Source organism: Salvelinus alpinus, chromosome 37 (genome assembly GCF_045679555.1).
Source record: "Salvelinus alpinus chromosome 37, SLU_Salpinus.1, whole genome shotgun sequence".
Taxonomy (NCBI): Eukaryota; Metazoa; Chordata; class Actinopteri; order Salmoniformes; family Salmonidae; genus Salvelinus; species Salvelinus alpinus.
In genome coordinates, this window is record NC_092122.1 from 18,367,175 (window position 1) to 18,438,211 (window position 71,037).

The 71,037-nt window shown below is 44.8% G+C and overlaps 3 protein-coding genes and 1 long non-coding RNA gene across 5 annotated transcripts; all 4 read left to right on the forward strand.

Annotated features, from left to right (window-relative positions):
- Positions 1-6,600: 6,600 nt before the first annotated feature.
- Positions 6,601-19,552, forward strand: LOC139566039 (uncharacterized). The gene is made up of 2 exons (XR_011673038.1): positions 6,601-6,810; positions 19,275-19,552. It is a non-coding gene; the product is annotated as an uncharacterized lncRNA (long non-coding RNA).
- A 2,701-nt stretch (positions 19,553-22,253) lies between these two features.
- LOC139565726 (uncharacterized protein YhgE-like) lies at positions 22,254-23,672 on the forward strand. The gene is made up of 2 exons (XM_071386223.1): positions 22,254-22,912; positions 23,409-23,672. Exon 1 carries the CDS (start codon positions 22,254-22,256, stop codon positions 22,818-22,820), a length of 567 nt encoding a protein of 188 aa, XP_071242324.1. The 3' UTR covers positions 22,821-22,912; positions 23,409-23,672.
- An 11,165-nt stretch (positions 23,673-34,837) lies between these two features.
- On the forward strand, positions 34,838-38,128 carry LOC139565901 (myb/SANT-like DNA-binding domain-containing protein 4). 2 transcript variants are annotated; one of them, XM_071386547.1, is made up of 9 exons: positions 34,838-36,351; positions 36,639-36,709; positions 36,797-36,973; positions 37,064-37,125; positions 37,208-37,294; positions 37,382-37,423; positions 37,492-37,665; positions 37,745-37,780; positions 37,879-38,128. In XM_071386547.1, exons 1-8 carry the CDS (start codon positions 36,194-36,196, stop codon positions 37,778-37,780), a joined length of 807 nt encoding a protein of 268 aa, XP_071242648.1. In that variant the 5' UTR covers positions 34,838-36,193; the 3' UTR covers positions 37,879-38,128. The 2 variants fall into 2 exon arrangements, with proteins under 2 accessions (XP_071242648.1, XP_071242647.1); XM_071386546.1 differs by having other exon boundaries at positions 37,492-38,128.
- A 167-nt stretch (positions 38,129-38,295) lies between these two features.
- LOC139565902 (putative nuclease HARBI1) lies at positions 38,296-40,114 on the forward strand. Its single transcript, XM_071386548.1, has 3 exons — positions 38,296-38,433; positions 38,715-38,826; positions 38,921-40,114. Exons 1-3 carry the CDS (start codon positions 38,365-38,367, stop codon positions 39,289-39,291), a joined length of 552 nt encoding a protein of 183 aa, XP_071242649.1. The 5' UTR covers positions 38,296-38,364; the 3' UTR covers positions 39,292-40,114.
- Positions 40,115-71,037: the final 30,923 nt, after the last annotated feature.

The following is a 71,037-nucleotide window of genomic DNA, read 5'->3' on the forward strand; positions in this document are numbered from 1 at the left end:
CTAGGTATGTCTATGGTTGAATGAATGTTTCTAGGTATGTCTATGGTTGCCTGAGTGGTTCTCAATCAGAGACAGATGTCTTTCATTTGTCTCTGATTGGGAGCCATATTTAAGGCAGCCATGGGCATCATGCATTTGTGGGTAATTGTCTATGTCTATGTTGCATGTTTTTGCACTTAGTCATTTATAGCTTCACGGTCGTCTATTTGTTGTTTAGTTTTCTTCTTCTAAATAAAGAGAATATGTATTTTTCACACGCTGCGCCTTGGTCCTCTCTCTCTCCCTTTGACGATCGTGACAATAGACAATGAATATGGGATAACTGGAGCCGTTTAGCTAGGTGCACCGTGGGCGTAAAGGACTGGAAAACCACACAACATTTACAGGTAATGTATGACCATATTATAGAACTGCATCAAGCACACATGGGCACACACACACACACTTTACTATTTATATGCAGTACCTGGATACACAATCTGAGTGTGTGTGTGTTTGCATAAGCCTCTCGGCCAAGATTTCATAACCGCATTCAATCAGAGAGCTGGCGTAACTGTCCCGCCTCCCACGCGACCCAGTAGTATTGATATGGCTGGGGGCTTAATAGTGCTCCATTACCTTTGATGTTCCTTCAAACAGTTAGCCTAGCCTCAAATGATCCAGAAATGCTACAGGCGATATTCAAGCCAAACCAATGATGACCACGTTTCCATTATAAACATCCAAATACCATTCTAACTGTGTATGCAGTGCTTAATTAGTTTTGCCAGGATCAGTACCTCAGTACCTCTCTTGGCATGAACAATTATTTCACTGTTTGTGTGAAAAAATGTAAAAATTCTAATAAAATCAAGCCGAGTTAATGAAAGTTGCCTTCTCTATAATTCTCCTGCCCTGTAAAAAACGTTATGTGAAACGTGCATGATATTCTAAGAATTGATTTGTGATGGGCCGGGCCCGGTTTGCACGTAATTTATTTCCTTTAGAATCATACACTCTTGATCCATGGAGGATCAAGAGCTTTTTTTTGTAAATAGGCTAGCTGTGGATTGTGGGTAGCCCAATCACAAGTTATTGTCTAAAGTCTGGAACGTGCGGCAAATCTGTCAGTGAACAGCATTCCGCCAAAACAGGCCTTTCACAATATATTTCAAATAGCCAAACATCGCGGGAAAACACAGATTTGAAGGCAAATGGATTCTGCTGAAAAGAGAAGTGTAATCTATCTGTAGGCTACCAGATATGTGATCAACTTTTAAATAGGCCTATTGAGAGAACAGGATTGTTTTACAAAGTCAAACAAGAGAGAGATAGCGTTTTGGCACGAGGGCATCGGCCATCGCCAGTAAGTGAGCTGCACATCATTGGGTTAGTCAGTGAAATTGAAAAGCTTTTTCAGAACTATAATGTCCTCCTCATACTGTACAATATGTGTCTCCACACACCTAGGTCTAGGCTACTGATGGATTCAAGATCTCAGATTTGATCTCAGATTTGCAATTTGTGAGGTATTAATTCTGAAAAAAAAATTAATACTAAATAATAAAATTAATAAAATTCTGCTGAAGTCTCTAAAATGATGTAGAATTGCATGAAATGCATTTATAAAAGGCAACATTTTTCCTGGACCCTAAGCTTAAAAATGTGTGCATCTTCTGTAAGTGCCTCTACTCTACTGCTCTATGCAAAGGCGATAATATGCATGCAATGCTTTAATATAAAGGTGATTTATTTTAAATGCGTTTCAGGACCTCAGAGCCCCCCAGGTCACTTTTTGTTCCGAAACCTCCCAATTTACAAATGAAGCACTGTGTGTATGAGAAATCATATTGGAATCAACATGCAATTGTCATTTCATTTTTCATGTGTGGAGAATGTGATTTAGAACTTGTAGGTTACCTAAATAGCATTTTTGGACTTGGTTTGATAGAACACTGAACAGGGCCGTTAAAATGAGACCTGTCTCTCCTGCTTACATCACACATAAAACATCTGCACAACCAACGACGATGAAACTCCCTTGCCACCATAACCCAGGATTATTATACACAGATACAGTCAGTCAGTCAACAGACTGTATACCATTGAACTGGGACAAAGACCTGCATTACTCAACAGAGACAGACAGAGGGACTGGTATTTCCCCCCCAGGTCAGAAAAATGGGACTACCGCCGGAGACAAATGTTACACAACCAACCCTCAGGGGTAGAGCGTTCTTATACACACACACCCTGACACACACACACACACACACACACACACACACACACACACACACACACACACACACACACACACACACACACACACACACACACACACACACACACACACACACACACACACACACACACACACACACACACACACACACACACACCAGCAATAGGCATGTGGGATGCTGAGGGCTGTGTAGACCTAGGTACTGTGCACTAAAATTAGGTCACAGTCAGGCAACGATTCAAGCGATTAAGTGTGTTTACCAGTGTGTGTGTGTGTGTGTGTGTGTGTGTGTGTGTGTGTGTGTGTGTGTGTGTGTGTCTGGATATGTGCTTGCGAACATGTGTTGTGTGTATGTATGTACACTTGTGTGTACATTTACATGTGTCTGTGTGTTTACATGTCTGTGTGTCTGTGTATGTATGCTTGTGAGTGTGTTTACGTTAGTGTGTGTGTGTGTGTGTGCGTTTGCCCTGTAGGGTTCCCCAGGGAATGCAGACACAGTGAATGCATTGTCATTAATTTAATCAAAGGTAAATCATCTGAGCACATAGGCTCTAGGTGGAGAGTTGTGCATGAGAGCCTTTTTAAAGCTCACCAGCTGTCAGTCTGTTTGCCCCGAAGCATTTTGCACCGGGTGATACCTCAGCCTGCCACTAGGGAGGTGACTCTGTGCTATGGTAACCACTTCAAAGCTCTTCTCTTTGTTTGAGCTTCTACAAGTGACAAGACTAAACCTTCTCAATAAGGCAACAGTGGAAGAGCATACCTCTCTTTCTATTGTTTAGAACTCTCTCTCTCTCTCTCTCCCTTTCTATTGATTAGAACTCTCTCTCTCCCTTTCTACTGATTAGAACTCTCTCTCTCCCTTTCTACTGTTTAGAACTCTCTCTCTCTCTCTTTCTACTGTTTAGAACTCTCTCTCTCCCTTTCTATTGTTTAGAACTCTCTCTCTCTCTTTTTACTGTTTAGAACTCTCTCTCTTTTTACTGTTTAGAACTCTCTCTCTCCCTTTCTACTGTTTAGAACTCTCTCTCTCCTTTTCTACTGTTTAGAACTCTCTCTCTCTTTCTACTGTTTAGAACTCTCTCTCTCTCTCTCTCTTTCTATTGTTTAGAACTCTCTCTCTCTCTCTCTTTTCTATTGTTTAGAACTCTCTCTCTCTCTCTTTCTATTGTTTAGAACTCTCTCTCTCTCTTTCTACTGTTTAGAACTCTCTCTCTCTCTTTCTACTGTTTAGAACTCTCTCTCTCTCTTTCTACTGTTTAGAACTCTCTCTCTCCCTTTCTCTCTCTCTCTCTTTCTATTGTTTATAACTCTCTCTCTCTCTCTCTCTCTCTCTTTCTCTCTTTCTACTGTTTAGAACTCTCTCTCTCTCTTTCTACTGTTTAGAACTCTCTCTCTCATTCTACTGTTTAGAACTCTCTCTCTTTCTACTGTTTAGAACTCTCTCTCTCTCTCTCTCCTTCTACTGTTTAGAACTCTCTCTCTCTCTTTCTACTGTTTAGAACGCTCTCTCTCTTTATACTGTTTAGAACTCTCTCTCTTTCTACTGTTTAGAACTCTCTCTCTCTCTCTCGTTCTATTGTTTAGAACTCTCTCTCTCTTTCTACTGTTTAGAACTCTCTCTCTCTCTCTCGTTCTATTGTTTAGAACTCTCTCTCTCTTTCTACTGTTTAGAACTCTCTCTCTCCTTCTACTGTTTAGAACTCTCTCTCTCCCTTTCTACTGTTTAGAACTCTCTCTCTCTCTGTCTATTGTTTAGAACTCTCTCTCTCCCTTTCTACTGTTTAGAACTCTCTCTCTCTCTACTGTTTAGAACTCTCTCTCTCTCTCTCCTTCTACTGTTTAGAACTCTCTCTCTCTCATTCTACTGTTTAGAACTCCCTCTCTCTCTCTTTCTACTGTTTAGAACTCCCTCTCTCTCTCCTTCTACTGTTTAGAACTCTCTCTCTCTCCTTCTACTGTTTAGAACTCTCTCTCTCTCCTTCTACTGTTTAGAACTCTCTCTCTGCTGTTTAGAACTCTCTCTCTCCCTTTCTCTCTATCTCTCTTTCTATTGTTTAGAACTCTCTTTCTCCCTTTCTCTCTATCTCTCTTTCTATTGTTTAGAACTCTCTCTCTCTCCTTCTACTGTTTAGAACTCTCTCTCTCTCCTTCTACTGTTTAGAACTCTCTCTCTCTGCTGTTTAGAACTCTCTCTCTCCCTTTTTCTCTATCTCTCGTTCTATTGTTTAGAACTCTCTCTCTTTCTACTGTTTAGAACTCTCTCTCTCTCTCTTTCTACTGTTTAGAACTCTCTCTCTCTTTCTCTCTCTTTCTGCTGTGTAGAACTCTCTCCCCCTTTCTCTCTCTCTCTCTCTTTCTACTGTTTAGAACTCTCTCTCTCCCCCTTTCTCTCTCTCTCTCTTTCTACTGTTTAGAACTTTCTCTCTCTCTTTCTATTGTTTAGAGCTCTCGCTCTCTCTTTCTCTCTCCCTTTCTCTCTCTCTCTCTCTCTCTCTTGTTTAGAACTCTCTCTCTCCCTTTCTCTCTCTCCCTTTCTCTCTCTCTCGTAAACACACGTTAACACACTTAAAAGGTCATGTCAAATGCCAGTGGGCTGGCACGTTGAATCGTTGCCTGACTGTGACCTAAATTCAGTGCACAGTACCTAGGTCTATACAGCGATGCATACAAAGCCCTCCCTCGCCCTCCTTTCGGAAAATCTGACCATGTCTCCATTTTGTTGCTCCCAGCCTATAGACAGAAACTAAAAAAGGAAACGCCCCTGCTCAGGTCTGTTCAACGCTGGTCCGACCAATCTGATTCCAAGCTTCAAGATTGCTTCGATCACGTGGACTGGGATATGTTCCAGATAGCATCGAACAACAACATTGATGTATACGCTGATTCTGTGAGCGAGTTTATTAGCAAGTGCATTGGTGATGTTCTACCCACAGCGACTATTAAAGCCTTCCCCAACCAGAAACCGTGGATCGATGGCAGCATTCGCGCAAAACTGAAAGCGCGAACCACTGCTTTTAACCAGGGCAAGGTGACCGGAAACATGACCGCATACAAACAGTGTAGCTATTCCCTCCACAAGGCAATCAAACAAGCTAAGCGTCAGTATAGAGACAAAGTAGAGTCACAATTCAACGGCTCAGACACAAGAGGTATGTGGCAGGGTCTACAGTCAATCACGGATTACAAAAAGATAACCAGCCCCATCGCGGACCCCGATGTCTTGCTCCCAGACAAACTAAACAGCTTCTTTGCTCACTTTGAGGACAATACAGTGCCGCAGACACGGCCCGCTACCAAAACCTGCGGGCTCTCCTTCACCACAGCCAACGTGAGTAAAACATTTAAACGTGTTAATCCTCACAAGGCTGCTGGCCCAGACGGCATCCCTAGCCGCGTCCTCAGAGCATGTGTTTACAGACATATTAAATCAATCCCTATCCCAGTCTGCTGTTCCCACATGCTTCAAGAGGGCCACCATTGTTCCTGTTCCCAAGAAAGCTAAGGTAACTGACCTAAACGACTATCGCTAAACGACTATCGCATGTGAAGTGCTTTGAGAGACTAGTCAAGGATCATATCACCTCCACCCTACCTGACAACCTACACCCACTCCAATTTGCTTACCGTCCCAATAGGTCCACAGACGACGCAATTGCCATCACACTGCACACTGCCCTAACCCAACTGGACAAGAGGAATACCTATGTAAGAATGCTGTTCATCGACTACAGCTCAGCATTTAACACCATAGTACCCTCCAAACTCGTCATTAAGCTCGAGACCCTGGGTCTCGACCCCGCCCTGTGCAACTGGGTCCTGGACTTTCTGACGGGCCGCCCCCAGGTGGTGAGGGTAGGAAACAACATCTCCACCCCGCTGATCCTCAACACTGGGGCCCCACAAGGGTGCGTTCTCAGCCCTCTCCTGTACTCCCTGTTCACCCATGACTGCATGGCCATGCACGCCTCCAACTCAATCATCAAGTTTGCAGACGACACTACAGTGGTAGGCTTGATTACCAACAACAACGAGACGGCCTGCAGGGAGGAGGTGAGGGCCCTCGGAGGGTGGTGTCAGGAAAATAACCTCACACTCAATGTCAACAAAACAAAGGAGATGATCGTGGACTTCAGGAAACAGCAGAGGGAGCACCCCCCTATCCACATCGACGGGACAGTAGTGGAGAAGGTGGAAAGTTTTAAGCTTCTCGGTTTACACATCACAGACAATCTGAAATAGTCCACCCACACAGACAGCATGGTGAAGAAGGCGCAACAGCGCCTCTTCAACCTCAGGAGGCTGAAGAAATTTGGCATGTTACCAAAAACATTCACAAACTTTTACAGATGCACAATCGAGAGCATCCTGTCGGGCTGTATCACCGCCTGGTACGGCAACTGTTCTGCCCACAACCATAAGGCTCTCCAGAGGGTAGTGAGGTCTGCACAACGCATCACTGGGGGCAAACTACCTGCCCTCCAGGACACCTACACCACCCGATGTCACAGGAAAACCAAAAAGATCATCAAGGACAACAACCACCCGAGCCACTGCCTGTTCACCCCGGTATCATCCAGAAGGTGAGGTCAGTACAGGTGCATCAAAGCTGGGACCGAGAGATTGAAAACAGCTTCTATCTCAAGGCCATCAGACTGTTAAACAGCCATCACTAACATTGAGTGGCTGCTGCCAACATACTGACTCAAATCTCTAGCCACTTAATAATTAAAAATTGGATTTAATAAATGTATCACTAGTGACTTTAAACAATGCCACTTTATATAATGTTTACATACCCTACATTACTCATCTCATGTGTATATACTGTACTCTATACCATCTACTGCATCTTGCCTATGCCGTTCGGCCATCGCTCATCCATGTATTTATATGTACAGATTCTTCTTCATTCCTTTACACTTGTGTGTGTATAAGGTAGTTGTTGTGAAATTGTTAGATTACTTGTTAGATATTACTGCATGGTCGGAACTAGAAGCACAAGCATTTCGGTACACTCGCATTAACATCTGCTAACCATGTGTATGTGACCAATCAAATTTGATTTGATTTGATTTGGTTTATTCTTTTGAGCTCTCTCTCCCTTTCTCTCTCTCTATTGTTTTGAACTCTCTCTCTCCCTTTCTCTCTCTCTCTTTCTATTGTTTAGAACTCTCTCTCTCCCTTTCTCTCTTTCTTTATATTGTTTAGAACTCTCTCTCTCCCTTTCTCTCTCTCTCTCTCTTTTGTTTAGAATTCTCTCTCTCCCTTTCTCTCTCTCCCTTTCTCTCTCTCCCTTTCTCTCTCTCTAGTTCTATTGTTTAGAACTCTCTCTCTCTCTTTCTCTCTCTCGCTTTCTCTCTCTCGCTTTCTCTCTCTCCCTTTCTCTCTCCCCCTTTCTCTCTCCCCCTTTCTCTCTCTCCCTTTCTCTATATCTCTCGCACTACTGCTTATAACTCTCTCTCTCCCTTTCTCTCTCTCGCTTTATCGCTCTCCCTTTCTCTCTCTCCCTTTCTCTCTCTCCCTTTCTCTCTCTCTCTCTACTGTTTAGAACTCTCTCTCTCCCTTTCTCTCTCTTTCTATTGTTTAGATCTCTCTCTCTCCCTTTCTCTCTCTCTCTTTCTCTAACAACCCCTGGTATGGTAAAAACTTTGGCAGAGGTGATGTCATCATGCTACAGACTGAATATTCTGCACGGTCTGTATGTACGTATGTTTGTGTGTATATTAGACTTGTCGCGGACAGGCATCTGTGAGTGTGTGTATATTTTATCCATCGCTAGGCGTGTGTGTGTGTGTGTGTGTGTGTGTGTGTGTGTGTGTGTGTGTGTGTGTGTGTGTGTGTGTGTGTGTGTGTGTGTGTGTGTGTGTGTGTGTGTGTGTGTGTGTGTGTGTGTGTGTGTGTGTGTGTGTGTGTGTGTGTGTGTGTGTGTGTGTGTGTGTGTGTGTGTGTGTGTATTCAGTCCCACCCCCTGGTGGAAAGAGCTTTAGTGGCTTTCTATGGTTTAGTGGTGTGTCACATTTAGCCAGTGAAGAAGTGATTCTAGTCTTTTTACTCAGAATACCAATTCGGGACAATAATAGTAACAAGTAAATGGATTCAGATGTTAAATGCCCATTGCCTAGACATTGTGTACTTAGATTGAGATGCAGTGACTTCTATAAAACCCCACAAGCTTTCTCAGAAATGAGTGTGTATTTACTGTCTTTCAGGTTTCATTTTTCTGAGCGGTTTATTTTAGGCTTATATCTCTGGTTGTCAGGATATCTGGAATTCTTATGAAGCTCCTTTGTGCAACACATCAAATGAGAACAAGCTCATTGGAAAGAGATGAAAACATTTACTCAAAAGGCCTTCTGATTGCAGATTTTGTTTATCATGCATCACATTGAACAATTCCTTAGCTGGTTTCATCATTAGTCAATATTACACCAGGCTCTCAGGTGACCAGATCAGATCCATCCCAAATCTGATGACAGCTATAGGGCTTAAGGCCCAACTGCACATCCAAACACATGAATTCCCAACCGGGGCTAGTGAGCCACCATCCTAGAAACTCTTTCCAAACGAATCTGTCATTTAGGAATATTACATCCTCAGAGGGGGGAGGGGGTGGAGAGAGGAGATGACACGATGGTTACATAAACACACTTCAAAAAGCACTAGGCTTTCGACGACCGGCTTCAAAGCGCTTTGGCTGTGTAGGCCCCATAGAGAGAGAAAGGAAGGAAGGAAGGAAGGAAGGAAGGAAGGAAGGAAGGAAGGAAGGAAGGAAGGAAGGAAGGAAGGAAGGAAGGAAGGAAGGAAGGAAGGAAGGAAGGAAGGAAGGAAGGAAGGAAGGAAGGAAGGAAGGAAGGAAGGAAGGAAGGAAGGAAGGAAGGAAGGAAGGAAGGAAAAGAGGGAAGAGGGGGATATAGTGAGAGATTTAGACAGAAAGCAAGTGAGAGAAAGAGAAAAATAGAGAGATTGAGAGATTTAGAAAGCGAGTGAGCGAGAAAAAGAAAGATAGATAGAGAGAGAGAGTAGCCCCCCCATGTGCCTGATCATAAATGAGTGATGAGGAGTAGTGCGCCTGACATGTGGCACATTTCCATGCATCCTAAAGCCCTTAATGGATTAATTGCATCTTGTTCCATGTTTTATGAGACTGGTTGCCAGACGGGCAGACACTTCATGTTACAGAGTGGGAGATCGCTCGAGCAGCCTTGTAGTTTTAAACCAGTACCCTAGCCATGCGCCACGCAACTCCTGCTCAACAGAAAGTATGAGAATTGACTTTAAGTTTGAGAATATACTCTTAGAATTATTCTATGGTTATCAAAAATATACAGTGCAAAGTAACATATCTAATGTTATCCATAGGTATGGGATGTGTTGTGAAAATGACCCCTTACCCACACAGTTCAGAGGTAGAAGTAACGAGCCAAAGTCAAAAAAGCAATTGATTATTTGGATTGAAAATATTCTCATTCTCAGAAAGGAGGAGAGAGAGAAAAAAATTAAGAAACTAAAAAGGGTAACGCAGCGTACTTCATGATCCTGAGGATTAAAAGGAAAAACAACGATCCGCCCTTTTCCACCAACGCCAAACCAAACGTAAACAACTTTCTGAACACCGAGCCTGATCTCTGCTTCCGTAACCATGGTGAACTTGGTGAACAGGTTTGCCGTGGCAGAGTGCTCGGACTGCCACCTTTGAGAGTTGTGGTGGTATGGTGCCCACCCCTGAGTCACATGTTTGCTGTCCAAGCAAATGGGACTACTGGGCAGACGATTGCTTCAAGACCAGCCAATCTAACACAGTCGCAGTGTTTGCTTGGGCAAGAATCTATCCAAAGGGAAGTTAATTGAGTTACAGTTTGTTGGTCAAAAAGCAAGGTCTGACACTTTGGTCATTCTGGTCACTTGACACAGACTGATGCTTGTGATCATGGAAGCTTGTTCTTATGCAGTTGCCATGCAACCTCTCTTGACCCTTTCTGTAGTTCCATGCAATTGTCTGGTCGTGTTTTTCTTATAATGTTGTGTTTATATGACATTGTCCTTGCTAGTTCTGGGGTAGAGGAATGCAGTGCACCAACAGTAGCCGTTTAGCCACTTTAACAATGACTGCTAATAACAAGAGTTGGACATATTTAGACGCTGTCAAAGGTAACATTGTGTCTACTGCCTTGATGTTTCCACAGCAAATAAATACAGTGTTCTGGTGTCACAGGTCTATTGTGCTACCAAACAAACATGGCGAGACACATGCTCAATTCAACGTCCTTACACCTAAATGGTCTAATCGATTTAGCACAATTCCTACCATATGACTATGTTACCGTAGCAGCTATTGGGGTCAGATACCAGAAACGTTTATTTTACAGAAAGACCTAGATTTTCTCTTAAGCGTTAGGCAATGTACAATTCCATTCTGCTTCCAACCTTTTCTCTGCTGCTTTGGACAAGGAAAAGGGCTCACATCAACGCTAGAGACTTTCCTCTAATTTGTCTTTTATGTAAGTGTCATTATTTCAAATCCCCCCCCCAATGCCTGACTCAGTCATAAACAGAGCAGGAAGTCAAGCCCTCGGAAAACTGTTTTCTCTTCCAAGATTACATTGCAGCTGATTTGTGGACACATAAGTAATGCTAAACACGCGTAAATCTTGCAAATGCATAACAAAGGAAAACAAGTCATCTCAAAGATATTTTTCAAGCAACCATGTGCATGACAAGGATACGACTCATACGAATATGCTGTAGCTCTGAACTAGTCAATCCCTCAGTCTTCTAACTCAAGTTTCTATTTCCAAAGATTTGGGCATTGTTCTTCATTATATTTTGAACAATACAAATTGTATTCCTCTTGCATGACTATCCATGTGTCACGTTCTGACCTTAGTTCCTTTTTTATGTCTTTATTTTGGTTTGGTCAGGGCGTGAGTTGGGGTGGGCATTCTATGTTCTATATTCTATGTTTTGTTCTATGTGTTGCATTTCTGTGTTTGGCCTAGTATGGTTCCCAATCAGAGGCAGCTGTCAATCGTTGTCTCTGATTGAGAACCATACTTAGGTAGCCTGTTCCCACCTGTGTTTGTGGGTAGTTGTTTCCTGTTTTGTGTTTGTTTCACCATTCAGGACTGTTTCGGGTTTTCTTTGTCATTCACTTTGTTATTTTTGTATTTTTTCGTGTTCTGTTATATTAAAGTAACATGGACACTTACCACACTGCATTTTGGTCTGATCCTTCATATTCCTCATCAGAAGAGGAAGACAACCGTTACACCATGCTACAGTGTTAGCACTGACATGTAGATTGGATGACGACCTACGCTGAAGCAGTAACGTTGATGTAGAGTGTAGGTTTGGATTGAAATCTGTTATAGCATTAGAATTAAACCAATCTACTGGAAGGAAGCGGATGCTAGCATCCCACAGTTGAAACTTTGAGTTGCGTGAATATTATCTTATTTACTATCTGTCAAATCATGTTTAGCATTCGTATTTCCCATGTCATTACCGCCCATATTTCATTAGCTAACCCAATCAAAATATTACAGAGCAGACTTGACGAGAAAAAAAGAAAAAGCCTATAACAAGTTGTCCCTGGTGAAAAAAATTATAAACGTATCAGTATATTATGTAATCCTGAAATAGTCCAGCGTATCTTTAATGAGACTCGGCACTTGTGTTCCCTCTTGTCGGCGACCTTTGACCTGCTATAGTCTAGAGAGCACGCATGCAGAGTTATGTCTGCAAGACGCTGCACAGGAGTCGCACCGCAACGTTTCCATATGGAAACGTACAGGGTTGGCATCCTTCAGTGTCAATAAACGTCTGATTAGATTCAAACGTCTTAACGACATGTTTTTTAATTTATGTTAAGGATTCTATGGACCTATCTTACTGAACGTTTTCTCCAGTGGAAGGTTTGCACCCGGGGAGAGTTAAAAAAATACATCTAATCTGCAATTTTGTTTTATTTCTTCTCTTAGCCCTTGTTTAGCTTCTTGTTCAACATTTTATGTTGGGTGGGATCCCTTTTGAAATGGCCAGGTGCTAAATTTGCACCGTCTACAGTACAGTGGGTATAGAAAGCCCCCTTTCAAAATGTTCACCTTTTGCTGACTTACAGCCTGAAATGAACACACATAAAATACGAATTTTCCGGCTTTATTTACACACAGTAACCTACAATATCCAAGTGAAAAACAAATTCTAAAAAACTTGGTTCAACCAATTGTAATATTTGGTGGAACAACCTTTTGCTTGAATTACAGCCATGAGTCTCTTTGAAATGTCTCTACTAACTTTGCACACCTAGACTATGCAATATTTGCCCATTTTTCCTTGCAGAACTGTTCAAGCTCAGTCAAAATTCATGGTGACCGCTCATTGACAGGAATAATCAAGTCATTCCACAGATTCTCGATGGGATTTAGGTCGAGGCCCTGACTAGGCCAGTCAAGGACATTCACCTTCTTGACCTTCAGCCACTGTACGGTTGCTTTGGCGGTGTGCTTTGGGTCATTGTCATGTTGAAATGTGAACCAACTTCCCATTCTCCTCAAGAATCAGTATTTTGCACTGTCCATTTCCCCTTCTATCCTGACAAATGCTCCAGTCCCTGCTGAAGAGAAACACCCCCACAACCGGATGCTACCACCGCCGTGCTTTACTGTAGACATGGTGTTCTATACTGTAGGCATGGTGTTCTATACTGTAGGCATGGTGTTCTTTACTGTAGGCATGGTGTTTACTGTAGGCATGGTGTTCTATACTGTAGGCATGGTGTTCTATACTGTAGGCATGGTGTTCTTTACTGTAGGCATGGTGTTCTATACTGTAGGCATGGTGTTCTTTACTGTAGGCATGGTGTTCTATACTGTAAACATGGTGTTCTATTCTGTAGGCATGGTGTTCTTTACTGTAGGCATGGTGTTCTTTACTGTAGGCATGGTGTTCTATACTGTAAACATGGTGTTCTATACTGTAGGCATGGTGTTCTTTATTGTTGGCATGGTGTTCTTTACTGTAGACATGGTGTTCTATACTGTAGGCATGGTGTTCTTTACTGTAGGCATGGTGTTCTTTACTGTAGGCATGGTGTTCTTTACTGTAGACATGGTGTTCTATTCTGTAGGCATGGTGTTCTTTACTGTAGGCATGGTGTTCTATTCTGTAGGCATGGTGTTCTATTCTGTAGGCATGGTGTTCTTTACTGTAGGCATGGTGTTCTTTATTGTTGGCATGGTGTTCTTTATTGTTGGCATGGTGTTCTTTATTGTTGGCATGGTGTTCTTTACTGTAGACATGGTGTTCTATACTGTAGGCATGGTGTTCTTTACTGTAGGCATGGTGTTCTTTATTGTTGGCATGGTGTTCTTTATTGTTGGCATGGTGTTCTTTATTGTTGGCATGGTGTTCTATACTGTAGGCATGGTGTTTACTGTAGACATGGTGTTCTATACTGTAGGCATGGTGTTCTATACTGTAGGCATGGTGTTCTATACTGTAGACATGGTGTTCTATACTGTAGGCATGGTGTTCTATTCTGTAGGCATGGTGTTCTTTACTGTAGGCATGGTGTTCTATTCTGTAGGCATGGTGTTCTTTACTGTAGGCATGGTGTTCTTTACTGTAGGCATGGTGTTCTATACTGTAAACATGGTGTTCTATACTGTAGGCATGGTGTTCTTTATTGTTGGCATGGTGTTCTTTACTGTAGACATGGTGTTCTATACTGTAGGCATGGTGTTCTTTACTGTAGGCATGGTGTTCTTTACTGTAGGCATGGTGTTCTTTACTGTAGGCATGGTGTTCTTTACTGTAGACATGGTGTTCTATACTGTAGGCATGGTGTTCTATTCTGTAGGCATGGTGTTCTTTACTGTAGGCATGGTGTTCTATTATGTAGGCATGGTGTTCTATTCTGTAGGCATGGTGTTCTTTACTGTAGGCATGGTGTTCTTTATTGTTGGCATGGTGTTCTTTATTGTTGGCATGGTGTTCTTTATTGTTGGCATGGTGTTCTTTACTGTAGACATGGTGTTCTATACTGTAGGCATGGTGTTCTTTATTGTTGGCATGGTGTTCTTTATTGTTGGCATGGTGTTCTTTATTGTTGGCATGGTGTTCTATACTGTAGGCATGGTGTTTACTGTAGACATGGTGTTCTATACTGTAGGCATGGTGTTCTATACTGTAGGCATGGTGTTCTATACTGTAGACATGGTGTTCTATACTGTAGGCATGGTGTTCTATACTGTAGGCATGGTGTTCTATACTGTAGGCATGGTGTTCTTTACTGTAGACATGGTGTTCTATACTGTAGACATGCTGTTCTTTATTGTTGGCATGGTGTTCTTTATTGTTGGCATGGTGTTCTTTACTGTAGACACGGTGTTCTATACTGTAGACACGGTGTTCTTTACTGTAGACACGGTGTTCTTTACTGTAGACATGGTGTTCTTTACTGTAGACATGGTGTTCTTTACTGTAGGCATGGTGTTCTTTATTGTTGGCATGGTGTTCTTTACTGTAGACACGGTGTTCTATACTGTAGACACGGTGTTCTTTATTGTAGGCATGGTGTTCTTTACTGTAGGCATGGTGTTCTTTACTGTAGACATGGTGTTCTATACTGTAGGCATGGTGTTCTATTCTGTAGGCATGGTGTTCTTTACTGTAGGCATGGTGTTCTATTCTGTAGGCATGGTGTTCTTTACTGTAGGCATGGTGTTCTTTACTGTAGGCATGGTGTTCTATACTGTAAACATGGTGTTCTATACTGTAGGCATGGTGTTCTTTACTGTTGGCATGGTGTTCTTTACTGTAGACATGGTGTTCTATACTGTAGGCATGGTGTTCTTTACTGTAGGCATGGTGTTCTTTACTGTAGGCATGGTGTTCTTTACTGTAGACATGGTGTTCTATACTGTAGGCATGGTGTTCTATTCTGTAGGCATGGTGTTCTTTACTGTTGGCATGGTGTTCTATTCTGTAGGCATGGTGTTCTATTCTGTAGGCATGGTGTTCTTTACTGTAGGCATGGTGTTCTTTATTGTTGGCATGGTGTTCTTTATTGTTGGCATGGTGTTCTTTACTGTAGACATGGTGTTCTATACTGTAGGCATGGTGTTCTATACTGTAGGCATGGTGTTCTATACTGTAGGCATGGTGTTCTATTCTGTAGGCATGGTGTTCTTTACTGTAGGCATGGTGTTCTTTATTGTTGGCATGGTGTTCTTTATTGTTGGCATGGTGTTCTTTATTGTTGGCATGGTGTTCTTTACTGTAGACATGGTGTTCTATACTGTAGGCATGGTGTTCTTTACTGTAGGCATGGTGTTCTTTATTGTTGGCATGGTGTTCTTTACTGTAGACATGGTGTTCTATACTGTAGGCATGGTGTTCTATACTGTAGGCATGGTGTTCTATACTGTAGGCATGGTGTTCTATTCTGTAGGCATGGTGTTCTTTACTGTAGGCATGGTGTTCTTTATTGTTGGCATGGTGTTCTTTATTGTTGGCATGGTGTTCTTTATTGTTGGCATGGTGTTCTTTACTGTAGACATGGTGTTCTATACTGTAGGCATGGTGTTCTTTACTGTAGCCATGGTGTTCTTTATTGTTGGCATGGTGTTCTATACTGTAGGCATGGTGTTCTATACTGTAGGCATGGTGTTCTATACTGTAGACATGGTGTTCTATACTGTAGGCATGGTGTTCTATACTGTAGGCATGGTGTTCTATACTGTAGGCATGGTGTTCTTTACTGTAGACGTGGTGTTCTATACTGTAGACATGCTGTTCTTTATTGTTGGCATGGTGTTCTTTATTGTTGGCATGGTGTTCTTTACTGTAGACACGGTGTTCTATACTGTAGACACGGTGTTCTTTACTGTAGACATGGTGTTCTTTACTGTAGACATGGTGTTCTTTACTGTAGACATGGTGTTCTTTACTGTAGGCATGGTGTTCTTTATTGTTGGCATGGTGTTCTTTACTGTAGACACGGTGTTCTATACTGTAGACACGGTGTTCTTTATTGTAGACATGGTCTTCTTTACTGAAGGCATGGTGTTCTTTACTGTAGACATGGTGTTGTTTACTGTATTGAGTTTTCGCCAGACATATTGTTTTGCATTCAGGCAAAAAAGTTCAATTTTGGTCTCATCTGACCACAGCACCTTTTGCTGCTTGGCATCGGAATCTGAAATGTGCTTTTTGGCAAAGCTCAAATGAGACTTGATGTGTCTTTTTATGAGGAGTGGTGTTTTTCTTGCCACCCTCCCATAGAGGCCAGATTTGTGGAGAGCTTGTGGTGTTGTTTACACACAACACATTGACCAGTCTTAAAAGACCAGCCATAAAGACCTGAAGCTCCTTCAAAGTGGCCATTGGCTTCTTGGTAGCCTCTCTGATCAGTCTCCTCCTTGCCAGGTCATCCAGTTTGGAGGGACGGCCTGATCTATGTAGGGTCTGGGTGGTGCCATATTTCCATGGACCTGTTTTTCTGACTCAAAGCTTAAAGATTAAAGATTACCCACTCCGCTTCTTCTCTGCAAGGATTTTGTGTGTTTGTGCCCCGTGGCGGGTAGATTCATGGCTAACCTACTTTTCCCCCAGGTGTGTTCTGTTGGCCTTGTGAAGCTCCTTGGGTAGAGAGAGAGGGAGGGTAGCAGCTCTTCATGGGGGTAATCCTCCCATCCCTTAAGGAACGGGTCTATAGGGAGAAAGGGAGAGAGGAGACACACAGGAAGTTTCCCAAACATGACAGGAAAAGTCCAAACTAATCAGCAAATGCTCATTGTGGCTCCGCGCCAAGCTCGGTCACCGCCGCGCAGACAAATGCCAAGAACGCGTGGAACTAATCCTTGGGTATTAGCATCCTTCTCTCCCTCTCTCCATTACTCTACCTTTAAGTCCCCCTCTCTCACACACTATCTATGCCTCAACCTCTCTCCCTAGCTGTTTCTCTCCATTTCCCCATCTCTCCAGCCCTCCCTTTCACTTTTCACTCATTTGATCAATATCCCTTGTTTCTGTCTCACTACAGGGATAGCAGCCTGGTACCAGTTCTTATTTCTACCTCCTCTATCTCCTTCTCTCTCACTCCCCAGACCGTAACACTAGCCTCCTCATCCCAGTCCTCCCCCTCCTCTATCCCCTTCTCTCTCACTCCCCAGACAGTAACACTAGCCTCCTCATCCCAGTCCTCCCCCTCCTCTATCCCCTTCTCTCTCACTCCCCAGACAGTAACACTAGCCTCCTCATCCCAGTCCTCCCCCTCCTCTATCCCCTTCTCTCTCACTCCCCAGACAGTAACACTAGCCTCCTCATCCCAGTCCTCCCCCTCTTCTATCCCCTTCTCTCTCACTCCCCAGACAGTAACTCTAACACTAGCCTCCTCATCCCGGTCCTCCCCCTCCTCTACCCCTCACACTCTCCCTCTTTTCTCTCCCTCTCTCTCTCACTCCCCAGACAGTAACACTAGCCTCCTCATCCCAGTCCTCCCCCTCCTCTACCATCCTCTCTTCCTTCCCTCTCTCTCCCCAGACAGTAACACTAGCCTCCTCATCCCAGTCCTCCCCCTCCTCTACCATCCTCTCTTCCTTCCCTCTCTCTCCCCAGACAGTAGCTTAACTCCAGTGGTGGCTTCCCTGTCCCAGTGGGTGTAGAGCAGAGCAGTGTCTGTGCTGCTGGTACCAGGGCTTGGATTAAACCCCTGATATGGCTGATCTAGAGTTTGCATTAGCCACACTAATGGTTACGGTTAGGATGAGGATTAGGGGAGGGGAAGCTGATCCTAGATCTGTACCTAGCGGGAACTTCACCTTGGAGCTGGCATGGCTCACAGGTTCATTAGCACCTCTCCAGCAGGCCACATGATGCTTCGCATAGGACATGTGAGTGATCTTGTAGCTACAGTGCTGCTAGGCTAAGGTACAACGGTTAAGGATGGCTGAGAATGGAAAGCTACCTTGTCCACAAAATGACCTGATATTCAGAGTTAGCATATAGCTCCTGTACAAAATGACCTGATATTCAGAGTTAGCATGTAGCTCCTGTCCAAAATGACCTGATATTCAGAGTTAGCATATAGCTCCTGTCCAAAATGACCTGATATTCAGAGTTAGCATATAGCTCCTGTCCAAAATGACCTGATATTCAGAGTTAGCATATAGCTCCTGTACAAAATGACCTGATATTCAGAGTTAGCATATAACTCCTGTACAAAATGACCTGATATTCAGAGTTAGCATATAGCTCCTGTCCAAAATGACCTGATATTCAGAGTTAGCATATAGCTCCTGTACAAAATGACCTGATATTCAGAGTTAGCATATAGCTCCTGTACAAAATGACCTGATATTCAGAGTTAGCATATAGCTCCTGTACAAAATGACCTGATATTCAGAGTTAGCATATAGCTCCTGTCCAAAATGAGGTCAGAACACAATATTTAAAATACAATTAAAAAGTACCTAAAAAAACAACAACATTATCTTCAACATAACCACTGAGGAGATTGAACAGTTAGATTATTATCGCACAACATGCTGTAATTTAAGAACAGAATTGAGAAAAAAAAGAAATATAATAGAAAAAAGAGCAGGAGTGAGAATCGAAGGCCACTTGGAAATACTTAATGGTCCTCTTTGGCTGAGCGTGTAATGACTGACTCAGGGTTGTGTAATATAAGGACTTCCTGTTTTTCTACAAAATAAAATGTTTCTCCCCTGTTTCTCCACCACAAAGCCAAATCATTTGATGGGTCTGCATGTTTGTCAATGTGTGTGTGTGCGTTAGGGAAGGTGAGATTTTGTGTGCAAGAGATAGTGTGTGTGTGTGTGTCCACAGTGAGAGCAAGAGAGACAGAGAGAGAGAGAAATAGACAATGGTAGAGAATGGGAGAGTAAGAGAAAGTGTTTAATGTCCTGTACAATGTCTGTCACCTTGACTGAATCCCAGACATGCATATCATTCACAGCTCTGACTTCAGTTTATTATCTATCTCCTGATCAGTTTCCACTCGCTCTGTTTTTTGTTGTAACAGCTGGCTGAGAAATGTGGGGGATACCAGTCGGACTGTGTCACCTACACATCAATCCAGAGATCAATGGCGTAATGAGGGGAACTGTTTACCAGATCTACCAAGACCGAGATGGAAGATTCCACATGCTATCACTGCCAGTTCTGCTGTCTACATGCACCGTGAGGGAGGATAGGATTTGTGGATCTGTGCAGAATGAGCACCGGCCAATAGACAGGCAGAAAACCAGGAATACAGACATGTCATTCATGTTGAAGGCCAATCAGTCTCCAGTCATGAATCAATTTTTTTTTTTCTCCATGTTTTCCTTTCTGGTTCTCATTGTCCCTGGAGGTTTATTGAGGATGAGATGAGGGATATAGTCTTTACTGGTGTTCTGAAGTGGGAGAGGAGAAGGAATAGTAGTGGTTTGCGTCTTCACGAGATGCGGGGGAAAAGCGGGGAGCGGCGTTGAGTCATGGCGACTTAAATCATTTACACTGCCCCCTCACAAAGATATACAAACACACACATGCACACACACACACACACACATGCGCGCGCACACACACACACACACACACACACACACACACACACACACACACACACACACACACACACACACACACACACACACACACACACACACACACACACACACACACACACACACACACACACTGTGTTAAACATGCATCCCCCTCACAAAGATACACTCACACAATCTCATAGAAACTGGCAAATAAATACACAGGCCCCTCACAAGACTACACGTAGCCTATCACATAGCAGTGGTAACTACATCGCCCCCTCATGCAGATATACACAATCACGCAAACATCAAAAACACATCTGGATTTAATCACACCCACTGCCAACGTTGTTAACAAACTACTGCTGCCTACTGCATAGATCTAGGCCTACTTCTGATTCTGAATACTGGCAGGTAGCTGCCTGTCAGGGCACTCTTCCTGCTTATCCAACAGTAACCTAAAGCATTCTGCCCACAGCTGAGAAAAGCTACTGTCTTCATAGGATTCTGCATAAATGATGCTATGTGTGTTTGATTGAATTGTGGCCCAAGTAGAAGACACATCACACACTCGGAGATAGGCCTAGCCTACATAACTTAACCAACGTTTCAACCTAACAAACGTGTAAATATAGGCACACACACTTAAACACAACAATACACATTCAAACATTATAGACCGTAACGCAGATGTGAATAACACTCCTCTCTCATTCTGTCTCATGCAAACGCACACTCAAACACCAATACACCCCCTCCAACACACACACACACGCGCACACACACACACACACACGCACACACATCAACCTAGATACTATATTGTGTGTGTGTGTGTGTGTGTGTGTGTGTGTGTGTGTGTGTGTGTGTGTGTGTGTGTGTGTGTGTGTGTGTGTGTGTGTGTGTGTGTGTGTGTGTGTGTGTGTGTGTGTGTGTGTGTGTGTGTAGTCCTATGTTAAGTGATTTAGTGATACATTGAGGACATGAAAAGGTTGCAGTGGGGTCAGATCCATGTTCAGAGGTATAGATAACACAATGTAGATAGATGTATTCAATAGTCCAATACAGGCATGAATCAGCCTGTTGATGTATTAAACGTATATGTCTCTCTCTCTCACACAAACACACCAGCGTGCACACGCACACACGCACGCTCGTACACTCGCCCACCCACACACAGAAGCTATGCGGCTATATATCTTGATAAAGTGTACATGTAAATGCATGGAAGGGTCGTCTTATGAGGGTGTTGTTCAATATTCATGGTAATGGAGATGGAGAGGGACACACAGAACAGGGACACCCCCCCATGTCTAACAGACCCCCCCCACACATACCCAAACACAAACACATGCGCACACACACACACACACACACACACACACACACACACACACACACACACACACACACACACACACACACACACACACACACACACACACACACACACACACACACACACACACACACACACACACACACACACACACACACACCCAAACACAAACACATGCGCACACACACACATGCACACTACAGTATCCCATTTTCAATATAACCCTTTTCCTTATCGCATGTTTATGCATCACAATGCTTTTCCCCTCCATAATTTGGTTTTGGAGGCTCAGTCATTTCGGCAGCAGGTAACTAGTAGGATTAAAGGAAGATGAAACCCCATGCGGCGTGGTGAGTTGAGGGACATTCCAATCTCCTTGTGTCCAGACAGGGATGAGCAGAGGTGTGCGTGTGGGGCTCAGGGTAAAGAGGGGATTGGGTGTTAGTTTTAGCCCTCTGAACAGCCTCACCAGCTGCCACTGCCAATGCGCGAGCGAGCGTACCACATCCGTCTGGACCCTCCTTTTCTATCCTTCCCACCCCCCTCTGTTGTTGTTGTTGAGGTGGGCCCACATCCTCCAGTCCGTTGCATGTATGCATGTATTAGCTCTCTGCCTTGAAGTGCGGACGAGCGACCTTCAGACGCCCTCCGGTAACCATGGCAGCGCACGAATAGCCGTGCAAATTAGCATTTGCGTTCGCTAGCGCGGCGTCTTCAACAAAGCCCATCGATTTTGTCTCCGGGATTTATTCAGAAGAGCCTGCATTAGTGAGCCTTCTCTTCACTTAACTAAGATGGGTTTTTAAAATTAATTCAGTTACAAAGAGATTGGGAGGGAGGATCGGTCGATGAAAGAGAGAAAGAAAGAGAGAGAGAGAGAGAGTGAGAGAAAGATGAAAGAGAGAGGCAAACAGAAATAAATAGAGAAAGAGAGAAAGTCAGAAAGCCAAGAAGACAGAAAGATTGAGAGAAGGGGACCTGTCCTCCTAGTTCTATCTCTGTCTTGTTGTTTCAGGAGAACCTGAAGGGGTTTCAATAAAATAAGTTATTTTGGTCTATTGACTGGTATTGTGGAGGAACCCATTTAACCATTTAGAGGGTGTTGAAGCATAAAGCATAGAGAAGGGTGATGACGGGCTCCAGAAGGGTGATGACGGGCTCCAGAAGGGTGATGACGGGCTCCAGAAGGGTGATGACGGGCTCAAGAAGGGTGATGACGGGCTCAAGAAGGGTGATGACGGGCTCCAGAAGGGTGATGACGGGCTCCAGAAGGGTGATGACGGGGTCCAGAAGGGTGATGACGGGGTCCAGAAGGGTGATGACGGGCTCAAGAAGGGTGATGACGGGCTCCAGAAGGGTGATGACGGGGTCCAGAAGGGTGATGATGGGGTCCAGAAGGGTGATGACGGGCTCCAGAAGGGTGATGACGGGCTCCAGAAGGGTGATGATGGGGTCCAGAAGGGTGATGACGGGGTCCAGAAGGGTGATGACGGGGTCCGGAAGGGTGATGGCGGGTGATGACGCGGTCCAGAAGGGTGATGACGGGCTCCAGAAGGGTGATGACGGGCTCCAGAAGGGTGATGACGGGCTCTGGAAGGGTGATGACGGGCTCCGGAAGGGTGATGACGGGGTCCAGAAGGGTGATGACGGGGTCCGGAAGGGTGATAACGGGGTCCAGAAGGGTGATGACGGGTGATGACGCGGTCCAGAAGGGTGATGACGGGGTCCAGAAGGGTGATGACGGGCTCCAGAAGGGTGATGACGGGCTCTAGAAGTGTTTCTAACAAGGTTGGTTAAGATCCACTGGTGGGCCATTGATTCTTTCTCCTGGTTACTGGCTTACTAGTGCTCTTCCATGCCGTCCCTAGGAGGGGTGCATCACCTTGAGTGGGTTTAGTCACAGACGGGATCTTCCTGTCCGGTTTTGCACCCCCTCGGGCTTGTGCGGTGGAGTAAAACTTTGTGGGCTACACTCAGCCTTGTCTCAGGATAATAAGTTGGTGGTCTGTTGACATCCCTCTAGTGGTGTGGGGGCTGTGCATTGGCAAACTGGGTGGGGTTATATCTGCCTGGTTAGCCCTGTCCTGGGTATCGTCGGACAGGGCCACAGTGTCCCCCGACCCACCCCTGTCTCAGTCTCCAGTATCTAATAGTCCATGTGGCGGGGGGCTAGGGTCAGTCTGTTATATCTAGTGTGATTCTACTGTCTTACCTGGTGTCCTGTGTGAATTGAAGTATGCTCCCTCTAATTCTCTCTCTCCCTCTCTCCCACCCCGCCCGGAAGACCTGAGCCCTAGGATCAGACCAGGTAGCCTCAGGACTACCTGGCCTGATGACTCCTGGCTGTCCCCAGTCCACCTGATCGTGCTGCTGCTACAGTTTCAACTGTTCTGCCTATGGAACCCTGACCTGTTCATGTGCTACCTTGTCCCGGACCTGCTGTTTTCAACTCGCTCTCTCTAACACACCTGCTGTCTCGACCTCTGAGCGCTCGGCTATGAAAAGCCAACTGACATTTACTCCTGAGGTACTGACCTGTTGCATCTTCTACAACTATGAACGTTTGAAAATCTTGAAAAATAATCTGGCCTTAAATGACCATGTACTCTTATAATCTCCATCTGGCACAGCCAGAAGAGGACTGACCCCTCAGAGCCTGGTTCCTCTCTAGGTTTCTTCCAAGGTTCTGGCCTTTTTAGGGAGTTTTTCCTAGCCACCATGCTTCTACATCTGCATGGCTTGCTGTTTGGGGTTTTAGGCTGGGTTTCTGTATAGCACTTTGTGACATCGGCTGATGTAAACACGGCTTTATAAATACATTTGATTGATACTGTAGCTATATTGAAGCTATAAACTCTGGGGTGTATATTAAATAGGTGAAATCTGAAATGTACACACACCTTTTAAAGTGTGCTGAGCAGAAGGATATCAGATTAGATGTGTGTGGAGTCAGGAGCTCAGACAGGCAGTGGGGACAGATAGACAGATACAGGATTAACAGATTTAGACAAAGGACTATAGACACAAAGACACAGGACATATAATACACACACACACACTGCTAAATTCATACATACGGGTAAACGTTCTCACAGAAATACACATTCTCAGACACATACACACACAACACAACACACATACAACATACCACGACAAAACACAACATAACACAAATTGGAGATTAACACATTGACCCCAGAGTGACCGTTTGACATCAGAGCTGAAACAGGATCGTGTCTGACACACACGCACGCACGCACGCACGCACGCACGCACGCACGCACGCACGCACACCACTAGATAAGTAAAGAAGCACTTATGGAAAGCCACAAAGTTTGGAGAGGGACGTTCACTCAAGCGATAGACACATAGTGAGCAAGAGAGAGAGGGTGCGAGAGAGAGGGCGGGAGAGAGAGAGTGAGTGTTCTCCATAAAGTGGTTTCTTCTTCTCCCCTAGACTACCCACTGTCTGGCCTCCCCTTTTAGACACATAACTGGAGAGATTTAGCATAACCAATTACAAAGTGAACCATCCACCCTCCCCCTGCTGCCTCCATCTCTCCTTCCATCCACCCTCCCCCTACTGCCTCCATCCCTCCTTCCATCCACCCTCCCCCTGCTGCCTCCATCCCTCCTTCCATCCACACTCCCCCTGCTGCCTCCATCCCTCCTTCCATCCACCCTCCCACTGCTTCCTCCATCCATCCCTCCTTCCATCGTCCTCTCCCCCTGATGCCTCCATCCCTCCTTCCATCCACCCTCCCACTGCTTCCTCAATCCATCCCTCCTTCCATCCTCCTCTCCCCCTGCTGCCTCCATCCCTCCATCCATCCACCCTCCCACTGCTTCCTCCATCCCTCCTTCCATCCACCCTCCCACTGCTTCCTCAATCCATCCCTCCTTCCATCCTCCTCTCCCCCTGCTGCCTCCATCCCTCCATCCATCCACCCTCCCACTGCTTCCTCCATCCCTCCTTCCATCCTCCTCTCCCACTGCTGCCTCCATCCTTCCTTCCATCCTCCTCTCCCCTGCGTCCTCCATCCCTCCTTCCATCCACCATCCCACTGCTTCCTCAATCCCTCCCTCCTTCCATCCTCCTCTCCCCCTGCTGCCTCCATCCCTCCATCCATCCTCCTCTCCCCCTGCTTCCTCAATCCCTCCCTCCTTCCATCCTCCTCTCCCCCTGCTTCCATCCCTCCTTCCCTCCATCCTCCTCTCCCCCTGCTGCCTCCATCCCTCCCTCCTTCCATCCTCCTCTCCCACTGCTTCCTCAATCCCTCCCTCCTTCCATCCTCCTCTCCCCCTGCTGCCTCCATCCCTCCCTCCTTCCATCCTCCTCTCCCCCTGCTGCCTCCATCCCTCCCTCCTTCCATCCTCCTCTCCCACTGCTTCCTCCATCCCTCCCTCCTTCCATCCTCCTCTCCCCCTGCTACCTCCATCCATCCCTCCCTCCTTCCATCCTCCTCTCCCCCTGCTGCCTCAATCCCTCCCTCCTTCCATCCTCGTCTCCCCCTGCTTCCTCCATCCCTCCCTCCTTCCATCCTCCTCTCCCACTGCTTCCTCAATCCCTCCCTCCTTCCATCCTCCTCTCCCCTTGCTGCCTCCATCCCTCCCTCCTTCCATCCTCCTCTCCCCCTGCTGCCTCCATCCCTCCCTCCTTCCATCCTCCCCCTGCTGCCTCCATCCCTCCCTCCTTCCATCCACTATCCCACCTGCTGCCTCCATTCATCCCTCCCTCCCTCCTTCCATCCTCCTGCCTCCATCCATCCCTCCCTCCTTCCATCCTCCTCGCCCCGTGCTGCCTCCATCCCTCCCTCCTTCCATCCTCCTGCCTCCATTCATCCCTCCCTCCCTCCTTCCATCCTCCTGCCTCCATCCATCCCTCCCTTCTTCCATCCTCCTCTCCCCCTGCTGCCTCCATCCCTCCCTCCTTCCATCCTCCTGCCTCCATTCATCCCTCCCTCCCTCCTTCCATCCTCCTGCCTCCATCCATCCCTCCCTCCTTCCATCCTCTTCTCCCCCTGCTGCCTCCATCCCTCCCTCCTTCCATCCACTATCCCACCTGCTGCCTCCATTCATCCCTCCTTCCATCCTCCTCTCCCCCTGCTGCCTCCATCCCTCCCTCCTTGCATCCTCCTCTCCCCCTGCTGCCTCCATCCCTCCCTCTTTCCATCCTCCTCTCCCCCTGCTGCCTCCCTCCTTCCATCCTCCTCTCCCCCTGCTGCCTCCATCCCTCCCTCCTTCCATCCTCCTCTCCCCCTGCTGCCTCCCTCCCTCCCTCCTTCCATCCTCCTCTCCCCCTGCTGCCTCAATCCCTCCCTCCTTCCATCCACTATCCCACCTGCTGCCTCCATCCCTCCCTCCTTCCATCATCCTCTCCCCCTTCTGCCTCCCTCCCTCCCCCCCTCCCTCCCCCCCTCCCTCCATCCCTCCTCTCTCTCTGTGTCTACTGCATAGGTGTCTTTCAGAGGAGGAGGATTATTGAATGTCAGCCTCTCTTCATGTGCAAGTCCCCATGCTGACGGAATATTGAGACATCCTGGCATTTTGCCCCCCCCCCCCCCCCCTTTGTCAGCCTGTCAGTGTGTGGGGAAGATAAAAGAACCCCCCTACCACTCCATCACCACTTCTCATAGTGAGATCAACCTTTGGGGGAGGGGGGAGAGGTACTGCTTCAAAAGTCCATCAGAGCGAAAGAGGGAGATGATGTCATTAGACCCTGGTTAGTGTGAGTGTGAGTGTGAGTGTGAGTGTGAGTGTGAGTGTGAGTGTGAGTGTGTGTGTGTGTGTGTGTGTGTGTGTGTGTGTGTGTGTGTGTGTGTGTGTGTGTGTGTGTGTGTGTGTGTGTGTGTGTGTGTGTGTGTGTGTGTGTGTGTGTGTGTGTGTGTGTGTGTGTGTGTGTGTGTGTGTGTGGGAGGGAGGGAGGGAGGGAGGGAGGGAGGGCAACGGACGGACGGCAACGGGCAGATAGACATAAACAGACAGACATAAACAGGCAGACAGACATGAACAGGCAGACAGAAACAGGCAGACAGACATAAACAGGCAGACAGAAACAGACAGAAACAGACAGACAGACAGAAACAGACAGACAGAAACAGACAGACAGACAGAAACAGACAGACAGACAGACAGACAGACAGAAACAGGCAGACAGAAACAGGCAGGCAGACATAAACAGGCAGACAGAAACAGGCAGACAGACAGAAACAGGCAGACAGAAACAGGCAGACAGACAGAAACAGGCAGACAGAAACAGGCAGACAGAAACAGACAGACAGACAGAAACAGACAGACAGACAGACATAAACAGGCAGACAGAAACAGGCAGACAGACAGACATAAACAGGCAGACAGAAACAGGCAGACAGACAGAAACAGACAGACAGACAGAAACAGACAGACAGACAGAAACAGACAGACAGACAGAAACAGACAGACAGACATAAACAGGCAGACAGAAACAGGCAGACAGAAACAGGCAGACAGAAACAGACGGAAACAGGCAGATAGACGGAAACAGACGGAAACAGGCAGATAGACGGAAACAGACGGAAACAGGCAGACAGACGGAAACAGGCAGACAGACAGAAACAGGCAGACAGACGGAAACAGACAGAAACACAGAAACAGACAGAAACAGGCAGACAGACAGAAACAGGCAGACAGACAGAAACAGACAGAAACAGGCAGACAGACAGAAACAGGCAGACAGACAGAAACAGACAGACATAAACAGACAGACAGACAGAAACAGACAGACAGACATAAACAGGCAGACAGAAACAGGCAGACATACATAAACAGGCAGACATAAACAGGCAGACAGACAGAAACAGGCAGACAGAAACAGGCAGACAGACATAAACAGGCAGACATAAACAGGCAGACAGAAACAGGCAGACAGAAACAGACAGACAGACATAAACAGACAGACAGACAGAAACAGACAGACAGAAACAGACAGACAGACAGAAACAGACAGACAGACAGAAACAGACAGACAGACAGAAACAGACAGACAGACATAAACAGGCAGACATAAACAGGAAGACAGAAACAGGAAGACAGACAGAAACAGGCAGACAGAAACAGGCAGACAGAAACAGACAGACAGAAACAGACAGACAGACAGAAACAGACATACATCAACGGACAGACGGCGACGGATAGACATCAACGGATATATGGCAACAGACAGAAACAGACAGACAGACAGAAACAGACACAGACAGAAACAGGCAGACAGACAGAAACAGACAGAAACAGACAGACAGACAGAAACAGGCAGGCAGACAGAAACATACAGACATAAACAGGCAGACAGACAGAAACAGACAGACAGAAACAGGCAGGCAGACAGACAGAAACAGGCAGGCAGACAGAAACATACAGACATAAACAGGCAGACAGACAGAAACAGACAGACAGAAACAGACAGACAGAAACAGACAGACAGAAACAGGCAGACAGACAGAAACAGACAGACAGAAACAGACAGACAGAAACAGGCAGACAGACAGAAACAGACAGACAGAAACAGAACAGAACACATGTAATCTAATGTGCAGTGAGCCAGTAGCTGTCAGTGGTGCTCTGCAGGCAGACATGCGGACAGTGCTCAGGGCCAGTCTGGTCCATAAGCATGAATAATACACATTAACTACCACAGCCTCTCTCACTGTTCTCCGCTTCAGGGTTAGAGAATAGCAGAGGGCTAATCACAGCAGAGCAGAGTCCATGTCCAAAACAACACTCTATACATTATACAGTATATACCACCCTCTGTACAGACATCAATGTAACATTAACCTGACTGACACGGGATATTATAGAGAAAAGTCCAAGATACAGCCAAACATCTCTGAAGACTAGGAGTATTGCCACTTGCAGTATTCACATATTCCACCACTGTGTTGAAGACATTTTTCTAGTACACTGTGGCTCATTGTAGATAAAGATGGAAAAATACCTATATGTTGCTGTGGTGTGTTTGAGAGAGCAGCTTTGACAGCAATCTCATACAATACAAGGTAAGTGTATGGCTGTCTGATTCCTGAAGGTGTGTGTGTGTGTGTGTGTGTGTGTGTGTGTGTGTGTGTGTGTGTGTGTGTGTGTGTGTGTGTGTGTGTGTGTGTGTGTGTGTGTGTGTGTGTGTGTGTGTGTGTGTGTGTGTGTGTGTGTGTGTGTGTGTGTGTGTAAGAGAGAGAGCGTGCATGCACTGGTGAACGCGCAGGTGTACATTTAGGTGTGCGTGTGTTCATATGTGTGTAGCAGACAGTAATTAAACCAATTATCAGAATGAAGCATAACACTGACATCTGGGGCTCTTCCCTTGATGCCCACACAGACCAGATGAGAAAGAACTCAGACCAACAAAATGGCTGCCATGATCACAAGATAATATCAGTCAGGAGGATTAATGATAAAGCTAAAATGCAACCAACAATATTATGCTTTAATATTTCAGGAGTAGGAGGGACCCTATAGATAGATGCACTACAGAAACAGAGCAGTATGACTTGGGCCTTGATGCTAAGTGTCAGTCCACAGTCCTGTTATTCACATTAACAGCTGTGGCCGCAGCCACACCAGCTCACCGCGACTCAGACAGAGTAATTATAGTAGCACTGAATAATGAAAGGGAAAGTGTTTAAATCAACCGTGGAGGTCGTGGTGATAGTAGGCTCTGTCAGGTGTACGTGTGGAACAGTGGAGGCTGCTGAGTGGAGGACGGCTCATAATAATGGCTGGAACGGAGCGAATGGCATGAAACACATAGAAACCATGTGTTTGACACCATTTCCATTAATTCCGCTCTAACCATTACCACGAGCCCGTCCTCCCCAATGAAGGTGCCACCAGCCTCCTGTGGTGTGGAGAGAAGACACAGGCACATGGATACAGAAGAACTGTTAGTTTGATGGGTTTCTGATGGTAGGCGTATACACACAAAGCTTGCGTGTGCACATACACACACATACTCACATGTAGAAAGACACACACAGCAAGCTAAGATCGTCTTGCCATCCCAATGCTCCATCCCACACATCAGTCATTAAAGACTCAAGGTCTCAGCGTCTGAAGTGGCTCCTCTGTTCCACCAGGAGAAACTGCATCACTCTAATTCATGATATATGCTTGGCTGTAGGTTTCAGTCCTGCGTGTGTGTGCGTGCGTGTGTGTGTGTGTGTGCGTGCGTGTGCATGTGTGTACAGCACAGTACAGTTGGCCTGCCATGTGGGAGGAAGGCGGGTGAGAGAATACTGACGGTTCATATTTTACATAATAGTAATCATATACAGTACATGTACATGTCATCTCCTCCTCTCTATACCATAGCACTCTGCCAACACTCCCATATAGCACAATGTTTGAACATGTAGGCACTACCTGAACAGGAAAGGTCAGCACGTGTGTGAAAGCAGGGATTGCTGTTAAGACTGAAAAAACTAAAGCAGAACCCGAGCAGAACATAGAATGTGAAACTATCGCTGAAGACATAGAACACATGGAATTCAGACCAAATTCAGACTCAGCCCTGATGAAACACAGACAGTCTGAATTCAATCATCTACTGTGACTGTGGATGTTAAACAGAAAATGAGGTCAGTTTTGACAATCTGTCTGACAGGAGCTCAGCAAACAAAGGACCAGTGAGATGGCTGTAGCCTACATGTGCAGTCTGCTCTTTGTTCAAAACAAAACCAGCTGACGGATTACAAACTCCTTTCAAATAGAATTCAAATGCCAAACCATATAATGTTTAGAAAATAAAATTGATAACTCGATCTTCACATTGGCTGCAGTTGATGAAATGTGATGAAAAGAGTAACAAATCGGTAGTACTGCTGAACGGCTCATAACAATGGCTGAAACGGAGTGGATGGAATGTCACCAAACACATGGAAACCATGGAAACCATGTGTTTGATGTATTTGATACCCTTCCACACTCTAGACATTAAATCGATGTCCTCCCCAAATAAGGTGCCACCAACCTCCTGTGATCGATGACAACCCCTTCGTCTGTGGACACATTCACAATGTGCACTATATGTTCAAAAAGCCCATGTTTGCCGTGTAGACCTGTCCTATGTGGTAGCCTGTTCCTGTGGGTTTTACCAGTGGACTCACCCAAGGGTAAGATGGAGGGGGACTAGATTTATGTAGAGATTCCCCCGTGTATCTACACATAATGGGACCAGCCATCCTATGACCGTGACCACGGGAGCATGAACTGGAGAGAGGAAGGTTGTATGTGTGGCCATCTCTCTTTCACACACATGTACACATATGTACACGCACATCATGAAATCCATCTGTGTGTGTGTGTGTGTGTGTGTGTGTGTGTGTGTGTGTGTGTGTGTGTGTGTGTGTGTGTGTGTGTGTGTGTGTGTGTGTGTGTGTGTGTGTGTGTGTGTGTGTGTGTGTGTGTGTGTGTGTGTGTGTGTGTGTGTGTGTGTGTGTGCCTCTTCCCATGCTGGTGTGACATCTGCTGCACAGGAAGTCCTGGGCAGGACAGTAACCTGAGCCAGGCTGGGCAGTGCCCATCTCAGAGACATATGCCCACTCTCAGGACATACACTGCCTGGCACACACTCCAATGCCCTGGCAGGACACAGCAGAATGCTTCATTACCTCACACAGTGACCTGATAACACCTCAACCGTGTGTGTGGGACAGAGAGAGAGAGAGAGATATGGAGAGACGGTGAGAGAGACCTAGAGACGGAGAGACAGAGAGAGAGACGGAGAGACGGTGAGAGAAACCTAGAGACGGAGAGACGGAGAGAGAGACAGAGGGAGACAGAGAGAAAAATAAGGTGGAAACTGAGCTGCACTTCCTAACCTCCTGCCCAATGTATGACCATTTTAGAGACATATACTGTATTTCCCTCAGATTACACAGATCCACAAAGAATTCGAAAACAAATCCAATTTTGATAAACTCCCATATCTACTGGGTGAAATGTCTTTATTGTTTTGAAACTTCTGTATGTGTAATGTTTACTGTTCATTTTTATTGTTTATTTCACTTTGTATATTAGCTACCTCACTTGCTTTGGCAATGTTAACACTTGAATTGAATTGAGAGAGAGGGAGACGGAAGGTGTGTGTGTGTGTGTGTGTGTGTGTGTGTGTGTGTGTGTGTGTGTGTGTGTGTGTGTGTGTGTGTGTGTGTGTGTGTGTGTGTGTGTGTGTGTGTGTGTGTGTGTGTGTGTGTGTGTGTGTGTGTGTGTATCACCTCATCTCAAAGGGGAGCGAGAGGAACGAGGGGCCAGCGGAGGTAACGGTCCGTGCTCTGCCAAACGATCCTCCATCTTTTGTCCTGGACCAGTCTGGCCATATGGGCCCAACACGTCAGATACAATAAAGATACATTAAACCAGCAACACACTCTCACACGCTTGGACTTGACACAATACAACTACACCCCATTAGACCAAATGACACACACTCAAACAAAACACACATACACACATGCCTGACACAATACACCAAACCTCACAACATTAAACCAAGTGACAAGTAGTTTCTCCATAACACCATGGAAACAGAAATGTACACATAAACACACACACACACCAAAGGGGTATACTACATACGTTGCTAGATGTACCCAGGCTTTTCTGAAATTAGTGCCGTCTTTCTTTTATTATGTATCATTAATGCTGCTTTTTCCCATAATAATAATTGTATTATGTCACAGAAAACGTTCAGATTCAACCTGTCATTACTAAATATGTAATGTGATAGGTACTATTTAAGTATGACAATTTTTTTTGACAAAAAAACTTTAATCAATTATTTAATCGGTCGTCTTCCTCAAATTAAGGGATACTGACTCAATCTTTGCAAGAGGGATGGACTCTGATTTCATTGGTCCTCAACTCGCAGCTCATTCAGGATAAATGGAGTTAGCTCTGAGTTAGCCTGCCCTGGAGCAGGTTTGTTCTGAAGGATTTGTTGCCATAGAAATGTACCTGGCTAAAAGGTGAGCCACTTTCGCGGTACCTGTTATCCCAGGTTGAACTCAGAGTTGACCTCAAAGTTACCTCACTAACTTCTCAAACCCGGTACATAGCATACAAGACACAATGACCTGATCACAATGTTAATGTTTTCTAATTTCCATATTACAACAACCTGTGTTTATCTTTGCCAGGTAACATTCTATTGTCCTGTTCCAGGTAACGTTTTATTGTCCTGTTCCAGGTAATATTCTATTGTCCTGTTCCAGGTAACATTCTATTGTCCTGTCCCAGGTAACGTCCTATTGTCCTGTCCCAGGTAACATTCTATTGTCCTGTCCCAGGTAACATTCTATTGTCCTGTCCCAGGTAACATTCTATTGTCCTGTCCCAGGTAACGTTCTATTGTCCTGTTTCAGGTAACATTCTATTGTCCTGTTCCAGGTAACGTTCTATTGTCCTGTTCCGGGTAACATTCTATTGTCCTGTTCCAGGTAATGTTCTATTGTCCTGTCCCAGGTAACGTTCTATTGTCCTGTTCCAGGTAACATTCTATTGTCCTGTTCCAGGTAACGTTCTATTGTCCTGTCCCAGGTAACATTCTATTGTCCTGTCCCAGGTAACGTTCTATTGTCCTGTGCCAGGTAACGTTCTATTGTTCTGTCCCAGGTAACATTCTATTGTCCTGTTCCAGGTAACATTCTATTGTCCTGTTCCAGGTAACGTTCTATTGTCCTGTCCCAGGTAACGTTCTATTGTCCTGTCCCAGGTAACGTTCTATTGTCCTGTGCCAGGTAACGTTCTATTGTCCTGTGCCAGGTAACGTTCTATTGTCCTGTGCCAGGTAACATTCTATTGTCCTGTTCCAGGTAACGTTCTATTGTCCTGTTCCAGGTAACGTTCTATTGTCCTGTTCCAGGTAACATTCTAGTGTCATGTTCCAGGTAACATTCTAGTGTCCTGTTCCAGGTAACATTCTATTGTCCTGTTCCAGGTAACATTCTATTGTCCTGTTCCAGGTAACGTTCTATTGTCCTGTTCCAGGTAACATTTGATTGTCCTGTTACAGGTAACATTCTATTGTCCTGTTCCAGGTAACATTATATTGTCCTGTTCCAGGTGACATTCTATTGTCCTGTTCCAGGTGACATTCTATTGTCCTGTTCCAGGTAACATTCTATTGTCCTGTTCCCGGTAACATTATATTGTTCTGTTCCCGGTAACATTCTATTGTCCTGTCTCAGGTAACATTCTATTGTCCTGTCTCAGGTAACGTTCTATTGTCCTGTTCCAGGTAACATTCTATTGTCCTGTCTCAGGTAACATTCTATTGTCCTGTTCCAGGTAACATTCTATTGTGCTGTTCCAGGTAACATTCTATTGTCCTGTCTCAGGTAACATTCTATTGTCCTGTTCCAGGTAACATTCTATTGTCCTGTTCCAGGTAACATTCTATTGTCCTGTCTCAGGTAACGTTCTATTGTCCTGTCTCAGGTAACATTCTATTGTCCTGTCTCAGGTAACATTCTATTGTCCTGTTCCAGGTAACATTCTATTGTCCTGTTCCAGGCAGAAGGAGTTGGCGGGGAGACCAGGCCTTTATTTCCTCAGTAGACAGACAAGAAGTTTCTCACCTCCACAGACCACTGAAGCAGCAACTTATTATGGTTGAGAGATGGCACCGAATACATACACACACCCTCCCCCCCCCCCACCACACATGAGACAGACATTCCGACAAACCAGATCATAAGGCTTGGAAGACAGATGGTGAGACTGAGAATGTCATTCACCCGGAGGAAACAGACCTTGATGAAGACAAAATGTCCGCTGTCTCCTCCATCGTTCTCCCTCCTCACGCTAACAGATTGAGCACTACTCACTAGAAGTGGGTCAGCTCTCCTCAGGGCTAAGGGAGAACAACACACAGATCAACACAATGCTAATCAGAACTATGCTAATAGAACGTGCTACTGTCTGGAGGAGTGTGCTGTAATTGGGCTAGAGAGAAGGAGCAAGGCATGCACATTGCCCTGGGAGGGAATGGGGAAATTAAAGACTCAGCGACATGTGACAATCGTTGTGTGTGTGGAGAGTAAATATTTGACTGTCAAGGCCACTGTCCTCTGGCTGTGCCTGATGTCATGACACATTTCTCTACACATCCACCTCCAGACAACTAGCCATCAGCTAACAACTCAAGACAAACACACTGGGAAACAATCCTCTACATAGGTAGCCTGTCATGACTTCCGCCGAAGTTGTTCCCTCTCCTTATTCGGGCGGTGTTCGGCGGTCGACGTCACCGACCTTCTAGCCATCGCTGATCCATTTTTCATGTTCCATTGGTTTTGTCTTGTCTTCCATCACACCTGGTTCCAATCCCATCAATTACATGTTGTGTATTTAACCCTCTGTTCCCCCTCATGTCCTTGTCGGTGATTGTTTATTGTAAGTGTATGTGTACGTCTGTCCTGGTGTGTATTTAACCCTCTGTTTCCCCTCATGTCCTTGTCGGTGATTGTTTATTGTAAGTGTATGTGTACGTCTGTCCTGGTGTGTATTTAACCCTCTGTTCTCCCTCATGTCCTTGTCGGTGATTGTTTATTGTAAGTGTATGTGTACGTCTGTCCTGGTGTGTATTTAACCCTCTGTTTCCCCTCATGTCCTTGTCAGTGATTGTTTATTGTAAGTGTATGTGTACGTCTGTCCTGGTGTGTATTTAACCCTCTGTTTCCCCTCATGTCCTTGTCCGGTATTGTTTATTGTAAGTGTATGTGTACGTCTGTCCTGGTGTGTATTTAACCCTCTGTTTCCCCTCATGTCCTTGTCGGTGATTGTTTGTTGTAAGTGTATGTGTACGTCTGTCCTGGGGCCTGTTGCACAAAAGTAGAATTAAGACATCCGGGATAAATGACTCAGCTGAGCTCAATGAAGCCAAAACATGTGCGTCCAGGCTTAATTGGTTGCACAAAGACCAAGCCAGGATGAGCAGACACGGATTCATTAAGCCAGGTGAAACCAATCCTGGATAGGTGCGCGCTCACGGCTCACTCAAATAGACCCCGCCACAGATCACAGATTAACTGATTTACCATGGCAACTAGAGCCGCGTACTTTTCCCCGTCGGAAGCACAAATCCTCATGGAGGCATACGAGGAGGTAAAAGATATAATTAAGAAGAAAGGCAACACCGCCACAGTGATAAAGCAAAGAGAAAAAGCGTGGCAAAGTATTGCAGACCGCCTGAATGCGTAAGTAGTGCACAATTACACACTCACCGCTCCGCTGAAACATCACAATTACAATTCAAATATTTAATTCACATCTCCAAAAATGCAGTTGTACTGTAATTATGAAACGGTTAAATTTTTAATTGAAATGCACTGCAGATATGAGTGAAATTGTGTAAAGTAACTCCATCACACTGTATAAAGCTATGATAAATTTTTTGATATTTTTACTGAAAACAAGACAAAAATACCAAGTAATTTTTTGCAGTGTGACTCCATTAAATGTGTGTGTGTGTGTGTGTGTGTAGATTAAACATGAACGGGCCAAAACGGACATGGCAGCAGGTCAAAATCAAATACAAGAACATTCTGCAGAATGGTATGGTCCCTGACTAATATTTAACAAAGCACAAGCATATATTGTACCCAGAAGGTGCCTGCTCACACATTGTCTGTACTGTTTTAGCAGTGAAAAAGAATACCCACAGACAAGGCACGGGTGGTGGGTCACCAAAGGCTGACCTTACCCCAGCAGAGGACATGGCCTTGGAGCTAAATAAAGGCAGGCCCGTCTTAGAGGGGATCCCTGGGGGGAAAGAGACGAGCATAGGTTCCTCCCAAGATGCCACCCGCTTCATTCAAGGTATGTCCTTCCATCTCTACATGGGATACAACCACATTCATATTGAATCAATTTGGACTGTCTGACTTTGGTTTACCTATTGCCTTGCAGTGTCTGGCAGCACTGTGTTCCTGTTAGAGCCACCAGCACAAGCACCAGACGATGCTGATCCAGTGAGTACTCCATCAAAGGCATACTGTAGGCCTGGCATGTCTTGTCTACTAGCTTCAATATGAATCCGATTAAATGTGATAGGGTGAAGGCCCCAGTGCAGCAGCAACAGCACATGATGGAGACGATGATGAGGAGGAGACCATCTCTCTGGATTCCAGAAGGCATGAGGTATCATGTTAAGACTGTGAAAGTACTATTTACTCTACAATGGTGAGGAGTCCTCATCAAAATCAAAAAATCTAATTTCTTTTACAGGACCCAGATGCTATACAGTGGGAAAACCAGCCTGGCAACATAGTGCGTATTAATAAAAGGACACCACATCCTGCCAAATTCCAGCTGCGCTAATTGTATTGTGTTCACAGAGCTCACAAGCTATCAGAAAGTTGTATGGCAACCACCTCCGGCGCCAAATAGAACTGGCAGACATAGACATTCAGTACAAGAAGAAAAAGATGGAAAATCTTGCACTGGAGTCCGAAATAAAAAAGAGGACAATTAGGAAACTGGACCTTGAAATAAAAAAACTTGAGAGGGAGGTGAGATATGCCTTCAATGTACACTGTATGCTAACTGTAACACAAATGTATTAATCATTATTTTTCTTTCCTCCCCCAGCTCCAAGAAGATGACACAGCTCAAAATAAAAATTAGGTATATTCTCGTAAAGTCAAGTGAGCCATGACATATGAGCTCTTATTGTGAGCACACAGGACGGTGGCATCTTTCTAAGGTTTTTTTTATTTTCCCAGCAATCAGTACAACCAAGTCATCGTTATAAGGCATCGCCCTCTTTTGCCCACCCCCCCAGCACCAGGTGTGGCCACTAGCCTATATGAAGGCCCAAAATTGTGTGTTCCTTTCTGCTCTGACAATGGCATGCCCATTCGTGCGAGATGTGGTGGATGAAGAAGCACTTGTGCTGAGGAGAGCCTTCAGGCGAGAAAGGGTCTTCAGGGACCGGTTGGACCCACTGGCCTTCCCTGATGACCATCTATATGAAAGATACAGGTTTTCTGCAGATGGCATCAGGTATCTATGCAGACTACTGGGTCCCAGGATTAAGCACGGCACTGCACGGAGCCATGCACTGAGTGTGGAGCAAATGGTTTGTGTGGCCTTGCACTTTTTTGCTAGTGGAGCCTTCCTGTACTCAGTGGGGGATGCAGAACAGCTGAACAAGGCCACAATTTGCCGCACAATAAGGAGTGTGTGTCTGGCTATCAAAGCATTAGCAGATGTCTTCATCTCCTTCCCTGGCCACAGAAGACTCTGTGACATCAAAGAGGAGTTCTATAGGATTGCAGGTAAGAGGATCTACAAATTACAGGACAACTGTTAACACATAGTAGGATACTCATTACTTTGTGTGACAGGTTTCCCCAATGTCATTGGTGCAGTGGACTGCACACACATAAGGATAAAAGCCCCCTCAGGTGCCCATGAGGCCGATTTTGTGAATAGGAAATCCTTTCACAGCATTAATGTTCAGGTGAACATAACTTTTTGATATTGTCCATTGACGAACACTCTGCATTGCCAGTGATGTGCATTGATTGGTGTAATATTCCTCATCTTATGATTTCAGATGGTCTGCAATGCTGACTGTGTGATCAGCAATGTTGTGGCAAAATGGCCTGGCTCAGTCCATGACTCCAGAATCTTTCGGGCCTCTGAAATCTATCAGTGCCTATCACAAGGTAAGCCACACAACCCCTATTTATAACCATCATGGCTGTGTCAAGAATATCACTGTGTTTATGAGGTAGTAATGATGAGATTTTGTGTTGACAGGTGAATTCTCTGGTGTGTTGCTGGGAGACAGGGGGTATGGCTGCCAGCCTTTTCTCCTGACACCTTTCACAGACCCCCAGGAAGCACAGCAGGCCTACAACCATGCCCATGCCAGGACCAGGGCCAGAGTTGAAATGACCTTTGGCCTCCTGAAGGCACGCTTTCACTGCCTTCACAAATTAAGGGTCAGCCCTGTTAGGGCATGTGATATTACTGTGGCTTGTGCTGTCCTCCACAATGTGGCCTGCCTGAGGAAGGAGAGGGCCCCCAGAGTGCCACCAGCCATGGACTGGGACAATCCGGCAATCTTCCCTGATGACGACAGTGGTCGGCTGCTGAGGGACCAATATGTGTTGAATTATTTTAGTTAGTATGTGTGCTTTCAATTTTGGTTAAATATGTCCTGCGGTGGCAGAGGAATTTGGGTTTTTTTGGGTTCGTTTTTTGACGAATTTGGCCTCTTATGATGTTTGTGCGGTATACTGTGTGTAATACAAGGCTGCAGGGAGGCTACTGCATCCATTCATTTGTCTGTTCAGTTGATGTGTATGGATTTGTCCTGCATTTATTTTAGTGTGCAGACATGCAGGGTGTGTTATATACAGACCTTTGAATGTGTATGTATAATTTTGTATAATATGCTTGGATTCTGTGCTTTCCATCTTGTAGAGTCACTGTGACTTCAGTTTCGAAAGGAGCTGATGGTTTACCTGCTTTGTTTTGTCCTTATTCAATAAAGGAACATAATGTTACACATTGTTTTTATATTCATATGGAATGTGTATTTGTTTATATGACAGAGTACTAGGGCCACACTGAAGAAAAAGGATAAAGTCATAAATTTATGAGGCTGGTTCTTTCTGCAGAAAAGCTACATATTGTTTTTACAGTTTTGATACTTATGACAATGTGATACTTAATATTCTGGCACATCAGCATGTCTTTGTTTATGAAACCATACTGAAGTACAATTTCACGAAATGCCCCACATCTGTCATTTTAACAACTGTCCTCCTTTAAAACAACTGGTTACAATATTATGACTTGTGTTTTTTTCCCCTCTGTGGCCCTAATATTCTATCATTTTATATATAGCCTTATAGTCTATGGGAAACTGTAAATTATCTAATGATAGCAACATCATCTAAAAATCATTTTTTATCCAAAATCATTGAAATTAATGATCACAAACGTTTAAATAATAACAGTGGGTCTAGTTATATGTGATAACAATGTATAGTGAGCAGTGAAATAACTATTGGTTTCCATTTGTGGTGACTGCTGACTGACATTAGGGATGAGATTAAATAGATCCTGGAATTTAGCCTGGTCTGGAGCAGGCTAGCTCCACAGAATAAATCTCCATGGTAATTTATACCATAACATATCCTCCTGCCCCCTATCCATCTTTAGTGCAACCGGATTACGGATCAATTGAGCCAGGATCACCAAGATATCCTGGCTTAATCCCTTATCCTAGTTTTGTGCAACAGGCCCCAGGTGTGTATTTAACCCTCTGTTTCCCCTCATGTCCTTGTCCGGTATTGTTTATTGTAAGTATATGTGTACGTCTGTCCTGGTGTGCGTTGGGTTATGTACCCATTTATTTTATTGTTCTGTTTTCCGGTGGGTTTTGTTAATAAACTGCGCCGTTGGAAACACAGTTATTTCTCTCCTGCGTCTGACTTCTCTGTCGCCAGTTAAACACCCTTACATAGCCATTGGCTTCCAATGTTTCCAGTTGTCACGAACTGGCTCGAAGTTCGTAAAAAAAGGGAGACAATGTGGAGACAAGGAATAACAAAATATATTTATTAAATAAAGTAAACTAAATACAATTAACAATGGTGTGTGTAATCAGTAGTGTAAGTGAGTGTTTTGCATGCCTAAATGTGATAATGCGGGGTGTTGAAAGGTGCCAAAGCAAACAACCAAAAGGCCACAAAAAAATACCACAATGCAATCTATAAAGGTGTCTGCATGGAGAGAGTCTCGCCAAGGAATGGGGAAGAGGTGCATTTATCCTGGGACACACCCGACCCCAGGTGTGTCCCATTTCTCTGACGACCCTCCCGGCTCCGCCCACCGACATCCTATTAAGGAAAACAAGAGCAAAGAGACAGAATGTGGCAGACAGAGTGGGAGGGTCGTCACACAGTGGTGTAAAGTACTTAATTTAAAAATACTTTAAAGTACTTAAGTAGTTTTTGGGGGTATCTGTGCTTTACTTTACTATTTATATTTTAGACAACCTTTACTTTTATTTCACTATATTCCTAATTAGAATAATGTACTTTTTACTCCATACATTTTCCCTGACACCCAAAAGTACTTGTTACATTTTGAATGCTTAGCAGGACAGGAAAATGCTTCAATCCATGCACTTATCAAGAGAACATCCCTAGTCATCCTTACTGCCTCTGATCTGGCAAACTCGCTAAACACACATACTTCATTTGTAAATTATGCCTGAGTGTTGGAGTGTGCCCCTGGCTATAAATAAAAATTAAAAAATAAAGTGGTGTCCCGTCAGGTTTGCTTTTTGATTTAAGTATATTTTTGCAATTACATTTAACTTTGACACTTACTGTAGATATATTTAAAAGAAAATACTTTTAGACTTTACTCAAGTGGTATTTTACTGGGTGACTTTTACTTGAGTCATTTTCTATTAAGGTATCTTTAATTTTACTCAAGTATGACAATTGGGTACTTTTTCCACCACTGAATGTTTCAAGTTGTAACGTCAGGTGCACAAGTACAGTGAAATGCCTTTCTTGCAGCTCTAACCCCAACAATGAGGTAATGAATAACAATGTAATACTAAAAATAACAAGGTAGAACAAAAACATGAGAAAACATCAACAAGAAGAACAATGTGTCTATGTGTGTGAGTCTGTTTATATGACTGACTGAATATCTTCTGAATAGCCCCCCTCTCTTCCTCTAAGGATCACCCACCTTAAAGAAACACAAGAGGTGAAAAACAGTAGGCCTATTTCATGTTGAACTGCTCCAGTGAATTCTGCTCGCACGCACGCACGCACGCACACACACACACACACACACACACACACACACACACACACACACACACACACACACACACACACACACACACACACACACACACACACACACACACACACACTAGCCCCCCTATTGCATAATAGGTAATAATAACTTTACACCTATCTCCTGCATCAGTGTGACACACTACCCCACTTTGTTCTGCGCACTGAGCGGATGAACATAGTGTGTGTCCTTTGGGTACCTTCAGAGGGCTGAGGTGTCCACATAGCTGCCTGTCTGCCCTTGCTCCCCCCCTCTTGGTAATAGTTGCTCCCGAGTGGCGCAGCAGTCTAAGGCACTGCATCTCAGTGCAAGAGGCGTCACCACAGTCCCTGGTTTGAATCCAGGTTGTATCACATCCAGCCGTGATGAGGAGTCCCATAGGGCGGCGCATAATTGGCCCAGTGTCGTCCGGGTTTAGCCGGGGTAGGCCGTCATTGTAAATAAGAATTTGTTCTTAACTGTCTTGCCTAGTTAAATAAAGGTTCAATTGAAAATATATATATAAAAATAAATGTGTGATCACAACACAGCTTTACACAAAGCCTATGAGAACATGTTAAAACAAACACAACCTCAGTGGGCCAACACAGTCCTGAATGGTGCAGACGACCCAGGGTTCAATCCCTGGTCAGATATAATCATGAAGAGTGCAGACAGTCCAGTTTGTCCAGTGGGGATAGGGATTACACTATAAAGGCAGTTGCATGCAAAAGACTGCACTACATAACCTTCTCTAATACCATTATACAAGATATACTCAATGCCTGATCAAATATCTTTAAAACCTGTACTTTAATATAGTCAGTGTGCATGTATGTTTAATCCTCAATCCAGGAAGAACATCACTAAATCCCTTTTGATCTATGAACTAGAAAAGCCTTTAACTTTAAAAATACTACACACAGTGTTCTGACCATACAAACACACACATATGAACACATATACACACACATATGAACACAGACACATATGAACACACATATGAACACATATACACACACATATGAACACATACACACACACACATATGAACACACATATGAACACATATACACACACACACATATGAACACACATATGAACACATATACACACACACATATGAACACACATATGAACACATACACACAGACACATATGAACACACATATGAACACATATACACACACATACAAACACACATAAAAGCATTATTCTATGTTTCTACTAACATCTGGGAGGTCATCTTCCTAGTATTGGTAATTATGGCTAGTCGTACACAGAGGAGGACACACATTTCAGCGTTTCTGTTTTTACACTATAAACTCTTGGGTCTTTCAATACAATGGGTCAGACAGTACAAGACAATACGTCTTAAGAACAATCTGTCTCGTGGTAATCAATCGATCAAATCAAATGAAGCATTCATACTGCAATCAATAAACTCCTATAAGGAAAGATGGCAGTCTGAAACGTTAATCAATCAGTTTGCTGCTGTATGAACGGCGAACAGAAAAACGTTCCTGATCCAATAGATTATCATACCAATCAATAAATGTATTGATGAGCTAATAATTGATAGTGAGAACGATCATTTAATCAAGAGTATAAATGTGAACAAGACTAACTGCTGGACTGCTTTAGGTTGAATGAGCTGAGGCAAGAACCGTACAACGGTTGTTTGTGCCAAAACATTTTGGACTGCGTCAGTCTGACACATGCATGCAGGCACATACACACGCACGGGGACACACACAGCTCGATCTGCCAGAGGCGCCAAGGGGGTAGGGGGTGAATGAACTAATTGTACAGTACAGCTCACAGAACAACAACATCAAAGAGAGAAAGAGGAGACAGAGGGGCGTTGGGGAAAGAAATGGGTATTGAGAGAAGGGATTAGAGTGGGTATTGAGAGAGGGGAGCAGACTGGGTATTGAGAGAAGGGATTAGAGTGGGTATTGAGAGAGGGGAGCAGACTGGGTATTGAGAGAAGGGATTAGACTGGGTATTGAGAGAAGGGATTAGACTGGGTATTGAGAGAAGGGATTAGACTGGGTATTGAGAGAAGGGATTAGACTGGGTATTGAGAGAGGGAGCAGACTGGGTATTGAGAGAGGGGAGCAGACTGGGTATTGAGAGAGGGGAGCAGACTGGGTATTGAGAGAGGGAGCAGACTGGGTATTGAGAGAGGGGAGCAGACTGGGTATTGAGAGAGGGGAGCAGACTGGGTATTGAGAGAGGGGAGCAGACTGGGTATTGAGAGAGGGGAGCAGACTGGGTATTGAGAGAGGGGAGCAGACTGGGTATTGAGAGAGGGGAGCAGACTGGGTATTGAGAGAGGGGATTAGACTGGGTATTGAGAGAGGGGAGCAGACTGGGTATTGAGAGAGGGGAGCAGACTGGGTATTGAGAGAAGGGATTAGACTGGGTATTGAGAGAGGGAGCAGACTAGGTATTGAGAGAAGTGATTAGAGTGGGTATTGAGAGAGGGGAGTAGACTTGGTATTGAGAGAAGGAGCAGACTGGGTATTGAGAGAGGGGATTAGAGTGGGTATTGAGAGAGGGGAGCAGACTGGGTATTGAGAGAGGGGAGCAGACTGGCTATTGCAAAGAAAAGAACATTGAGAGAGATATTAATGAGAGAGTAAAGAGATATTGGGAGAGAAAGAGAGAGAGAGAGAGAGAGAGAGAGAGAGAGAGAGAGAGAGAGAGAGAGAGAGAGAGAGAGAGAGAGAGAGAGAGAGGATAAAAAATATGGAAAGAAAGAGAGAGAGAGTCTTTCAGACAGAGGAAGAAAGAGAGAGGGATGGAGAGAGTGCAGGAGTAGGGTTCAGAGCAGGGGCGACCAGACAATGAAGGGCTGTGGTGTCATCTGCTGAACGGGTCAGGTGTGTGTGTGTGTTTGTTTGTGTGTGTGCGTGTGTTGACTGCTCTTCAGTATCAGGTGCCTGAGAGGACAATGGTCCATCGTTGTATGGAAGGGAGATTGTATAGAAGTCCTGGAAGTGGGGACGGAGAGGGGGAGAAAAAAGACAGAGCAGGTGGTATGACTCACTAGTATCAAATCAAAGAAACAAAGCGACAGTGGTCGAGAGAGAGAGGGAGAGAGAGAGAGAGAGAGAGAGAGAGAGAGAGAGAGAGAGAGAGAGAGAGAGAGAGAGAGAGAGAGAGAGAGAGAGAGAGAGAGAGAGGGAGAGGGAGAGGGAGAGGGAGAGGGAGAGGGAGAGGGAGAGAGAGAAAGAGAGAGGACATTGTCTGACAGACCTACCAACCTGCACATGTCCGTCATTTAATCTCAAAAGTACGCATTGGCAATATATACATTGTTATGTCATGCCAATAAAGAACATTTAATTGAATTGAAATTGATAAAGAGGTAAAGAGAGAAAGAGAGAGAGAAAGCGAGAGAAAAAACTAGAGAGAATACAAATTCCATCTAGACACCGTTGCCCTAGAGCACACAAAAAAACGATATATACAGTTGAAGTCGGAAGTTTACATACACTTAGGTTGGTGTCATTAAAACTCGTTTTTCAACCACTCCACAAATGTCTTGTTAACAAACTATAGTTTTGGCAAGTCGGTTAGGACTTTTACTTTGTGCATGACACAGTAATTGTTCCAACAATTGTTAACAGACAGATTATTTCACTTATAATTCACTGTATCATAATTCCAGTGGGTCAGAAGTTTACATACTCTAAGTTGACTGTGCCTTTAAACAGCTTGGAAAATTCCAGAAAATTATGTCATGACTTTAGAAGCTTCTGATAGGCTAATCGACATCATTTGAGTCAATTGGAGGTGTACCTGTGGATGTATTTCAAGGCTCACCTTCAAACTCAGTGCCTTACCTTGACATAATTGGAAAATCAAAAGATATCAGCCAAGACCTTTCCAAACGCCTGAAGGTACCTCGTTCATCTGTACAAACAACAGTAAGCAAGCATAAACACCATGGGACAACGCAGCCGTCATACCGCTCAGAAAGGAGACGCATTCGGTCTCCTAGAGATGAACATGCTTTGGTGCGAAAAGTGTAAATCAATCCCAGAACAACAGCAAAGGACCTTGTAAAAATGCTGGAGGAAACAGGTACAAAAGTATCTATATCCACAGTAAAACGAGTCCTATATCGACATAACCTGAAAGGCCGCTCAGCAAGGAAGAGCCACAGCTCCAAAACTGCCATAAAAAAGCCAGACTACAGTTTGCAACTGCACATGGGAACAAAAATCGTACTTTTTGGAGAAATGTCCTCTGATCTGATGAAACAAAAATAGAACTGTTTGGCCATAATGACCATCGTTATGTTTGGAGGAAAAAGGGGGAGGCTTGCAAGCCAAAGATCACCATCCCAACCATGAAACACAGGGGTGGCAGCATCATGTTGTGGGGGTGCTTTGCTTCAGGAGGGACTGGTGCACTTCACAAAATAGATGGCATCATGAGAAAAGAAAATTATGGGGATATATTGAAGCAACATCTCAAGACATCAGTCTGGAAGTTAAAGCTTGGTCGCAAATGGGTCTTCCAAATGGACAATGACCCCAAGCATACTTCCAAAGTTGTGGCAAAATGGTTTAAGAACAAAAAAGTCAAGGTATTGGAGTGGACATCACAAAGCCCTGACCTCAATCCCATAGAAAATGTGTGAGCAGATCTGAAAACCGTGTGCGAGCAAGGAGGCCTACAAACCTGACTCAGTTACACCAGCTCTGTCAGGAGGAATGGGCCAAATTCACCCAACTTATTGTGGGAAGCTTGTGGAAGGCTACCCGAAACGTTTTGACCCAAGTTAAACAATTTAAAGGCAATGCTACCAAATACTAGTTGAGTGTATGTAAACTTCTGACCCACTGGGAATGTGATGAAAGAAATAAAAGCTGAAATAAATAATTCGCTCTACTATTATTCTGACATTTCACATTCTTAAAATAAGGTGGTGATCCTAACTGACCTAAGATAGGGAATCTTTACTAGGATTAAATGTCAGGAATTGTGAAAAATGTACTTTAAATGTATTTGGCTAAGGTGTATGTAAACTTTCGACTTCAACTCTACCTCGTTCTAAACAACAGCGCCATAGGTAACTTCCACAAAGCTGTGAACCATTTGAGAGACAAGGCAAGAAGGGCCTTCTATGCCATCAAAAGGAACATGAATTTCGACATACCGTTTAGGATCGGGCTAACAGTACTTGAATCAGTTATAGAACCCATTGCCATTGATGGTTGTGTGGTCTGGGGTCCGCTCAACATCCAAGAATTCACAAAATGGGACTAGCACCAAATTGAGACTCTGCATGCAGAATTATGCAAAGATATCCTCTGTGTACAACGTAAAACACCAAATAATGTATGCAGAGCAGAATTAGGCCGATACCCACTAATTATCAAAATCCAGAAAAGATTCTTTCAATTCCACAACCACCTAAAAGGAAGCGATTCCCAAACCTTCATAACAAAGCCATCACCTACAGAGAAATTAACCTGGAGAAGAGTCCCCTAAGCAAGCTGGTCCTGGGGCTCTGTTCACCAACACAAACAGACCCCACAGAGCCCCAGGACAGCAACACAATTAGACCCAACCAAATCATGAGAAAACAAAAAGATAAGAACTTAACACATTGGTAAGAATTTACAAAAAAAACAGAGCAAACTAGAATGCTATTTGGCCTTAAACAGAGAGTACACAGTGGCAGAATACCTGACCACTGTGACTGACCCAAAATGTACAGACTCAGTGATCATAGCCTTGCTATTGAGAAAGGCCGCCGAAGGCAGACCTGGCCCTCAGGAAAAGACAGGCTAAGTGCACACTGCCCACAAATTGAGGTGGAAACTGAGCTGCACTTCCTAACCTCCTGCCAAATGTATGACCAAATTAGAGACGCATTTCCCTCAGATTACACAGACCCAGAAAGAATTAGAAAACAAATCCAATTTTGATAAACTCTCATGTCTGTGGGGTGAAATACCACAGTGTGTCATCACAGCAGCAAGATGTGTGACCTGTTACCACAAGAAAAGGGCAACCAGTGAAGAACAAACACCATTGTAAATACAATCCATATTTATGTTTATTTATTTTCCCTTTTGTACTTTAACTATTTGCACATGGTTACGACATTTGAAATGTCTTTATTCTTTTGGAACTTTTGTGAATGTAATGTTTACTATTCATTTTTAATGTTAATTTCACTTTTGTTTATTTTCTATTTCACTTGCTTAGTCAATGTAAACATATGTTTCCCATGCCAATAAAGCCCCTTAAATTGAAATTGAAATTGGCCTAGCTCCAGACGCCCCTACATCCACCACCCTCATTCTCCCCACAAAAGAGTCTCCACACTGGGAGGGAGAAACCACTGTACACCCTTCCTCCCCAACACTCCCCATCCACATCCACACAAACACAAAAGGGACTAACACGGAGCAGCCAAACAGGTGCCGTTTTGCCGGAGGTTGCGGAGAACAGAGAGGGTTTGGCCACTTGGTGCGTTGCGAGGCCGCTTGAGAGGGCTTCTGGGGGTTGTCATGGAGACAGGGCTAAAAGAACAAAACGCTTGTTTTTGGAAGAAGAGATGAGCAGAGAGAGGAGAATAGGAGAGAGAGGAGAAGAGAGAGGAGAAAGAGGAGAGAGGGAAAACGTTCTATTAGTTCTGCAGAAAATGGCTGCAGGTTTCACTCACATCCTTTCAACTCCACTCTTCTTTCTCCTCTCCTTCATTTGCTTACACTGTGTTCTCCTCACAAAACCAACAGTGCCTCTAAGGTTATAACAAACAAACCTAAAACAACCTTACTGGTGAATACCCCAGGTGGTGTGGGTTGGTAATCCTAATCACTTATGGAAAAGAGAGAGAGTTAGCAAATAGACTGTCAAATACTAAATGCGAAAATATGAATAACAGAGGGAAAAACACAACATGGATTGCCGTAGGCCTACTTCAGAGTCTCAATGCTAAATGCTAATAGCATTCATCAGAGAGAAGAACACTGAAATGGATTGCTGTTCTTCAGATTCTCACTGTTAAATGATAATCACTAATAGCACTTATGTTAATAGTGAGAAAGAACACAAACATGAATTGCTAATTCCCAAAGCTAAATGCTAATAGCATTTATGCTAATAGCATTCAACAGAGAGAGAGACCACGTGAATGGATTGTCGTAGGCCTCTATCAGATTCTCAATGCTAAGCATTTAGCATTTATCAAAAAGCAAGATTCGCTTACACAAATAAATATGTAAGTGCATCATAAAATGGCCTCTTTTCAAAAAGAGCATATAACATCTCTCAGAAGGAGACAAAGCAATGTTCCCTGAACTCAACTTCCTAAGTGATGGTGCAACCGCCCACCTGCAGATGTGGCAATATTGGAAATCGTCACCTTGTCTCATGGAGACCGGTGACATCACCAAAGGACCTTTAATGACCCTTAACAACCCTTCACAGTGTCTGGGGAGAGAAGGTGAATGAGGTCTTCGGGAGAGGCAGGGGTGACCAGGTTCGATTGGCGATGATTGCGCAACAGGTGAACAACATGTTGGCAACATCACAAAGGCTGTTGAGTTCTGGTAAGTGAGTTGTTGCCATGGTGTTCTATTTGGAGAAAGCCAGAGCTCTGATTGGTTCTGTGTGTGGGTAAAGACTGTTTATCAGAGTATATGCTGTTACCGCTGGAGAAGGCGTTGTTGATGGAGTGTGTGTGTACGTGTTCTCTTCAAACATACAGGCAACCACAGGCCTACTATATAATACTTTGTGTGTGTGTGTTGTGTGTGTGTCTGTGTGTGTGTGTGTGTGTGTGTGTGTGTGTGTGTGTGTGTGTGTGTGTGTGTGTGTGTGTGTGTGTGTGTGTGTGTGTGTGTGTGTGTGTGTGTGTGTGTGTGTGTGTGTGTGTGTGTGTGTGTGTGTGTGTGTGTGTGTGTGTGTGTGTGACTATTTGTATAATTAGTAGGCTGATTCAAATATACCTTTTATAATATTTCCTCTAATGTTATTAGACTCCTCTTTCTCTCTCTATTATTGTGTCACGCTCTGACCATAGAGAGCTGCTTATTCTCTATGTTGGTTGGGGCGTGACAGTGACTAGGGTGGGTCATCTAGGTGTTTAATGATCTATGTTGGCCTGGTATGGTTCCAAATCAGAGGCAGCTGTTTATCGTTGTCTCTGATTGGGGATCATATTTAGGCAGCCATTTCCCCATTGTGCTTTGTGGGATCTTGACTATGTTTTGTGTAGCTGTCTGTGAGCAGCCCAGAACGTCATGTTTCGTTTTTCTTCTGTTTTGTTTGGTAAGTTTAGAAAACCTGTGGAGTTCCAGTGAAGGGAAATATTAATGCTACAGGCTGCGCCTTGGTCCAATCATTATAACGATCGTGACATGTTGCTTCAATCCATTCTCGCTTTCAACAGTTAAATTAAATAAGTGTTGTTGTCCTTATCTTCATCATTCTAATGACATCGTTGAATAATATAGAATTAGATGCAGAATGCTTTCACTTCTCTTCAGGATCATTGAATTGTTATGGGTCTGAATAAATAACTGCTATAACCTACAGCCAATGCGCATTCGCTCTTCTTTCAAACTACCTGTGAGTTCTATTGGCTGGTGTATTTAACATTCAGCAAAGAGCTTGCATCCCTCTTCCAATAGTCTATTGGTATAAGAAATGCAAAAAACAAATGTCCAGCATATTCTAGTCTAGCTTTTCCTGCATGGGACTCCAAGAGCTAAGGAGCCTTTTTTAAGGAGAGAGTCCAGCGGAGCACAGGTGTGTGCGTATTGCGCAAGAGACAGAGGCTATAAGTTAGAAGCTTATTATGCATTATTAATTAGCTAAATATAAGGCTAATACTGCATTGAATGTATTACCTGAATGAGGTAGGGTAGGACATCTTCAGTATAAGTCGGAAGTTTACATACACCTTAGGCAAATACATTTAAACTCATTTTTTCACAATTCCTGACATTTAATCCTAGCAAAAATCCCTGTCTAGTTCAGTTAGGATCACCACTTTATTTTAAGAATGTGAAATGTCAGAATAATATTATACATACACTCAATTAGTATTTGGTAGCATTGCCTTTAAATTGTTTAACTTGGGTCAAAACATTTTGGGTAGCCTTCCACAAGCTTCCCACAATAAGTTGGGTGAATTTTGGCCCATTCCTCCTGACAAGAGCTGGTGTAACTGAGTGAGGTTTGTAGGCCTCCTTGCTCGCACACGGTTTTTCAGTTCTGCCCACAAATGTTCTTGAGGTCAGGGCTTTGTAACGTCCACTCCAATACCTTGACTTTGTTGTCCTTAAGCCATTTTGCGACAACTTTGGAAGTATGCTTGGGGTCATTGGTTATTTGGAAGACCCATTTGCGACCAAGCTTTAACTTCCTGACTGATGTCTTGAGATGTTGCTTCAATATATCCACATAATTTTCTTTTCTCATGATGCCATCTATTTTGTGAAGTGCACCAGTCCCTCCTGCAGCAAAGCACCCCCACAACATGATGTTGCCACCCCCATGCTTCACGGTTGGAATGGTGTTCTTTGGCTTGCAAGCCTCTCCCTTTTTCCTCCAAACATAACGATGGTCATTATGGCCAAACAGTTCTATTTTTGTGTCATGAGATCAGAGGACATTTCTCCAAAAAGTACGAACTTTATCCCCATGTGCAGTTGCAAACCGTAGTCTGGCTTTTTTTGATGGCGGTTTTGGAGCAGTGGCTTCTTCCTTAAGTTCAAGTTTAAGTTTATTTTTATTTTTACAGGGACAGTGCACATTAATCAATGTTTCAGTAAAAGTGCCGGTTTTAGCCAATTGGCTAATTTTCAACCGCAGTCTCTGGGCAGGTTTTTAAAAACAATTCCAATACAGACAATCAATGAGCAGTGAGCACATGCAGAGCAACATAGGACAAGCTGGACATAGCATACAGACAGAGCAGCATAGCACAAAAAGCAACAAGACAAAACCCATAAAAGCAACAAAGTGTTTCCACACCTCACAAGCTGCAGACAACAAGACAACATGGAAAGCAGCAATACACAGCTAGGGATTATGTTCACAAATCTGATTGACCTTTATCAATGTCTTCATGTTTTTTGTGAAAGTGTGATTGGTGCTGCAGTTATGTGTGTCTGATGGCAGTGTATTCCAGACATGGGAAGCTCTCACAGAGAAAGCAGATGGACTAAAGGTGCTTTTCCTTAAGGGAACTATACAGTCACCTCTCATGGCAGACCTTGTGGATCTGCTGCCATATGTTTGGGTTTTCTGTTTAACTTCTCTAGGGTAGGGGGCAGCATTCGGGAATTTTGGATGAAATGCATGCCCAAATTAAACTGCCTGCTTCTCGGGCCCAGAAGATATGATATGCATATAACTGGTAGATTTGGATAGAAAACACTCTAAAGTTTCCAAAACTGTTAAAATAGTGTCTGTGAGTATAACAGAACTGATTTGGCAGGCGAAAATCTGAGAAAAATCCATTCAGGAAGATTTTTTTTTTTTGGTTTTGTAGTTTTCTATTCAATGCCATTACAGTATCCATTGACTTTGGACTCAAATTGCAGTTTCTATGCCTTCCACTAGATGTCAACAGTCTTTAGAAATTGTTTCAGGCTTGTATTCTGAAAAATTAGGAAGTAAGAGCAATCTGAATGAGTGGACCCTAAAGTGTCACAGAGCTTTTTCATGCACGAGACAGAGAGAGTGCGTTTCTTGTTTACCTTTTAAATTGATGACGTTATTGTCCGGTTGAAATATTATCGATTATTTAGGCTAAAAACAACCTGAGGATTGAATATAAACATCGTTTGACATGTTTCTATGAACTTTACGGATACAATTTGGATTTTTTTGTCTTCCTGTTTTGACTGCGTTTGAGCCTGTGGATTACTGAAGAAAACGTGCGAACAAAACTGAGGTTTTTGGATATAAAGAGACTTTATCGAACAAAAGGAACATTTATTGAGTAAATGAATGTCTGCTGAGTGCAACCATATGAAGATCATCAAAGGTAAGGGATTAATTTTATCTCTATTTCTGACTTGTGTAACTGTTCTACTTGGCTGGTTACTGTTTGTAATGATTTGTCTAGTGGGCTATGTTCTCAAATAATCGTAAGGTATGCTTTCGCCGTAAAGCATTTTTTAAATCTGACACCGTGGTTGGATTCACAAGAAGTTCATCTTTAAACCTATGTAAAATATGTTTTGTTTTCTGAATTTTTATAATGAGTATTTCTGTATTTGAATTTGGCGCCCAGCAGTTTCACTGGCTGTTGAAGAGGTGGGACGCTAACGTCTCACGTACCCAAGAGAGGTTAACAAAAGTACTGAGTGGAGGGGGAGCCAGGCCATTTAGGATCTTGAATACAAGACATGCGTCGGTGTATTGCACAAGATTTTCCCAACTCAGGAGCTCATGCTTCTGAGGATGTAACAGTGATGATGGCTATTGGGCTTCCTATCAAGCACTTTGAGAGCCTGTTTGTAGACAGACTGAATGGGTTTTAATGTTGTACAGCAAGCTTGGGCTCAACTAGTCAAGCAGTATGTTAAGTGGGGGAGTATCATATATTTGAAGTACAGTTTTGCTACCTCTGTAGTCAAAAAACTTTGTATAAATCGGAAACTAGCTAGGTTGAATTTGGTTATTTGAATTACCTTTTTCACCTGCTTTTTAAAAGAGAGGTTGGAATCAAATATGATGCTATGGTACTTAAAAGCAGATACCACCTTCTCCCCTGACACATATACATCTGGTTCAGTAGCATCTGTTGCCCTCTTTGTGAAGAACATGCAGACAGTTTTTTTCACATTGAGATGCAAACACGAGTCACTGAGACACTTTGTAACCTGGACCATTACAATAGTGAGTTCTTGTGCAGCTTGTTGTTTGGTCTTGCATGCACATATATCACAGGATCATCTGCATACATTTGAACTTCAGACCCAGTACAGACAGAAGGCAGATCATTAATGTACAGGCTGAACAAGAGAGGCCCCACTATTGACCCTTGGGGCACGCCCACATCATAGCTAAGAGTGGGCGACAGCTCATTGCTCACTCTGACACAGAGTTCTGCCTTCGAGGTATGATTTCATCCATCTCAAGGCATCGGGGGGAAAGTTGAACTTGGACAATTTTGTGATGATAACCTCATGGTTAACAGTATCAAAAGCCTCCCTTAGGTCCAGAAACACAGCCCCAACAACGCCCCCTGTCCATCTTGGACTTCACATTTTCCAGAAGAAAGCAGTTGGCCGTTTCTGTGGAGTGTTTCGCTCTGAAGCCAAACTGCATGGAGTGTAATGTGAAGGGGCTGTTGTTGAAGTGGGCAATCAGTTGTTCTGCTACAAGCTTTTCAACAACCTTCGACACCACAGGAAGTATACTAATGGGCCTGTAGTTACTCACGTCAGCAGGGTCACCCAATTTAAAGATGGCCGTTATTATGGCCGACTTCCATACCCTTGGAAACACCCCCTGACCAATAGATGTGTTGGTGACCTTAGTAATGGGGCCAATGAGGGACTGTAGTTTTTAAGAAAGATCAAGTCCAGCCCAAACACATCTTTGGCTTTAGAGTTCTTTAGTGAGCTAATCACCTTGTTCACCTTTGACTCAGAAACCTCCCTTATGATGAAGGCAGGTTGAGCGTCATTCACCAGCACTGAGCCCAAGAAACCAGGGGAGGGATTCTGTGTCAGTACCCTGACAGAGTCAACAAAGTAGGAATAAAAGGCTATTGCTATTTCGACTGCATCCTGTATGATTTCTAGTCTTTTTGCAGTGTAACTATGGTCTTTCCCTGTTAACTTTTTTAGATTCTCCCAGATCAATTTAGAATTTCCCTTTGCTTCACCAATTATGTTAATAAAAAAGTTTGCCTTGGCCTGTCTGATTTCTTTCATCACCTTATTTCTCAACATGGTAAACCTACGTCTGTCATGCTCTAATTGGGAGTTTAGGGCAGTTTTTATAGCATAATCTCGTTCTTTCATCAGTTTACAGATTTCTCCATTTAGCCATGGAAGAGTGGTCTTTTGGCCAGGTTTGGAGTGGCCTTTCAGGTTATGTCGATATAGGACTCGTTTTACAGTGGATATAGATACTTTTGTACCTGTTTCCTCCAGCATCTTAACAAGGTCTTTTGCTGTTGTTCTGGGATTGATTTGCACTTTTCGCACCAAAGTATGTTCATCTCTAGGAGACAGAACGCGTCTCCTTCCTGAGCGGTATGATGGCTGCGTGGTCCCATGGTGTTTATACTTGCGTACTATTGTTTGTACAGATGAACGTGGTACCTTCAGGCGTTTGGAAATTGCTCCCAAGGATGAACCAGACTTGTGGAGGTATACAATTTTATTTCTGAGGTCTTGGCTGATTTCCACATGATGTCAAACAAAGTTTGAAGGTAGGCTTGAAATACGTCCACAGGTACACCTCCAATTGACTCAAATGATGTCAATTAGCCTATCAGAAGCTTCTAAAGTCATGACATAATTTTCTGGAATTTTCCAAGCTGTTTAAAGGCACAGTCAACTTAGTGTATGTAAACTTCTGACCCACTGGAATTGTGATACAGTGAATTATAAGTGAAATAATCTGTCTGTAAACAATTGCTGGAAAAATTACTTGTGTCATGCACAAAGTAGATGTCCTAACCGACTTGCCAAAACGATAGTTTGTTAACAAGAAATTTGTGGAGTGGTTGAAAAACGAGTTTTAATGACTCCAACCTAAGTGTATGTAAACTTCCGACTTCAACTGTATATACAGGCCTATATATCAATCTTCAACAAATGATCTATTCTGGATACAATTTGAATGGACTTGATAGAGAGAAAGAATGTGAGAGAGTGCTCACATTTAAACTGATTTAAAGCTATGATATTCGAGTGATACGCTGTTTTAAAACTGCAGCGGCAATAAATAAAAAAATCTTTACAATTAAAAAATAAGGTGACCTCCGAAAGCCAGATGGAGATGTGTAAATTAGACATGCATTCAGTCTTTATATTACTGTAGCATAGACTATGTTGCAGGAAATGTAGGCCTATCTGTCACAAGATAAAGAGTTACCGTGATGAGATGATAGGTCTACATGCATTATGAAATGCGCTCCATACTGAGGCTGTATGAGTGTTGATGATCATGCAGAGAGCAGAGAGAAGGCCGTAGAGAAGACACATTTAGACACCGAGTATCATTTAACAGTTCCATTTCACGTCATGCAGTTCACAGAAATAATTTGTTGTAACTTACAGGTTTTCACAGATATTTATCTCAAGAAAAGGGAGTGGTTAATCTTGGTAACTCTTCGTAACGGGGTTCCCACCATTCAACCCTAACACACAACCTCTGTCTGGGCTTTGTTTTGACTGAAACATCACTCATTACCCCCCAGGCCCACCTGCTCAACCATATCTGCACATACCACTGTTCTCTCAGTGTGTGTGTGTGTGTGTGCGTGTGTGTGCGTGTGCGTGTGCGTGTGCGTGTGCGTGTGCGTGTGCGTGTGCGTGTGCGTGTGTGTGTGTGTGTGTCACTCTTTCCCAGAAGAACATGAAGGGTGAAGTAGTTCCACTCCCTGACCTAGTGATCTCTCACTTGAGGCTGATGTTGTGAATGTGAACAACAACTTGTCAAGGTTTACCACCAGCCATCTATCACAACCTCCACTTGTCAACCTTATGAATGTGTCAAACCTTACCTTAACAAGCCAGAGTTTGAATGACCTCAACAAGATAAGATCATTACTTTATTCTCCCCATGGGGAAATGTTGGTTGAGGCTCTGAGCGTACATAACAACACATAATGGAGACATAGTGCAGACAATAAATAATGGTAGAAAAAGTGCAGTTCATGAATAATCAATAGTTCATCTGTACACTATTCAACACTGAACACTATCAACTACAATGTTAGCTGTAGGCCAGCCCTCTGGTCCTCCTGGTGTTATAATTACAATGTTAGCTGTAGACCAGCCCTCTGGTCCTCCTGGTGTTATAACTACAATGTTAGCTGTAGGCCAGCCCTCTGGTCCTCCTGGTGGTATAACTACAATGTTAGCTGTAGGCAAGCCCTCTGGTCCTCCTGGTGTTATAATTACAATGTTAGCTGTAGACCAGCCCTCTGGTCCTCCTGGTGTTATAACTACAATGTTAGCTGTAGGCCAGTCCTCTGGTCCTCCTGGTGGTATAACTACAATGTTAGCTGTAGGCAAGCCCTCTGGTCCTCCTGGTGTTATAACTACAATTTTAGCTGTAGGCCAGCCCTCTGGTCCTCCTGGTGTTATAACTACAATTTTAGCTGTAGGCCAGCCCTCTGGTCCTCCTGGTGTTATAATTACAATGTTAGTTGTAAGCCAGCCCTCTGGTCCTCCTGGTGTTATAACTACAATGTTAGCTGTAGGCCAGTCCTCTGGTCCTCCTGGTGGTATAACTACAATGTTAGCTGTAGGCAAGCCCTCTGGTCCTCCTGGTGTTATAACTACAATTTTAGCTGTAGACCAGCCCTCTGGTCCTCCTGGTGTTATAACTACAATGTTAGCTGTAGACCAGCCCTCTGGTCCTCCTGGTGTTATAACTACAATGTTAGCTGTAGGCCAGCCCTCTTGTCCTCCTGGTGGTTTAACTACAATGTTAGCTGTAGGCAAGCCCTCTGGTCCTCCTGGTGTTATAACTACAATGTTAGCTGTAGGCCAGCCCTCTGGTCCTCCTGGTGTTATAACTACAATGTTAGCTGTAGGCCAGCCCTCTGGTCCTCCTGGTGGTTTAACTACAATGTTAGCTGTAGGCCAGCCCTCTGGTCGTCCTGGTGTTATAACTACAATTTTAGCTGTAGACCAGCCCTCTGGTCCTCCTGGTGGTTTTAAACATTAGGACCTCCGCTTTTCTCCCCCTATCCTAGATTCCTCTTTTCTCCTCTCTTCCATTGGATCCTGTGGGAAAAAAATGGTGCCATTATTGACAACACATGTTCAACAACCACAACTGTTACAAGTGTCAAATTAGCTACCGTAAGAATAATTCTGTAGTTGTTACGGCTCTCGAAAGGAGTGGACCAAAGTGCAGCGTGGAAAGTGTTTATGATTTTTAACAAACAAAGCCATTTTTAAATAAAGCGAAAGCGACAGTTCTGTCAGGTACAGACACTAAACAGAAAACAAGACCCCACAAAACCCAAATGGAAAATTACAACGATAGACAGCTGCCCCTGATTGGAAATCAACCACAGCAACATAGAAATAAGGAAACTAGAATGCCCACCCTAGTCACACCCTGACCTAACCAAAATAGAGAATAAAAACCTCACTACGGCCAGGGCGTGACATGACTCTAAAGGGGAGGGTCCGGGTGGGCATCCATTCACGGCGGCGGCTCCGGTGCGGGACGTAGACCCCCCTCCGCCAGCAGATCTCTCCGCTTTGGTGGCGGCCCTGGTGCATGGACCTTCACTGGAGGAACTTGTCCGCAGATCATCGCCGGAGGAACCAGACCACCGATCATCGCCGGAGGCTCTGGATTGGGGATCGTCGCTGCAGGCTCCGGACTGGGGACCGTCGCTGGAGGCTCCGGACTGGAGACCGTCGCTGCAGACTCCGAACTGGGGACCGTCGCTACAGGCTCCGGACTGGGGACCGTCGCTGCAGACTCCGAACTTGGGACCGTCGCTGCAGGCTCCGGACTGGGGACCGTCGCTGGAGGTTCTGGACTGGGGACCGTCTCTGGAGGCTCCGGACTGGGGACCGTCGCTGCAGGCTCCGGACGGCGGACCGTTGCTGCGGGCTCCGTGCCATGGATCATCACTACAGGCTCCGGGCCATGGATCATCACTGGAGGCTTCGTGCCATGGATTATCACTACAGGCTCCGGGCCGTGGATCATCACTGGAGGCTTCGTGCCATGGATCATCACTGGAGGCTCCGGGCCATGGATCATCACTGGAGGCTTCGTGCCATGGATTATCACTGGAGGCTCCGGGCCATGGATTATCACTGGAGGCTTCGTGCCATGGATCATCACTGGAGGCTCCGGGCCATGGATCATCACTGGAGGCTTCGGACCATGGATCATCACTGGAGGCTTCGTACGTGGAGCCGGAACAGGTCTCACCGGACTGAGGAGACGTACTGGAAGCCTGGTACATGGAGCTGCCACAACGCGTCCTGGCTGGATACCCACTTTAGCTCGGTGAATGTGGAGAGCTGGCACAGGACGCACTGGGCTAAGGCGGCGCACTGGAGGCATAGTGCGTATAGCCGGCGCAGGATATACTGGGCCGTGGAGGCGCACTGGAGGTCTGGAGCGTAGAGCTGGCACAACACGTCCTGGCTGAATACCCCCTGTAGCACGGCAAGTGCGGGGAGCTGGAACAGGCCACACTGGGTTGTGCTGGCGAACTGGGGATACCGTGCGTAGAGCTGGCGCAGGATATCCTGAGCCGAAGAGGCGCACCGGAGACCAGGAGCGCTGAGCCGGCACAACCCATCCTGGCTGATTGCTCACTCTAGCACGGCAACTGCGGGGAGCTGGAACAGAGCGCACCGGGCTGTGAATACTCACTGGAGACACCGTGCGCATCCCCGCATAACACGGTGCCTGACCGGTCACACGCTCCCCACGGTAAGCACTTTAAGTTGGCTCAGGTCTAAACCCTGACTGCTTCCGCCTGCTTCCATGGCAGGGTCTTGTCCCCTGCCATTACCTCCTCCCAGGTCCAGGATGTCCTCCACTCTCTTTTCTCCCGGGCCCAGGATCCCTGCTCCTCCTGGCCACGCTGCTTGGTCCGTTTTGGGTGGGGTCTTCTGTTACGGCTCTCGAAAGGAGTGGACAAAAGCGCAGCGTGGAAAGTGTTCATGATTTTTATTATCAAAAAACAGTCCGACAAAATAACACTGCGAACAGTTCTGTCAGGTACAGACACTAAACAGAAAACAAGACCCCACAAAACCCAAAAGGAAAATGACAACTTATATATGATCCCCAATCAGGGACAACGATAGACAACTGCCCCTGATTGGGAATCAACCACATAGAAATAAGGAAACTAGAATGCCCACCCTAGTCACACCCTAACCAAAATAGAGAATAAAAACCTCTCTACGACCAGGGCGTGACAGTAGTCACGTTAGAGAGAGAGAGAGAGAGAGAGAGAGAGAGAGAGAGAGAGAGAGAGAGAGAGAGAGAGAGAGAGAGAGAGAGAGAGAGAGAGAGAGAGAGAGAGAGAGAGAGAGAGAGAGAGAGAGAGAGAGAGAGAGAGAGAGAGAGAGAGAGAGAGAGAGAGAGAGAGAGAGAGAGAGAGAGAGAAAGAAAGACACTCAACTCCACACAAAAAAAAATGAAATGGAACAAAAATGGACATTCAATTCGAGACACTTCACTGGAGAAGATGTTTCTCCAGTAATGTTCTCTCCCTCTGTGTGTGTAAAGCTGCAACCCCGAGGGATTCCAGTCTGTAGTTACCACTGGGTGAGGTTTCTCCAGTAATGTTCTCTCCCTCTGTGTGTGTAAAGCTGCAACCCCGAGGGATTCCAGTCTGTAGTTACCACTGGGTGAGGTTTCTCCAGTAATGTTCTCTCCCTCTGTGTGTGTAAAGCTGCAACCCCGAGGGATTCCAGTCTGTAGTTACCACTGGGTGAGGTTTCTCCAGTAATGTTCTCTCCCTCTGTGTGTGTAAAGCTGCAACCCCGAGGGATTCCAGTCTGTAGTTACCACTGGGTGAGGTTTCTCCAGTAATGTTCTCTCCCTCTGTGTGTGTAAAGCTGCAACCCCGAGGGATTCCAGTCTGTAGTTACCACTGGGTGAGGTTTCTCCAGTAATGTTCTCTCCCTCTGTGTGTGTAAAGCTGCAGCCCCGAGGGATTCCAGTCTGTAGTTACCACTGGGTGAGGTTTCTCCAGTAATGTTCTCTCCCTCTGTGTGTGTAAAGCTGCAGCCCCGAGGGATTCCAGTCTGTAGTTACCACTGGGTGAGGTTTCTCCAGTAATGTTCTCTCCCTCTGTGTGTGTAAAGCTGCAGCCCCGAGGGATTCCAGTCTGTAGTTACCACTGGGTGAGGTTTCTCCAGTAATGTTCTCTCCCTCTGTGTGTGTAAAGCTGCAACCCCGAGGGATTCCAGTCTGTAGTTACCACTGGGTGAGGTTTCTGCAGCTACCTTTCACTTCCAGGAAAGGATTTGCTCACACACACAAACACACTGTAACTGTTTGTTCGGATTCCTCATTTTTAGGCGTCTCTGTTGAATGCCTGTAGGCCCCCTGGACTGTTTAGCGTCTCTTAGTCAGAGTTGATTATTTGCTGGTGAAATGCTCCAGAACACTCCAAGCCTATTTCATGACCTCTGTAGCACTCCTATATCAAATATCTCTTCCAAACTCAAACTTTTGACATGGATTTGGTTTGTTCTTGGTTATATAGTTTCTTTTTATTTGAGATCTAGACATGTTTCAAATAGTCTGACGTTTCAGTGTGCCAGAGCCAGACTGGGTTGAACCAAATGGCAAGTGGAGCAGACACAAACTTATCCAGGGATAGCTAGCAGGCCTAACGACCAACACAGAAAGGGTTACCCTTTACCAAGACCACCACGCGTAAACTCCAGACTCCATGCCAATGTCATAACCGCTGGGAAGAGGGGTGTGTTTTAGATGCGTAGTAATATGATAACATTAGATGACTGACGAGTCAGATTGGAAGTCAAACTGCCAGATGCATTTATAACATATATAACAGATATATAGACGATGTATAGATATGTGATATAAAGACAAGATAACACAGGCTCTTACTGTAACATATGAAAAGTCCTTATAATATTATTAGTAATATAATACAAGTAGAATATAACGAAAACTAATAGAATAAAACAGAATAAAATAGAACAGAATTAGAACATTCTCAACCAATAAAAAACACATTTATTATCTGTGGTTGCCAAATATAGTTGTCCTATTGGCTGGTTGCTTAAGAGTGAATGACGTCGTCTTTGCCTAGGACACACACACACGCACACGCACACACACACACACACACACACACACACACACACACACACACACACACACACACACACACACACACACACACACACACACACACACACACACACACACACACACACACACACACACCTGTTGTTAGAGAAGGGAGAGGGGGTGAAATGGGGTCGGTGTGGTATGGAAAACTTGCCGACGTTGTAAACTTTGCCGTTACGTAAGAGGCACCTCTGACAGGGTAGAGCAGGGTGGGCTATAGACGTGGCATTTCTATCTCTTGAACACACACACACACGTCAAACACACACAGCCAAGTCATGACCTTACCGCACAGGAACATCTGTTAGCTGGGTAGGTCAAAACACACATACACACACACATACACACACACAGGACTGTAGTTTTCCATACATAGCTACCTGCACATCACAAACACACCCTTGGACAAAGAGGCACATAAGGTTTTCCATTCCACTTGACAGCTCAGTAACAGGATATGAGTCTCGCCACACATAGAACACTTTCTTCATGTTGGGATGGGATTTATTGATTTGTCACCATGGTGATTCATGGAAATGTGTGTTTCAAAAAGACTGGAGGTGTTTCATCTCTTCCCCCTCTCTATGTTCTCTTTTCTTCTAAATGTATATCTTTATATTTGTACCTGTAATTCAATCTCTAGCAACCTTGTGACTTAATGATATGGATATCACTGTTCCCAGATCAGAGTTATTGACTGTTGTCTCCACAGACCTGGCTTCTCTCTCTGTTCTGGGAACAATGGTTATCGACAGGACAAAATACACCCTGCTGAGTTTCCTGTCTTCTCTGACTCATCCTGAGTCACTAAGAGTCTGACCTTTTCAGCCTCTCTCTCTCAGACACACACACACACGCACGCACGCACGCACGCACACGCACACGCACACGCACACGCACACACACACACACACACACACACACACACACACACACACACACACACACACACACACACACACACACACACACACACACACACACACCTGCATGCTAATATCACCGAACACATCACCTGGCTAGAAGTATTAACAGGGCAGTGGTGCGATAAGTGCTCCAGCAGGAGCAACAGTCTCTTTGACAACAGATGTTGTTTTTGAGAACAAGAGATAGAAATAATAAGAGAGAACATGTTTTGGTTCAACAGGTGCAGGATACGGCATGGTCTAGTCAGTAAGGGTGTAAGGTTTCCACTGTTATTGCCAGTGCCCCTTCCCTCTTTCTCTCTCTCTCTCCTCTCTTCTCCTCTCTCTCCCTCTTCTCTCTTCTCCTCTCACTACTCCTCTCTCCCTCTCTTCTTCTCTCCTCTCTTCTCCTCTCTCTCCCTCTTCTCTCTCTCTCCTCTCTCCCTCCACCGCTCCCCAGCTGCTACTGTGTTTCCTGATCTGATCAAAGAACTATGGGGGGAAAGAGAGGGAGGAGAGGGGAGGGTAAAAGAGGAGAATGTGAGGAAAATGAGGTGGATATGCCCCCTGGAAGTTTGGGAGAATTAAGAGAATAGAGAGGAAAGAAGAGAAGTGAACATGGGGGAAACCCCTTTCCTTAGATTCTCCAAACTGGAGAGGAGAGGAAAGGGGAGGAGATGAAAGGAGGAGAGAGGGAAAGGGTAGACAACTACAGAATAAAGGTGATAGCTCTATCACTTGAGGCTGGGAGTGGGAGAGTAATAGAAGAGGAGAGGCAAGCTAGGTAAAGCTCAAACTACTGGAAGAGGGATATGTTTGACTCGTGAAAGTTAAGAGAAGGAGGGTGGGTTGAGAGAAGGGGGGAGGATGAGAGAAGGAGAGAAGAAGGGGAGGTTGAGAGAAGGATAGGAGGTTGAGAGAAGGAGAGGAGGTTGAGAGAAGGAGAGGTTGAGAGAAGGAGGGGAGGCTGAGAGAACAAGAGGAGGTTGAGAGGAGAGAAGGAGGGGAGGTTGAGAGAAGGAGAGGAGGTTGAGAGAAGGTGGGGAGTTTGAGAGAAGGAGAAGAGGGGAGGTTGAGAGAAGGAGAGGAGGTTGAGAGAAGGAGAGAAGGAGGGGAGGTTGAGAGAAGGTGGAGAGGTTGAGAGAAGGAGAGGAGGGGAGGTTGAGAGAAGGAGGGGAGGTTGAGAGAAGGAGCGAAGGTGGGGAGGTTGAGAGAAGGAGAGAAGGAGGGGAGGTTGAGAGAAGGAGAGGAGCTTGAGAGAAGGTGGGGAAGTTGAGAGAAGGTTGAGAAGGAGGGGAGGTTGAGAGAAGGTGGGGAGGTTGAGAGAAGGAGAAAAGGAGGGGAGGTTGAGAGAAGGAGAGGAGGTTGAGAGAAGGAGAGAAGGAGGGGAGGTTGAGAGAAGGAGAGGAGGTTGAGAGAAGGAGAGAAGGTGGGGAGGTTGAGAGAAGGTGGGTAGGTTGAGAGAAGGAGGGGAGGTTGAGAGAAGGAGCGAAGGTGGGGAGGTTGAGAGAAGGAGAGGAGGTTGAGAGAAGGAGAGAAGGAGGGGAGGTTGAGAGAAGGAGAGGAGGTTGAGAGAAGGTGGGGAAGTTGAGAGAAGGTTGAGAAGGAGGGGAGGCTGAGAGAAGGAGAGGAGGTTGAGAGGAGAGAAGGAGGGGAGGTTGAGAGAAGGAGAGGAGGTTGAGAGAGGGTGGGGAGTTTGAGAGAAGGAGAGAAGGAGGGGAGGTTGAGAGAAGGAGAGGAGGTTGAGAGAAGGAGAGAAGGAGGGGAGGTTGAGAGAAGGTGGGGAGGTTGAGAGAAGGAGAGGAGGGGAGGTTGAGAGAAGGCGGGGAGGTTGAGAGAAGGAGCGGTGGGGAGGTTGAGAGAAGGAGAGAAGGAGGGGAGGTTGAGAGAAGGAGGGGAGGAGGGGAGGTTGAGAGAAGGAGGGGAGGTTGAGAGAAGGAGGGGAGGAGGGGAGGTTGAGAGTTGGAGAGAAGGAGGGGAGGTTGAGAGAAGGAGGGGAGGAGGGGAGATTGAGAGAAGGAGGGGAGGAGGGGAGGTTGTTGACATGAAGGTACTTTTCTCTTATTGTCTGTGCCATCTGGTTGGCTGTCCCGCTCCCCCTTCACCCCCCTCTCCTCTCCTCCCTTCATACTGAATGGAATCCGCTCACACCCTCCTTTGTAATGTAGCCTGCCACTCCCCTGCCAGGCATAGGACAAAGGGGCTTACGCCCAGAGTAACTGGTGGCATTGTTCACATACACACACAAACATGGGCATGCACACACACACGCACACAAACACACACACACAAGCAACCACACACACACTCACAGGCAAATCGTGTACATGAGCACGTAGGTACACACACTAAAACATAGATGGGCTCACGTGAACAGAGACACATTATACACTTGACACCCACCCACCTTCCTCTGTCACAGAAGGATATCAAAAACAAAGCAGTGAAAAACCAAAGGAAACCAACTTTGTTTAGGCTGACAGAAACAGATGGTGTCCTTGGTGAGCTGCATAGGGGAATTCTGATGTCGGTTTGCCTCTCTGAACAAAACTCTGTTTTTGAAAGTTGTTACAGAGCATAGAAGTTTGGTATTTGTGTGCTTCCTCTATTCTACAGACTATTGGATTCTGTGAAAATTAAGTCTTTAAAAGCACCTCTACCCAGCATGCTCTGACAACGTGGGTCACACGTTGCCTGTATGCTTGGCATGGCACAAGGAATAGGGATTATGCTCTGCGCAGACAAGTCGGGTTGTGTGTGTGTGTGTATCTGTCTGTCTGTCTGTCTGTCTGTCTGTCTGTCTGTCTGTCTGTCTGTCTGTCTGTCTGTCTGTCTGTCTGTCTGTCTGTCTGTCTGTCTGTCTGTCTGTCTGTCTGTCTGTCTGTCTGTCTGTCTGTCTGTCTGTCTGTCTGTCTGTCTGTCTGTCTGTCTGTCTGTCTGTCTGTCTGTCTGATGATCTGTCCGTCTTTCTTTGGCAACGATGGACTGCCATAAGAAAGTGTGTGTATGGCACACAGACACACACCCACACATAGACCCACACACACCCACACAGACACACCCACACAGACACAAAGACACACACACACCCACAGACACAAAGACACACAGACACACACAGACACACACGCACACAGACACACACAGACACACACACACACACAGACAGACACAAAGCCACACACACACACACACCCACACAGAGACAAATACACACACACACAAAGATACACACACAGACACAAAGACACACAGACGCACACACACACACACACACACAGACACACACACACACACACTCACACAAAGACACAGACACACACACACACACACAGACACAAAGACACACACACACACAGACTTATACACACACCCACACACTACTAATTCATCCCCTCCTCTCCGTCCCTGACCTCTTGGCACGGCAGTGCTAGAGAACTGTCAATTCTATCCAAACACAACACATGTCCGGACCTGTACCTTAGCCAGTTCCTTAGTCACGATTACTTATAAACTATCCAACACCTGGAACAGTGTTCTTCTCTAGAGGGAAGGAAATCACTCTCTCTATTCCTCCCTCTGCTTGGCACCATCTTACTCTGTCACCCTCTTTCTTTCTTTCTTTCTTTGTTTCCCTTTCTCTCTCTCCTCCTCTCCCCCTCTCTCACTACCTCTAACCCCATCTCTGTCTGCTCCCCCTCTCCCGAGTCCAACACCCCCCTCCCTCTCCCCATCCCTCCTTCATTCTTTCCCGTCTGTCAATAAGTGGTGCCTGTCTCTCTTCCTCCCCCCTGTCTCTTCCTCTCTCCTACTCATTCAATATGTCCCTTCTCTGTCTCACTGCTTCTCTCTCCCTCTCTGGTATGGTGACTGTGTGTGTGTGTGTGTGTGTGTGTGTGTGTGTGTGTGTGTGTGTGTGTGTGTGTGTGTGTGTGTGTGTGTGTGTGTGTGTGTGTGTGTGTGTGTGTGTGTGTGTGTGTGTGTGTGTGTGTGTGTGTGTGTGTGTGTGTGTGTGTGTGTGTGTGTGTGTGTGTGTGTGTGTGCACATACAGTTGAAGTCGGAAGTTTACATACACTTAGGTTGGAGTCATTAAAACTCATTTTTCAACCACTCCACAAATTTCTTGTTAACAAACTATAGTTTTGGCAAGTGGGTTAGGACATCTACTTTGTGCATGACACAAATCATTTTTCCAACAATTGTTTACAGACAGATTATTTCACTTATAATTCACTGTATCACAATTCCAGTGGGTCAGAAGGTTGCATACACTAAGTTGACTGTGCTTTTCAACAGCTTGGAAAATTCCAGAAAATTATGTCATGGCTTTAGAAGCTTCAGATAGGCAAATTGACATAATTTGAGTCAATTGGAGGTGTACCTGTGGATGTATTTCAAGGCCTACCTTCAAACTCAGTGCCTCTTTGCTTGACATCATAGGAAAACCAAAAGAAATCAGCCAAGACCTCAGAAAAAAAATTGTAGACCTCCACAAGTCTGGTTCATCCTTGGGAACAATTTCCAAATGCCTGAAAGGTACCACGTTAATCTGTACAAACAACAGTACACAAGTATAAACACCGTGGGACCACGCAGCCGTCATACCGCTCAGGAAGGAGACACGTTCTGTCTCCTAGAGATGAACATACTTTGGTGCGAAAAGTGTAAATCAATCCCAGAACAACAGCAAAAGACCTTGTGAAGATGCTGGAGGAAACAGGTACAAAAGTATCTATATCCACAGTAAAACGAGTCCTATATCAACATAACCTGAAAGGCCGCTCAGCAAGGAAGCTCCAAAACCACCATAAAAAAGCCAGACTACAGTTTGCAACTGCACATGGGGACAAAGATCGTACTTTTTGGAGAAATATCCTCTGATCTGATGAAACAAAAACTATTTGGCCTAAATGACCATCGTTATGTTTGGAGGTTAAAAGGGGGAGGCTTGCAAGCTGAAGAACACCATCCCAACCGTGAAGCACGGGGGTGGCAGCATCATGTTGTGGGGGTGCTTTGCTGCAGGTGGGACTGGTGCACTTCACAAAATAGATGGCGTCATGAGAAAAGAAAATTATGTGGATATATTGAAGCAACATATCAAGACATCAGTCAGGAAGTTAAAGCTTGGTCGCAAATGGGTCTTCCAAATGAACAATGACCCCAAGCATACTTCCAAAGTTGTGGCAAAATGGCTTAAGGACTACAAAGTCAAGGTATTGGAGTGGCCATCACAAAGCCCTGACCTCAATCCTATAGAAAATGTGTGGGCAGAACTGAAAAAGCGTGTGCGAGCAAGGAGGCCTACAGACCTGACTCAGTTACACCAGCTCTGTCAGGAGGAATGGGCCAAAATTCACCCAACTTATTGTGGGAAGCTTGTGGAAGGCTACCCGAAACGTTTGACCCAAGTTAAACAATTTAAAGGCAATGCTACCCAATACTAACTGAGTGTATGTAAACTTCTGACCCACTGGGAATGTGATGAAAGAAATAAAAGCTGAAATAAATAATTCTCGCTACTATTATTCTGACATTTCACATTCTTAAAATAAAGTGGTGATCCTAACTGCCCGAAGACAGGGAATTTTTTACTGGGATTAAATGTCAGGAATTGTGAAAAACTGAGTTAAAATGTATTTGACTAAGGTGTATGTAAACTTCCGACTTCTACTGTATAATATACACAACTAGCTATGTGTGTGTTCTGTGTTGGTGCAAGTGTGTGTTGATCTTATGCACATTCGCCATGCTGCAGCCAGTTGGTAAGCCCTGAAAATATAGCAGCTCCGCCCATATTCCATGGCATCAAAAGTAGGCCGAGCATATGCAGCCCCACATTCAAAGGCTTCTTTCATGTCACAGCTTGCCGCTGCCGCCGATTTCATGGTGATTCTACTTGGTGATAAATCTCTCTCTGCCTTCAGAGGGAATCAGAAGCACTGGCCAAATAGCCATGACAAGACAGAGAGAGCAGGGGTGTATCTCAATAGTTATTACAAGACAGAGAGAGCAGGGCTGTATCTCAATAGTCATGACAAGACAGAGAGAGCAGGGCTGTATCTCAATAGTCATTACAAGACAGAGAGAGCAGGGCTGTATCTCAATAGTTATTACAAGACAGAGAGAGCAGGGCTGTATCTCAATATTTATTACAAGACAGAGAGAGCAGGGCTGTATCTCAATAGTTATTACAAGACAGAGAGAGCAGGGCTGTATCTCAATAGTCATGACAAGACAGAGAGAGCAGGGCTGTATCTCAATCGTTATTATAAGACAGAGAGAGCAGGGCTGTATCTCAATAGTCATTACAAGACAGAGAGAGCAGGGCTGTATCTCAATAGTTATTATAAGACAGAGAGAGCAGGGCTGTATCTCAATAGTTATTATAAGACAGAGAGAGCAGGGCTGTATCTCAATAGTTATTACAAGACAGAGAGAGCAGGGCTGTATCTCAATAGTCATTACAAGACAGAGAGAGCAGGGCTGTATCTCAATAGTTATTACAAGACAGAGAGAGCAGGGCTGTATCTCAATAGTTATTACAAGACAGAGAGAGCAGGGCTGTATCTCAATAGTTATTACAAGATAGAGAGAGCAGGGCTGTATCTCAATAGTTATTATAAGACAGAGAGAGCAGGGCTGTATCTCAATAGTCATTACAAGACAGAGAGAGCAGGGCTGTATCTCAATAGTTTTTACAAGACAGAGAGAGCAGGGCTGTATCTCAATAGTCATTACAAGACAGAGAGAGCAGGGCTGTATCTCAATAGTTATTACAAGATAGAGAGAGCAGGGCTGTATCTCAATAGTTATTACAAGACAGAGAGAGCAGGGCTGTATCTCAATAGTCATTACAAGACAGAGAGAGCAGGGCTGTATCTCAATAGTTATTACAAAACAGAGAGAGCAGGGCTGTATCTCAATAGTTATTACAAAACAGAGAGAGCAGGGCTGTATCTCAATAGTTATTACAAGATAGAGAGAGCAGGGCTGTATCTCAATAGTTATTACAAAACAGAGAGAGCAGGGCTGTATCTCAATAGTTATTACAAGATAGAGAGAGCAGGGCTGTATCTCAATAGTTAATACAAAACAGAGAGAGCAGGGCTGTATCTCAATAGTTATTACAAGATAGAGAGAGCAGGGCTGTATCTCAATAGTTATTACAAAACAGAGAGAGCAGGGCTGTATCTCAATAGTTATTACAAGACAGAGAGAGCAGGGCTGTATCTCAATAGTCATTACAAGACAGAGAGAGCAGGGCTGTATCTCAATATTTATTACAAGACAGAGAGAGCTGGGCTGTATCTCAATAGCCTTAACAAGACAGAGAGAGCAGGGCTGTATCTCAATAGTCATTACAAGACAGAGAGAGCAGGGCTGTATCTCAATAGTCATTACAAGACAGAGAGAGCAGGGCTGTATCTCAATAGGTATTATAAGACAGAGAGAGCAGGGCTGTATCTCAATAGTCATTACAAGACAGAGAGAGCAGGGCTGTATCTCAATAGTTATTATAAGACAGAGAGAGCAGGGCTGTATCTCAATAGTTATTATAAGACAGAGAGAGCAGGGCTGTATCTCAATAGTCATTACAAGACAGAGAGAGCAGGGCTGTATCTCAATAGTTATTATAAGACAGAGAGAGCAGGGCTGTATCTCAATAGTTATTATAAGACAGAGAGAGCAGGGCTGTATCTCAATAGTTATTACAAGACAGAGAGAGCAGGGCTGTATCTCAATAGTTATTACAAGACAGAGAGAGCAGGGCTGTATCTCAATAGTTATTACAAGACAGAGAGAGCAGGGCTGTATCTCAATAGTCATGACAAGACAGAGAGAGCAGGGCTGTATCTCAATAGTCATTACAAGACAGAGAGAGCAGGGCTGTATCTCAATATTCATAACAAGACAGAGAGAGCAGGGCTGTATCTCAATAGTTATTACAAGATAGAGAGAGCAGGGCTGTATCTCAATAGTCATTACAAGACAGAGAGAGCAGGGCTGTATCTCAATAGTTATTATAAGACAGAGAGAGCAGGGCTGTATCTCAATAGTCATTACAAGACAGAGAGAGCAGGGCTGTATCTCAATAG

Bases quoted from the DNA above. Each gene is read 5' to 3' on its own strand.
- LOC139565726 (XM_071386223.1), top strand. From the start codon at position 22,254: ATGACGGGCTCCAGAAGGGTGATGACGGGCTCCAGAAGGGTGATGACG.
- LOC139565901 (XM_071386546.1), top strand. From the start codon at position 36,194: ATGGCAACTAGAGCCGCGTACTTTTCCCCGTCGGAAGCACAAATCCTC. The intron at 36,352-36,638 runs GTAAGTAGTGCA...GTGTGTGTGTAG, and splicing joins ATTGCAGACCGCCTGAATGC to ATTAAACATGAACGGGCCAA. The intron at 37,424-37,491 runs GTGCGTATTAAT...TTGTGTTCACAG, and splicing joins AAAACCAGCCTGGCAACATA to AGCTCACAAGCTATCAGAAA.
- LOC139565902 (XM_071386548.1), top strand. From the start codon at position 38,365: ATGTCTTCATCTCCTTCCCTGGCCACAGAAGACTCTGTGACATCAAAG. The intron at 38,434-38,714 runs GTAAGAGGATCT...TTATGATTTCAG, and splicing joins GGAGTTCTATAGGATTGCAG to ATGGTCTGCAATGCTGACTG. The intron at 38,827-38,920 runs GTAAGCCACACA...TTGTGTTGACAG, and splicing joins CTATCAGTGCCTATCACAAG to GTGAATTCTCTGGTGTGTTG.